This window comes from Lipophrys pholis (genome assembly GCF_963383615.2).
Source record: "Lipophrys pholis genome assembly, chromosome: 17".
Taxonomy (NCBI): Eukaryota; Metazoa; Chordata; class Actinopteri; order Blenniiformes; family Blenniidae; genus Lipophrys; species Lipophrys pholis.
In genome coordinates this window covers 549,275-610,967 of record NC_137643.1, presented here as the reverse complement: position 1 = coordinate 610,967, position 61,693 = coordinate 549,275, and the positions used below count along the sequence as shown (strand labels likewise).

The 61,693-nt window shown below is 47.9% G+C and overlaps 2 protein-coding genes and 1 long non-coding RNA gene across 4 annotated transcripts; all 3 read right to left on the bottom strand.

The window, feature by feature from the left end:
- Positions 1-3,670: 3,670 nt before the first annotated feature.
- myo1g (myosin IG) lies at positions 3,671-37,767 on the bottom strand. Its single transcript, XM_080484816.1, has 22 exons — positions 37,531-37,767; positions 36,033-36,241; positions 35,712-35,805; positions 35,155-35,320; positions 33,643-33,696; positions 33,464-33,559; positions 33,257-33,373; positions 32,947-33,153; positions 32,646-32,791; positions 32,456-32,570; positions 31,983-32,153; positions 30,308-30,378; positions 28,934-29,008; positions 28,699-28,831; positions 27,869-28,035; positions 25,967-26,174; positions 24,564-24,787; positions 24,123-24,267; positions 22,657-22,761; positions 21,744-21,857; positions 19,130-19,287; positions 3,671-4,358 (listed from the first exon to the last, which is right to left on the bottom strand). Exons 1-22 carry the CDS (start codon positions 37,623-37,625, stop codon positions 4,196-4,198), a joined length of 3,033 nt encoding a protein of 1,010 aa, XP_080340942.1. The 5' UTR covers positions 37,626-37,767; the 3' UTR covers positions 3,671-4,195.
- Positions 37,768-38,889: 1,122 nt separating this feature from the next.
- Positions 38,890-45,527, bottom strand: LOC308122761 (uncharacterized protein). Of its 2 annotated transcripts, XM_080484822.1 has the most exons (4): positions 45,348-45,527; positions 45,014-45,203; positions 42,160-42,269; positions 38,890-41,856 (listed from the first exon to the last, which is right to left on the bottom strand). In XM_080484822.1, exon 4 carries the CDS (start codon positions 41,854-41,856, stop codon positions 40,798-40,800), a length of 1,059 nt encoding a protein of 352 aa, XP_080340948.1. In that variant the 5' UTR covers positions 42,160-42,269; positions 45,014-45,203; positions 45,348-45,527; the 3' UTR covers positions 38,890-40,797. The 2 variants fall into 2 exon arrangements, with proteins under 2 accessions (XP_080340948.1, XP_080340949.1); XM_080484823.1 differs by having other exon boundaries at positions 45,014-45,496.
- A 2,964-nt stretch (positions 45,528-48,491) lies between these two features.
- Positions 48,492-52,609, bottom strand: LOC308122762. Its single transcript, XR_013936165.1, has 5 exons — positions 51,610-52,609; positions 51,394-51,415; positions 50,795-51,066; positions 49,432-49,598; positions 48,492-48,949 (listed from the first exon to the last, which is right to left on the bottom strand). It is a non-coding gene; the product is annotated as an uncharacterized lncRNA (long non-coding RNA).
- Between the last annotated feature and the right edge of the window lie 9,084 nt (positions 52,610-61,693).

The window sequence follows — 61,693 nt, the reverse complement described above, 5'->3', positions numbered from 1 at the left end:
AATCTGCCTGCCAGAGGGTCTGACGTACTGCCAGCTGATTGGTGGAGCTGTCACTGGGACACACACACACACACACACACACACACACACACACACACACACACACACACACACACACACACACACACCCCCACCCACCCACCCACCCACCCACCCACCCACCCACCCACCCACCCACCCACCCACACACACACACACACACACACACACACACACACACACACACACACACACACACACACACACACACACCCCCACCCACCCACCCACCCACCCACCCACCCACCCACCCACACACACACACACACACACACACACACACACACACACACACACACACACACACACACACACACACACACACACACACACACACACTTTGGTTATTTATTGTTTTATCAGGACAATTTGGTAAATTCTGCTTTTCTTCCAAAAGGAACATTTAATGAAACGGTACCAGTGATGTTCTTGATAATATTTGGCTCATTAAATCTCTCATAATCAGAATATCGAATTAGGCTCCATTTCCATGACAACGTTTCAAGCGAAAATGCATCGTTTAGGGGTTTTTTGTTTTTGTTTCTTCTCCCTCCTCCTGTTCAGCAGCTTGGGCCAACAACATGATGTGATCTAGAACCTTCTGGAGTCAGAACAGGTTTTACTCTTGAACAGGGAGAGACCTGGAGTCTCCTGTTGCTGCTTTATTAGGAGTTGGTATGGCTGCTGGACGGGGGGGGGGGGGGGGGGGGGGGGGGGACGCTCAAAGAGAGAGAGAAGAGAGAGAGAGAGGGGGGGAGGGGGGGATAACATACAATACCCTTGTTGTGCTACAAATATCATCTGCAGTTATCACACTGATCCAAATACTTTACATCTGTTATTAGATTAACCAGCCTGAGCAGCTCTATCTAGAGCAGCTCTATCTAGACAGTAAGATGATTTCTTAGATTAACCAGCCTGAGCAGCTCTATCTAGAGCAGCTCTATCTAGACAGTAAGATGAAGCAGGAACATGAATTAACAAAGAAGCAACAACAAAAGAAAAAACACGATTTTGAGAGTTTCAGCAAATGATGGTAGAAAAGAAGCAACTTTAGAAGCACCTTTAGTGAGGAGTGGAAGTGTGTGTGTGTGTGTGTGTGTGTGTGTGTGTGTGTGTGTGTGTGTGTGTGTGTGTGTGTGTGTGTGTGTGTGTGTGTGTGTGTGTGTGTGTGGCCGGAACTGTTGTGGGGGGACCCGTAGCGCCACCCCGGTGGACGGCAGCCCCCCCAGGCCCGGGGGGGCCCCAGAGAACCACCCCAGAGAGCCACGCCCCCTCCCAGAAAGCACCAGATGGAGAATGCAGAGAGGAATCCCCCCCAGGAAAGAGGTTTTTGTTTTTGAAAAGCTTCACCTTGACATGGAAATGTTTAGAAAACAATGTCTGTTTCCACGGAAACGGCAGAAACACTAAAAACGACGGCGTCGACTCCTCGTCTCTGTTTCCACATTCAGTCGCTCTCAAGGAGCTTAAAACCAAAAGAAAGCAGCTTGGAAAATATAAGGCAGAGAAAGTCTTCAGATGGAGGGATGGAGGGATGGGGGATGGAGGGGATGGAGGGAAGGAGGGATGAGGGGATGGAGGGATGAGGGATGAGGGGATGGAGGGATGAGGGGATGGAGGGATGGAGGGAAGAGGGATGGAGGGATGGAGGGAAGAGGGGATGGAGGGATGAGGGATGGAGGGATGGAGGGAAGAGGGGATGGAGGGATGAGGGGATGGAGGGATGAGGGGATGGAGGGATGGAGGGATGGAGGGAAGAGGGATGGAGGGATGGAGGGATGGAGGGAAGAGGGGATGGAGGGATGGAGGGAAGAGGGGATGGAGGGATGGAGGGATGAGGGGATGGAGGGAAGAGGGATGGAGGGATGAGGGGATGGAGGGAAGGAGGGATGGAGGGAAGAAGGGATGGAGGGAAGAGGGGATGGAGGGAAGAGGGGATGGAGGGATGGAGGGATGAGGGGATGGAGGGAAGGAGGGATGGAGGGAAGGAGGGATGGAGGGATGAGGGGATGGAGGGAAGAAGGGATGGAGGGATGGAGGGAAGGAGGGATGGAGGGAAGAGGGGATGGAGGGAAGAGGGGATGGAGGGATGAGGGGATGGAGGGATGGAGGGATGAGGGGATGGAGGGATGGAGGGAAGAGGGGATGGAGGGATGAGGGGATGGAGGGATGGAGGGATGGAGGGATGGAGGGATGAGGGGATGGAGGGAAGACGGGATGGAGGGATGAGGGGATGGAGGGATGGAGGGATGGAGGGATGGAGGGATGAGGGGATGGAGGGAAGACGGGATGGAGGGATGGAGGGAAGAGGGGATGGAGGGATGAGGGGATGGAGGGATGGAGGGATGGAGGGAAGAGGGGATGGAGGGATGGAGGGAATCCGCCCGAACACACAGGAGAAGGTTTGATGGTGTCAGAAGACATAAATGATGACAGAGTTCTGTGTTCAGTGACTCGATGATACAGTGACAGCAAAGTGCAGCGAGCGTCTCCACATTATGCTAATTACATTCATAGGGTGAACCCTACCCTCACCTGTCCTCACCTGTCCAGGTGAACCCTACCCTCACCTGCCCTCACCTGTCCAGGTGAACCCTACCCTCACCTGTCCAGGTGAACCCTACCCTCACCTGTCCAGGTGAACCCTACCCTCACCTGTCCAGGTGAACTCGCCCACAGTCGGCTGGGATTGGCTCCAGCACCCCGCTACCCTGATCCTGATGGATGGATGGAAAAAACAATAAAGGCATAAATGTAGACACACACTCTCAAACAGGAAGGCGGGTAGTCGATCGACTGGTCAGTTGATTTGTTGGTTGGTTGGTCAGTCAGACGGTTGATTGGTTAGTCAGATGGTTGGTTGGTCAGTCAGATGGTTGGTTGGTTAGTCAGATGGTTGATTGGTTAGTCAGATGGTTGGTTGGTTAGTCAGATGGTTGATTGGTCAGTCAGATGGTTGGTTGGTTAGTCAGATGGTTGATTGGTCAGTCAGATGGTTGGTAAATTAAATGGTCAGTTAATCAATCGGTTGGTTGGTGTGATTGTTGGACAATGTTCAGGTGTATTTTTCCATCTTGGAACTTTCCCACTTCCAAGATACTAATGAATAAAGAGTAACTTTAACACCTCAGCCAGGATCACCATCCATCTCTCTCCGATACCAACTGGGCTGAAGTCAAGGACTTGAAGTACCTCAAGGAAACTCACATATGCTCATGGAAAACATGCAAAACTCCAAACACACGAGGCAACAGCTGGACTCAGACAGGAAATACTTTTTCTCTATATCTGCGTCCCAACCAGGAAACTGAGCTGGACTGCAGGAAGCTTTTCTATTCTATTCTACTCTATTCTCGGTTTGTAATGAGAAAGTATATTTAGTTTATCCAGAGATAAAGTCCATTGTTACAGACTGAATTCTGAATGAAAAGGTTTCAGGCTTCAGTCCTGACCAACCCTGCAGGCGCAGCGCTTCATCAGATTTGAGGCCGAAGTTTCAGTTTCTGGTTTCTGCTGTTCAGGCGTCACAGTGGACTGATGGTCCTTCAGTGTGTCTCGTCCTGCAGGCTGGACAAACGTCTCTCCACACCAACACTGACCTCTTTATGCTATAGGTCCACGTCTTTGTCCAAAGGCCCATCTGAGCTTTAATCAGTGCTTCAAATGGGATTCCTGCTCTTTATTCATGTGGCGAAGCGTTCCGGAGACATTAACACACAAACAAGTCTCTTCAGTAAACCTTGAATAATTTATTTTCCTGCTTTTTTCTACTTTTCATTACTTCAAACATGGAATTATTGTCTGCAGGCAATCAGCTAACACAAAAACTTTTTCTTTTTTCAATTCCTAATATGATGTAAAAATTATTATTTTAAAAAAAGTGCATTTTCAATATTTTTGTTCAGGTTTGAAAAAGTCTAAAAAAACAAAACTTTGAAAAAGCGTGTTGCAGTCCTGAGTCATCACACAAAGTTTTCCTCGACTTCCTTTGTTCTTTTCTAGGAAACAGATTCTGCCAGCAACTCTGCTCTGAGTGAAAAGTTTGAAACCTTCAAGACAAATATGTAAACTATCCAGGTTGAACTGGACTCCGGGCTTCTACCATCTTCAGTGACGGTGTCCTGGTTGGACGGACGGACGGACCGGTGGACCGTTAGTTGGCAGGCACCAGCAGGACGAAGCCGTCTCGACTCTTCTTGAAGTCCGAGCCGAGCTGGCCCGGCCGGCTCTCCACCGTCACGCTCTTGGATTTTCCTCGCATGTGGAGCTGCAGAGCCGAGCCACAGACTTTCACCGGGAACTGGAGTTTCCTGATCCTGGAGGACGAGAACATCAAACAGTTTGTGTGAAAACGCGAGAGGCTCCGTCATCACGTCTCCGAACACACAGAAATGGCTGCCAAGCAAGGGGCTCAATGTCCATCACAAAGTTCTGCTCAAGGACACTTAAAAAAACTCATCCACTCATACTTTATTCGTCCCCTCGTGGAAATTCCTTTTTCACATTGACCAATCCTATTTCTAGGGTGTGGATGCGCGGCCACTGGAGGGCGCTCCATGGGGTCAAGAGTCTCGCTCAAGGACACACAGTGGTGATCTGACCGCAGTGGGAATCGAACCTGCAAGTCCGCCTCTCCATCATTTCAAGTAACTAAAAGAAAGATCCAACCAAGCAAAGGACCTGATGAGCCAACAGTCAGGCAATCTACCCAGCAACCCGCTCACCCATCGACCAACCAACAAAACTATGAACCCCCGACCAAGTCACCACCACCCTCCGAACCAACCCAGAGCACTACTGAAACTAGTGATCCTGGTCTGGGTGTCAACGTTATGATTCGTTCATTAGCATCATGGATGAGGGATCAATCAATCAATCAATCAATCAATCATCAATCAATCAATCAATCAATCAATCAATCAATCAATCAATCAATCAATCAATCAATCAATCAGGTGGACAGATTGACCAACCAACCAACTTTGGTTGATCGTGGATTAAGTTTACAGGATTGAGATATAGATATATATATATATATACGGATCATTTTCCTCATGAGTATCTGAGCAGGTAAATAAACCAGACAGGTGGAGCACAGAAAGAAGAGTTTGTTATTGATGGAGCACAGAAAGAAGAGTTTGTTATTGATGGAGCACAGAAAGAAGAGTTTGTTATTGGTGGAGCACAGAAAGAAGAGTTTGTTATCGGTGGAGCACAGAAAGAAGAGTTTGTTATTGATGGAGCACAGAAAGAAGAGTTTGTTATTGATGGAGCACAGAAAGAAGAGTTTGTTATTGGTGGAGCACAGAAAGAAGAGTTTGTTATTGGTGGAGCACAGAAAGAAGAGTTTGTTATTGGTGGAGCACAGAAAGAAGAGTTTGTTATCGGTGGAGCACAGAAAGAAGAGTTTGTTATTGATGGAGCACAGAAAGAAGAGTTTGTTATTGATGGAGCACAGAAAGAAGAGTTTGTTATTGATGGAGCACAGAAAGAAGAGTTTGTTATTGGTGGAGCACAGAAAGAAGAGTTTGTTATCGGTGGAGCACAGAAAGAAGAGTTTGTTATTGGTGGAGCACAGAAAGAAGAGTTTGTTATTGGTGGAGCACAGAAAGAAGAGTTTGTTATTGATGGAGCACAGAAAGAAGAGTTTGTTATCGATGGAGCACAGAAAGAAGAGTTTGTTATCGATGGAGCACAGAAAGAAGAGTTTGTTATCGATGGAGCACAGAAAGAAGAGTTTGTTATCGATGGAGCACAGAAAGAAGAGTTTGTTATCGATGGAGCACAGAAAGAAGAGTTTGTTATCGGTGGAGCACAGAAAGAAGAGTTTGTTATCGGTGGAGCACAGAAAGAAGAGTTTGTTATCGATGGAGCACAGAAAGAAGAGTTTTTTATCGATGGAGCACAGAAAGAAGAGTTTGTTATTGATGGAGCACAGAAAGAAGAGTTTGTTATTGGTGGAGCACAGAAAGAAGAGTTTGTTATTGGTGGAGCACAGAAAGAAGAGTTTGTTATTGATGGAGCACAGAAAGAAGAGTTTGTTATCGGTGGAGCACAGAAAGAAGAGTTTGTTATTGGTGGAGCACAGAAAGAAGAGTTTGTTATTGATGGAGCACAGAAAGAAGAGTTTGTTATCGGTGGAGCACAGAAAGAAGAGTTTGTTATCGGGGGCTTCACACCGACGCTCCCTGCTGACCACAGTCTCCTCCAGCTGGGATGTGGTGTCGTGCCTCTGCACAGTCAGCTGAAGATGATCCGGTGTGAAGTCGCTGCTTCCTGCCCCCCCCCCCCCCACCCCGCCCCCCCCGGGGATCCTCGGCCCCATCGACCTCGCCGGCACACGGCTCGGCCTCTGCGGCACACAAAGAGCCTAGCGCTGCACAAAGCTACGTCACAGGCGGAGGCCCAGGGGAGCCAGAGCGCACGCCTCAATATATCAGCAGCACATCGCCGTGTTCCAGTCAGAGGAACCTCAGTTGGAACCCTGGAACCATCTCTGCAGATCAGTTATTTGCGGACGCCTTTGAATGTTGATAATGTGACGGAGACTCAGGCCTGGCTCGCTCGCTGGGCAACGGCGTGACGACGTTGGCGAGAGCCGAGCGGCGTGCCATTTCAAAGTGTTGGTGTCTGACTCTCCCCCGACCGAGTGCTCTGAGAAAACAATACAGAAAACATGGCTGCAGATCAAGGAGCCGTTTGGGGAGAGTAAATTAATCAGATTACATAATTCATCAGTTATACAACACAGTCGGCTTGAGCAGGTGAGAGATGAGAAACACCTGAAGTCCCACAGAGCTACACACTGCTAATGCACCGTCGTACTGGAAGTGTGTGTGTGTGTGTGTGTGTGTGTGTGTGTGTGTGTGTGTGTGTGTGTGTGTGTGTGTGTGTGTGTGTGTGTGTGTGTGTGTGTGTGTGTGTGTGTGTGTGTGAAAGCAGGACTAATGAGACATTAGCATAACATTAATTAAACTTAATACATATTAAATTCAGTGTTTCTGTAGCGTTCTGCAGCATTAAATGTGTATTAATCCACATAAAAGTACTGAGAAAGTATCTTCCTCACATGTTTACTATCAACATGCAGAATGAATGGAGCTACTACATTAGGACCGCTGTATGCAGTATTTACCACCATGGCAGTAGAAAGTCGGGGACTTCCATAAAGAAAAGAACTGCTCGGTGGAAAAGGTTCTGCTGCGGTGACACATGAGAACCATGGACACACAACAGGTTTCCTGGAGGTCATCTTGACCTGAACTCACTTCTTCCTGTTGTGATCAGACTTTTAAATAACTTGTTGGGTGACTTCATCTCGTCGTCTTGTATACAGATGTTCTTTGTTTTGTTTTGGATTCACTGGCTGCAGAACTAATTGCCCCGCTGGGGGGTAATAAAGATTCTTGAAGTAAAGCTTGAGGGGCAATACACGAGTCGACGTCACGTCTGCTCAATAAAAATATTTGTTTGTTTCATTGGTTGAGAACTGAATGATAGAAAAGTAATGGAAACTATTTTTGATCTAAATGTTCATGAGAAAAACTAAAGTTACAATGAAGAATAAAAACATCTGCAGCATCTGGAAGGAGAGTTCATCAGCAGCGTTTAGGAAACAGAGAAAGTAAAAACAAACCAAGAAATTGACGAAGCGACATAGCGACACCCCCAGACACCCGGCGGGATCCGGCTGGCCGCCAAACTATCAGCTCAGAAACCTCCTCAAGCCCCGCCCTCAAGCCCCGCCCTCCAGGCCCCGCCCTCAAGCCCCGCCCTTAAGCCCCGCCCACCTGGCACCGCCCTCAAGCCCCGCCCCCAGGCCCGCCCTCAAGCCCCGCCCTTAAGCCCCGCCCTCCAGGCCCGCCCTACATAAGCTATAGTTCAAATCCATAGGCAACAGTAACAGACCTTCATATGAGGAACTGCTCATCTGTCCGACACTGAACCCCAAACTGTGGCAGTGTGAACCAACATGACCCCCCAGGAAACAACCTAACCCCCCCCATGAATGAACCTGACCCCCCCATGAACCAACACGACCTCCCATGAACCAACCTGACCCCCCCATGAACCAACCTGACCCCCCGTGAACCAACCAAACCCCCACGTGAACAAACCCGACCCCCCCATGAACCAACACAACCTCCCAGGAACCAACCTGACCCCCCATGAACCAACCTGACCCCCCCCCCCCCCCCCCCTACCAACGGACTGAATCACAGCGTTTGTTCACCAGAAGCCTCTCCGACAGCTGAGGCATTGATTTTGTCTCGACCCTCCTGAACCCCTGAAACCAGCTGTCCAGCCCCACTGGGTCAGGACCCCCCCCCCCCCCATGGTTTTCATTCCCATGTGTGATGCTGATCTCATCGACGAGGCCACCGCGAATGAAACCCGACTCCCTCAGAGCGAGCAGATAAAAGCCCCAGGCTGTGCTGGAGGACGGCGGCTGAGCAGAACCGTGAAGAGCGACGAGGCTCAGATGGTCCAGAACCACACAGACACACAGCCGGGTTCTGCGGCGCCTGTTTGACTGTCTGCTCCTGAAAACACCTGAACTGAGCTGAGTTTGCTTCCTCGTCTGACTGTTCACCATGAACGTCCACATCGCAGGACGAAGACATCCAGACTGAGTGAGTCTAGAGAAGCTCCATGTCTGGATCCAACAAACATTCATGAGATCAGAATGATGAACAGAACCAGAATGCAGGAGGGCTTCAATAGATTCATGTTCAGAGAAAACAGTTTGGTATGAAAGACAATATAGTCAAAGATGTCATCTCGATCAGTCATGTACTTTAAAGGCGTTTCTGAAGAAGGTAACAATCAAGCATATACCACCAGAACACCAGAACTCCAGACCAGCAGAACACCAGAACTCCAGACCACCAGACCACCAGAACACCAGAACTCCAGACCACCAGAACACCAGAACTCCAGACCACCAGACCACCAGAACACCAGAACTCCAGACCACCAGACCACCAGAACACCAGAACTCCAGACCACCAGACCACCAGAACACCAGAACTCCAGACCACCAGAACACCAGACCACCCGACCACCAGACCACCAGACCACCAGAACACCAGACCAACAGAACACCAGACCTCCAGACCACCAGACCACCAGACCACCAGAACACCAGACCACCAGAACACGAATGGCTGGAGGTGGGCGGAGGATTCATGCGTACATACGAAGGAAGCAGGAAGAGGAACTGGACTGTAATAACTGGCTGGACGTGACGTTGATCAGTTTAGCAGGAAGCTTGGAGCTGCAGGAGGCGGCGGGTGATGAACTCACTTCCTGTTTCCAGCCTTTAGAAGATGCTAAGCTAAGAAGCTAACTGGCTGCAACTCCACGTTGAGCCCAGGCTGACCCGCCGTGTCGTTTCCCACCCACCTCCTCAGCAGACCCCCCCAACGTCATCTTACTTAGCACTTCCCCAGCTGCCTGGCAACCATCGCTGGGGCAACAGCAGCTTCCACTGCCCCGGCACCAGGGGCAACGAGTGGCGAGGCCACTCCAGGTGCTGACTCATCGATAATAATTATAATCACCATCAGAATCACTGAGGGGGAGGGGGAGGGGAGGGGGGGGGGGGGGGGGGGGGCAGCATGTCCTCGTCTCATTAACTCTCAGGACCGCCGACATGCTATGGAGATGGCAGCTAATCAGGTTAGCAGAGAGTGTCTCCTCACAGGACGGGGGCAGATTGTGGGGCAACCAGGGGGGGGTTCTATGAAGCAGGAACATTTGATCCTGTCAGTGGAGGAAGTTCTCCAACTCATCGTGGTACTCTGACAGAGACTGTACACGGAGAGAAGAAACAGGGAAGTTCCGTCCTGGAAGATCAGTGTGTACTCACTTACTGTGTATTCACTCACTGTGTATTCACAGTGTGTATTCACTCACTGTGTACTCACTGTGTATTCACTCACTGTGTACTCACTGTGTATTCACTTACTGTGTATTCACTCACTGTGTACTCACTTACTGTGTATTCACACAGTGTGAATACACAGTGAGTATTCACAGTGTGTATTCACTCACTGTGTATTCACTTACTGTGTATTCACACAGTGTGAATACACAGTGAGTATTCACAGTGTGTATTCACTCACTGTGTATTCACTTACTGTGTATTCACTCACTGTGTATTCACTCACTGTGTACTCACTTACTGTGTATTCACACAGTGTGTATTCACTCACCCACTAGTTGGTGCTGTTGTTAGTTTTAGTACTTAAAGCACACACACACACACACACACACACACACACACACACACACACACACACACACACACACACACACACACACACACACACACACACACACACACACACACCCTTTACACACACACACACACACACACACACACACACACACACAGCAGAGAACAATGAGCTCTAAACATTAACTACAGGAGAACACGGACGTTCTACTGGACAGAACACCAAGTTGGATTGTTATTACAGTGACTGTCAAAATAAAGTACCAAGTTGGATTGTTATTACAGTGACTGTCAAAATAAAGTACCAAGTTAAATATTTATTACTGTGAATGTCAAAATAAAAGTACCAAGTTGGATTGTTATTACAGTGACTGTCAAAATAAAAGTACCAAGTTGGATTGTTATTACAGTGACTGTCAAAATAAAGTACCAAGTTGGATTGTTATTACTGTGAATGTCAAAATAAAAGAACCAAGTCCAGGAGAATCTGGACTGGGAGTCCTGACACCACGGAGGAAACTTGGTCCTGATTGTCTCTACTGAGCATGTGCAGAACCAGTGACTACCAAGCTCTGGGTTCTACACGGAGACGGAGTCCAAGTGGTTTTGAAGATTTCCACCTTGGGAGCTGTTTTCAAAAAGTTGTGTTTCCAGTGCCTCTAGGTACTGCCTTCAGGTAAACAAACCCCCCAAAAGTTAGTTTTTGTGTTTTTACTTGTTTTGTCGGAGGCGAGGCCTTGAGGCGATCAGGGCCGGCGGCGGTGGCAATGCATGCTGGGACAAGCTTGTCTTTCTCCTAATGAGATCTGGGACCAGTGATCCGGTCACGAGCTTCTATAACATTTTCACTGACGGCCGTTGAAGAAAACAGTTTTCGTGTGAGTCGGGGTGGCGGGCGACACGGCGAGGCGGTGGCGAGGAATCAGAATACGACCCGGGAATCCATCCGTTGCGTTCTGCACCCGGTCGGAAGGCGACACGTGTCCTTTGAATCCACAAAGAGGCTTTTGATGCAGCTGCAGGGCGACGAGCCGCCGCAGCGCCGGGACAACAGGAGCCATCAGGATGTCGGTCTTCCTCTTCCTCATCTTCCTCTGCATGGCAGCCGCCTCCATTAATGTGTGAATGTGACGAGGAGCAGAACCGATGAACCCGAGCGACGCTCCTCAGTTCGTTTACTTTATGTGCAGAAGTTAAATTCCTCCGGCTGATTTCGACTCTTCTGTCCGTTTCATCGCCTTGTGAGGCGTCACGTGATGAAAACACCCTGAAACACATCTGTGGTCAAAGAATCTACAGTTTAACCACGTTCATCTTTCTCAGAAATGTTCACTACGTCTCAGTACTGACTGAATGCAGTGCCGTCTCTGTTTCCGTCTGTCCAACCAGTCGAGCCACAAATACTTTAAATACTTGTAATTCTTCTTGGGTGCGACGGCTTCACAACGTGACAGATTGGATTTAATCAAATTGACCTAAATCTCCTTAATAGAGGCATGAAAACTGAGAATGTGACGTGTTAAAGGAACATTTGGTCACAACATGAGAGGCAGACCCAGAAACACAGCGGCGCTGAGCGGCCGTTTCTAATCGACGCGTCTGTCAGACCAATAAGATTTGAATTATTCACGTGTTCGCTGACGAAACGAGGCTCCGTGACACAGATCGGCTGTAATTAGACATCCAGGCTGCAGTTTGTGGCTGAAAGGAGGAAATCAGTGGAGCACATGACCTGCCAGCTCGCAGGAAGTGGGTCAGTCTTAATATACACTATCTACATCCACCTGGGCTTTAAAGGCCGTTGCCATGGTTACCCTGCTGAAAAAGGCCAGATAGACAAACATCAGAAAAAACATTGAACTCATGAAGTGAAAAATCAATTTTCCTCTTAGAAATATGCAAACAGAACAAAACAGTAATTTGACACCAGCCTCATTGAATAACTAGAGAAGAAGGGGAAAAGGAGCTGGAGCTTTATAACCTGAGAACAGTAATAGTTCTCCAGCTCTGATCTGGATTAGAACGAGTGTCCGGGGCCCCGTTCCCACGACGTTTCGAGGTGAAAATGAAAAGCTCAGTTTTGTGTCTGTTTACATGACGATGCTGCTCGGAGCCACTGAAAACGCTCCAACCCCGTCGCCATGGAAACCTTTCCAAAACGCTTCGACGCTCCATTTCATCACAAAATCAAACAACAGTGACAACTAGTGGCCCAACATGCTAACTACAGCGTTTTCAACATTTCTGCCGTTTCCATGGAAACAGACACTGTTTTCAAAATGTTGTGGTGTAAACGCCAAATCTTCTCAAATGAAAACGCTAAAATGCTGCAGTTTGGCTTGAAATGTCAATGTGTGAATGTGTGAATGGGTGAATGGGTGAGTGTGTGAATGTGTGAATGTGTGAATGTGTGAGTGTGTGATTGGGTGAATGTGTGAATGTGTGAATGTGTGAATGTGTGAGTGTGTGAATGTGTGAATGTGTGAATGTGTGAATGTGTGAATGTGTGATTGGGTGAGTGTGTGAATGTGTGAATGTGTGAATGTGTGAATGTGTGAGTGTGTGATTGGGTGAGTGTGTGAATGTGTGAATGTGTGAATGTGTGAGTGTGTGAATGTGTGAATGTGTGAATGTGTGAGTGTGTGATTGGGTGAGTGTGTAAATGTGTGAATGTGTGAATGTGTGAATGTGTGAATGTGTGAGTGTGTGAATGTGTGAATGTGTGAGTGTGTGAATGTGTGAATGTGTGAATGTGTGAGTGTGTGATTGGGTGAGTGTGTGAATGTGTGAATGTGTGAATGTGTGAATGTGTGAATGTGTGAATGTGTGATTGTGTGAGTGTGTGATTGGGTGAGTGTGTGAATGTGTGAATGTGTGAATGTGTGAGTGTGTGATTGGGTGAGTGTGTGAATGTGTGAATGTGTGATTGTGTGAATGTGTGAATGTGTGAGTGTGTGAATGTGTGAATGTGTGAGTGTGTGAATGTGTGAATGTGTGAGTGTGTGAATGTGTGAATGTGTGAATGTGTGAATGGGTGAATGTGTGAATGGGTGAATGTGTGAATGTGTGAATGTGTGATTGTGTGAGTGTGAGGCCCGGTCCAGAAACAAGTGTCACATTTGGGGTTTGTTTTCATTCCGGCTCCCAGATGGAATTTTTCCATCACAGAACCTTTGTTCACGTTATAGCATATTGTCCTCTGCACATGTGTCTGTGTGGTTTCATTACACAAACAGGCAACAGCGCCCTCCCGTGGCCGAGCAGACTAACTACACTGTTAGTCGATGTGTCTGCTGCTGCAGTGAAACAAAACACGTTTCTTTAACCGACGAGGTTTGGTCAGTTGGAACGTTGTCGTGTAAACGCTGGTTTTTATTTGACGTGTGTGAATCTAAGTAGGACGCCTTGAGAGTCGCTAAGTCTTTGGGTGACCTCTGTGACCCCACCCCCACCCCCCCCACCCCCCCGGCCCCCCACCCAGCAGGAACACTCGTCTTTCTGAGGATCTTCTTAGAAATATTTTGGAGACAGGAAGAGAAATGGACCAGGATGATGAAAAAAGGCCAGTGACACATAAAGAAGGCTGCAGGAGCGACCAGGAGAGGAACACATCGAGGACAGCCGCAGAGGGGGGTGGGGGGGTTGTGTGTGTGTGTGTGTGGGGGGGGGGGGGGGGGGGGGGGGGGGTTCTATTTCAAGCCTAGGATGACGCCTTTAATGACCTAAAAAAGTGAATTTAGCTACGAGAGGCTGGTTGTTCACACACCTGACCAAGTTGTTGGTCGTCCATCGAGGTCATCAATATCACGTGTGTGTGTGTGTGTGTGTGTGTGTGTGTGTGTGTGTGTGTGTGTGTGTGTGTGTGTGTGTGTGTGTGTGTGTGTGTGTGTGTGTGTGTGTGTGTGTGTGTGTGTGTGTGTGTGTGTGTGTGTGTGTGTTAAATGAAGCCACATCACGGGACCTCTCTCTTCTGCCTCGGGGTTGATGAAATCAAGCATTTCTCCAAGTAGCATGGGGGGGGGGGGGGGGGGGGTGACCGAGAAGATTGCTATTAATGCAACCCAGTTCCAGATCTTTCCATATTGATGAAGCAAAAGTGCTGATGCAGGGAGGAGGAGGGGGGGAGGAAGAAGAGGAGGAGGAGGAGGAGATGGGGGGGGGGGGGGGGAGAGGAGGAGGAGGAGGAGACGCAAAGAGGAAGCCGAGAGTCTGGGAGGAACAGACGGAGCAAATAAAGAGAGATAAGAGGTGGAGGAGAGAAAGTAAAAGACCCAGATTCAGAGAAAGTTTTAAATGAAGCGACCGTCAACTCCACTGGTTTGTATCAGAAACATAAAGCCTGAATCCTCCTGAATCCTCCTGAATCCTCCTGAATCCTCCTGAATCCTCCTGAATCCTCCTGAATCCTCTGATTCCTCCTGAATCCTCCTGAATCCTCCTGAATCCTCCTGAATCCTCTGATTCCTCCTGAATCCTCCTGAATCCTCTGAATCCTTCTGATTCCTCCTGAATCCTCCTGAATCCTCCTGAATCCTCCTGAATCCTCCTGAATCCTCTGATTCCTCCTGAATCCTCCTGATTCCTCCTGGATCCTCCTGAATCCTCCTGGATCCTGAATCCTCCTGAATCCTCCTGATTCCTCCTGGATCCTCCTGAATCCTCCTGGATCCTCCTGAATCCTCTGATTCCTCCTGAATCCTCCTGAATCCTCCTGATTCCTCCTGATTCCTCCTGAATCCTCCTGATTCCTCCTGAATCCTCCTGAATCCTCCTGAATCCTCCAGCAGCAGGGAAGTACTACTTCATCATGACAGAGAGGTACTCCTGTAGCCACAATCAATTACAACAACACAACACAACAACAAATACCTCCAACAGCAAGGTTAAACAACAGACGGATTATTCTGAAGGAGATTTAAATGAGACGCTGCTGATGATTGTGATTAATGTTGTGTTTTCATAAATAACTATTATTGATCACCGTGTTGAAACTGTCAGGACATGATGTGTGTCCTCTGCCGTCCACCGTTCCGTCCCCCAGAAACAAAGCCTGTTCTCTGCTACTTCTTTACGCTGCAGAAGTGACTGAAGACCTCAGGCAGGTTCTTTATCCTGCAAACAAAGGATTCCTGGAAAGCTTGATGTGTTTATTAAACTCAGCTGGTACCTGGACTCGTTCTATCTGAACTCACACTGGCTCTCACATTTGGCTGAACTTCTAAGCCCCGCCTCTAAAACAGTAACTTAACCTGGGATAATAACTCAAACCGGTATATTCTGTAACCTTCAGTATGATTGGCTCCTGAAGATGTCCATCTAATGTGGAACACGCCCCCTTGACCTGGACCCAAACAGCCTCACAAACCAAAACCAAACCATTACTAAGGAACATGAGAACAATCTCAACACAAAGACAATTTTAATGATGCAAAATACGGTGAAAACGTTTCCTGGAGCTGTTGCATTCTGGGAGTTTTTACAAACTGCCCCTGACACCAACCAGCTCGTCACAAAACTAAAGAAAATCATGATGTTCTCTAGATGTTTCTTGGTGGTTTGGTCCCATCGGAGCCTCTAACAGTTGGTTCAGCCTCCAGGCAGGATCAGGGCAGTGGCGCCAAACGCTACGAAATACTACGTATATCAGAGTACTAATGTATTGCCTTGTATTTTTCTCTTTGTGTTCATGAAACTGGGAGCGACAAGTCGTAAAGCTTAACTGCTTCATCAACGAGCTTCTTCAAGTTGGAATAGTTAAAGACGTGTGTGTGTGTGTGTGTGTGTGTGTGTGTGTGTGTGTGTGTGTGTGTGTGTGTGTGTGTGTGTGTGTGTGTGTGTGTGTGTGTGTGTTGGGGGTCGGACCATCTGCTGAGACAGCTGGGGGAGTGTTGGGGGGCTGAAAGCAGGATTTAGGGTTTGACCCCCCCCCCCCCCCCCCCCCCCCCTATGATCATCAGTTGATCTCGTTTCTACTAAAATATGTTTAACTTTGCTTCTCTGATGTTTGAATTTCTCTTTTTAAACTTTGTCATTCGAACCTTGACGTGACTTTGGTCCTGAAACTTTTCTTCCTCTTGGAGTGGTGGTTTGTTTTCACAGACAGAGAGAAGACTCCTTCAGGAGGTGGAGGAGGAAGAGGAGGAGGAGGAGCCATGAGAGGATGAAGTGGGAGGAGCAGTGAGGAGGAGGAGGAGGAGGAGGAGGAGGAGCCATGAGGAGGAGGAGGAGGAGCCATGAGAGGATGAAGTGGGAGGAGCAGTGAGGAGGAAGAGGAGGAGGAGGAGCCATGAGAGGATGAAGTGGGAGGAGCAGTTAGGAGGAGGAGGAGGAGGAGCAATGAGGAGGAGGAGGAGCAGTGAGGAGGAAGAGGAGGCCCAGTGAGGAGGAGGAGCAATGAGGAGGAGGCGCAGGAGGAGGAGGAGCAATGAGGAGGAGGAGGAGCAATGAGGAGGAGGAGCAGGAGGAGAAGCAGTTAGGAGGCACAGTTAGGAGGAGGAGCAATGAGGAGGAGCAATGAGGAGGAGGAGGAGCAATGAGGAGGAGGGGGAGGAGGAGGAGGCGCAGTGAGGAGGAGGAGCAATGAGGAGGAGGCGCAGGAGGAGGAGGAGCAATGAGGAGGAGGAGGAGCAATGAGGAGGAGGAGCAGGAGGAGAAGCAGTTAGGAGGCACAGTTAGGAGGAGGAGCAATGAGGAGGAGCAATGAGGAGGAGGAGGAGCAATGAGGAGGAGGGGGAGGAGGAGGAGGCGCAGTGAGGAGGAGGCGCAGTGAGGAAAAGGAGCAATGAGGAGGAGGAGGAGGAGGAGCAGTGAGGAGGATGAGCAGGAGGAGGAGGAGCAATGAGGAGGAGGAGGAGCAATGAGGAGGAGGGGGAGGAGGAGGAGGAGGAGGAGGCGCAGTGAGGAGGAGGAGCAGTGAGGAGGATGAGCAGGAGGAGGAGGAGCAATGAGGAGGAGGAGGAGCAATGAGGAGGAGGGGGAGGAGGAGGAGGAGGAGGAGGCGCAGTGAGGAGGAGGAGCAGTGAGGAAAAGGAGCAATGAGGAGGAGGAGGAGGAGCAGTGAGGAGGAGGAGCAGGAGGAGGAGGCGCAGTGAGGAGGAGGAGCAAGAGGAGGAGGAGGAGGCGCAGTGAGGAGGAGGCGCAGTGAGGAGGAGGAGCAGTGAGGAGGAGGAGCAGTGAGGAGGAGGAGCAGTGAGGAGGAGGAGGAGGATTTAAATGAAGTGTTTCCTCATAACCCACCAAAACAAAGAGCCCCTGGCAGAGTGAGAAGGAAACCCCAGACGAGTGCTGGAGAGTTAAATGTTCATTCCACCAGCGTGTGATTGTTCTTCTCTGTTATCAGACTCGGCTTCATTGGAGCTCTTTGACCACAGTGGGGGGGCGTGTCCACACCAGAACGCCGGCTCACGGAAACGCACCGTTCTGGCCGATCAGCCACACGAGGCGGTTTTAAAAAGCCCGATAACAGTTTTTAACTCGGGTCCCAGAGCGGGGGTTCTAAGACCCCGGCTCGGCCGTGAGGTGTGGACGGCAAAGATGATCCTCTGTAGAAAAACGACGGAGTATCGGGCAGGAATTTCTGTGTTCTCTGAGTCTTCCTCTGTGTTTGTTGTGTATTTGGTGAGTCACAGCGCCCCTAAAGGCCTGACATATGTACTACATGCCCTGAGGCCTCGTGTTGTGGTCACAGTGACGTGTGGACAGAACCACGTTTTGAGAACACAGAAGAGAAAGAAGATGGTTTGGGCTCCTAAGTTTCACTGCAAACAGATCATCTCTAACTTCTTATCTTCAAGCCAACCTCAACATCATTTTATTAACTTCTGATCTTTACTTTAAAATGAGACCAGGATCTCTTCTGAAGTCAATCTGAGCAGAGTAACGGCAGCTCCAGGATGACAAGACAAAGAAAAAACTAACAAACCACGACAAGAGCCACAACGCAAAAGGTTCAAATAGCTGCCCTGCAGTGCTCCTCCACCTGGACGCCAAGTACTCCGGGAGAAATTCAACAAAACTTCCCGTTAAGATGCTCCGTTGGGCGAGTCTTAAACCTCCTCTCCCAGAATGAGACGGGGAAATGAAACCTTTAGGAGGCGGTGTTAGTGGTCGATGATCGTCTCTAATATGTTGTCAAAACCTTTGTGGAGGAAATTCCTCTTTACACTCAGACAAACTGGTATTTCCTGTATTTATATTTGGTAGAACATAACCTGGTCTGTTGGCATCTTAGCTTCAAGGAAACTCCAGAAGATTCCTGAGGAATCGTGTCTCAAGATCACTTGATCTGGATTCACTCTGGAAAAACCCTCTACCATCAGTTTCAGTCAAATGTTGAGATGTTGTCTGGAGCTGCCGAGACGCCATCTTTGATATCCCAGAATCCTTTGCTGCAGCTTTCCTAAGACGACGTCAGTTAGAAAACATAAACAGTTTGATGGATACAAACTCTGGTTTGTTTGTAAACATCTGGACTTTGATGTGATGGATTTGGAAAGTGCAGGTTGGGACTGAGAGGAAATGAGTGGCGACGCTCTGGTTTTGGTGTTCGGGTTTATTCTCTGTGCAGAAGGGAGACCGTCTGGAGGAGGAGCTCTGGAATATTCTGCTAGAGGGAGCACGTGTCAATGAAACGTGATTCCATCAGAAAACACCAGACCAGAGAAAAGACAAACATGTTCCATGCAGAGATCATAGTTCCTCAGCCAACGAATGTCGGGATTTGAACCAGAAGCCAAACCAGAGCAGCGACTCAGTGCTTCGTGTCGCTCTGGGACGTTCAAGGATTCAAGCAGCTACGAATCAAAGGTGTTTCCTGTGAGAAGCTTCCAGAACAGAAGATGAACTGACCGTGTGAAGTGGTCCACCATGGCTCCCACCAGCTCGCCCACCCGGTCCTGGTTGGAGCTCAGCTCGCCTCGCTGCAGACACAGCAACACATCGTCCTGGGAGGTCGTGTGCAGCGCCACCATCTGGTCAACGCCGGCGGTCACGCTCAGACCGGTGAACTGAGGAGGAAACGAAAACCTTTAGGAGTCCGACGGCGGGGGAAGTTTGATCGTCTGTGCACTAAAATGTCCGTGTTTACAGGACATTGTTCTCTGCTGTGTGTGTTTGGCTTCATTAGAAACACAAACAGCTCCCCTAGTGGCCCAACATGTTAACTACACCTAAAAACTGACATGGTTTGTCAACGTGAATCAAAACGATGCGTTTTCACTTGAAGCACCATCGTATAAACGAAGTGACAATCTCCACACAGAAAGACTCGGAATCCCGACAAACGAGCCAAAGTTATCTTTTATTATTATTAGAATATTAATTCTTGATGAGATCCGATATCTCGTCTTTTGGACTTGGTTACGTTCCGTCTCGGCGCCGACCTGATTGCTGCTGACCCTCGATGTCCCCGACAGGTCGCAGCAGCACACATTCATGAGGATGACGACTGCGGAGGATTATCTCATCAAAGTCTGACACCTGGGAGTTCGATGGCGGCACAGAATATCCTGGATCAAAACTCACGCCAGCGGCGGGATTATTTCTGCTGCGAGGAACACGAGTGGAGGTGCAGCGAAGGGGAAGTCATGAGAACATACGTCCGGGATTCCAGCGGCTGGAGGAGCGCGAGCAGGACGAGGGAAACAGTGGATTAAGCCTCTTACGGCCGCCAGTACTTAATACAGGTTAATCCAGCCGGACGTCAAGGCCAAACTCTGGGACGAGCCGTCCGTCCCTCAGGACTGCTGCGTCAGCACTCTGCAGTCAGTCCAGGGGCGGAGCAACCAACACATTTCTACTGGGAACGATCAGCAGCGTCACTTCTTAAAACCCACTTTTAATAAATGCTCACATGTTGATCCAATGTTTGTCTCAGAATTTACCGATGTTCAAGTATCGTGGATGTGAAGAACAATATTTTACAATTACTTTATTACTTTATTACTTTATTACTTTACTACGGTAATTAAAATTATATGACATCTACCTAAAATTTAAATGTTAAATATAACTAGTTAAAAAAATGAAATATTAGCATTAAATAGAAACACTAAGCCAATTATGTTTAGGAAGAAACTGTCAAATATATATGAAAATTAAACTTCATCCAAACTCAAATCTTGTATGTTACACAAAATTGAAATATAATATTTAAAACAATCCCCCGTCCAGCTCAGCTGGTAGAGCATCAGACTCTCTAGGTAGAGGGTTCATGTCCCACGCCGGGCGCCACCTTCCTGTGTGCTCTCCACCTTCCTGTGGGCTCTCCACCTTCCTGTGGGCTCTCCACCTTCCTGTGGGCTCTCCACCTTCCTTCCTGTGGGCTCTCCACCTTCCTTCCTGTGGGCTCTCCACCTTCCTGTGGGCTCTCCACCTTCCTTCCTGTGGGCTCTCCACCTTCCTGTGGGCTCTCCACCTTCCTGTGGGCTCTCCACCTCCCTGTGGGCTCTCCACCTTCCTGTGGGCTCTCTACCTTCCTGTGGGCTCTCCACCTTCCTGTGGGCTCTCCACCTTCCTGTGGGCTCTCTACCTTCCTGTAGGCTCTCCACCTTCCTGTGGGCTCTCCACCTTCCTGTGGGCTCTCCACCTTCTGGAAGGTTCTTAATGGTGCAATTTTATCTGGGTGACGGTGCTCAGACTGACAGCACCACCACCACCACCACCCGGAAACGGAGAAGAGGGAGGAGATGGATGGATGGATATTTAAAACAACATAAAATAAAGAAAATGATATGTATATAATATTTATTTTATAATATTTATATAAAGTAGGATAACAGTTCTCGTAACATTTGATAATTCATTAAAAGGAGTTGAATAATTAGGGGAAAACTAAAACAATTATACAAATAGTGAAATGATATTAAATGAATTAAAGTCATGAAAAAGAAGAACCTTTGTTGTAACTGTATTAAACTATATTAAATGAGTGAAATCTGTTTATTTTAAAGACCATGACTGTAGGACAGTTGCAGACTACAGATGAAGACCGACCAGATTACAGAATCCTACCAAGAGAAGAACGCTGCTCTTTACTGACACTGAGTCCTAAAAGCAAAGACACGTAAACCAGAGTGATCTAAAGAGAGTTAATCCAACAGAACCTCTGGCGGCGACATGTTTTCTGACACCTCCTGTGTTTCTGGGACTTTTCTTTATTGCTGTGGTTCCATGGCTGCTGCAGATTTGAAAGTTGAGTGGCCTCGGAGCTGAACTACTTCTTGTTCCTGCTGCTGACCTGGATCAGACTCAGAGACTCGCAGCAGCAGACTATCTTTAGCTGCTCCGCTGCTGCATAATGATGCTTCTTTCACCCTCCGGTACCTCGCCTCACCGTGCACTTCCTCCCAGAATGCACCGCTGGACGTCCAGCTGTGTCTCTCTGGTGTTGTTTACAGTACCAACTCGTCCTGACCTTGGGTTTGTTAACAGGCATTAAAACACCGATTAGACAGCGACTCACTGCGTCCAGAGGAAGCCTCTTCAGGACCCTGAACTGCTTCTTGGGCTCCAGTTTGTAGACGAACTTGTCGGTGATCAGCAGGCCGCGGTCCGTGTTCCTGTTGAACCGGTTCACCTGAGAACCCAGAGAAGATCAGGACTGTCCCACAAAACAAAGTGCAGCACAGAGATCTGTCAGCATGAGCCCCTTCGTCCACTGGAGCTGAGTGTAACTCCCTTACTCTCCAGCAGGGGGTGATCAGGAGATAAAAACTACAGGTTCACCCTCTGGATGATTTCTCTGAGCAGAGGGCACTCACTGAGGAAGGTGACTATCTCAGGGGGTTTTCCAGAAAGGGCTTTATGTGAGTATGTGCGCCATGAAATGAGGGAAACTTGATCTGTTATCTGTTCCAGAAAGAGCTGAATTCCACAGACTCTGAACAGAACCTGCTCTGGCTTTTTATAATGAAAACACAAACAAACAAGCAGCAGAGAAGAAGAAGCTCTAAACATGAACACTTGATTGTCATTACGGTGACTGTCAAAATAAAAGTACCAAGTCCAAGAGAATCTGGACTGGGAGTCATGATACTGCGGAAGAAACTTTGTTCTGATTGGCTCTACTGAGAACTAGTTACTACCAAGCTCTGGGTACTACACGGAGAAGGAGTACAAGTGGTTTTGAAGATTTCCACCTTGGGAGCTGTTTTCCATTTACACTAGAACACGTTGTTGTGTGACGTTTGATCTATAAATAGTGAAACGTGTTATCATGGTCAGTTTTACTGTTTCCAACAAAGAAATGTCTTGTAAAGTTGTTTTAAGTCTCGAGTGTGAAAAAGTCCTAAACACGCTGAACCGTCTCTTTCTAGAGTGGAAATTGAAAAGTATTTGAATGAGGAGGGATGAAGGGTTCTAAGATGAGCCGTTACCTTCCTGCAGAACCCGGAGAAGAGGACGTGGCCGAACTGGTCTCTGTTCTTCAGCTCCTTGGAGGCTCGGACGAAGACGGAGCTGGTCTGAGGACTGTCTCGTCCCTGCACAGGAAGCAGACTCCATCAGACTCATGACGCTTCATGCAATCAGAAAGTCAATGAGGCTGATGTCAAATTACACAGTTGCAGCAGAAAAGCAAAGAAATGAAACCAATTAGAATGGACATGAGACGACATGAGACGACATGAGACGACATGAGACGACATGAGACGACATGAGATGAAATCAAAATGAGATGACAGAACATGACATGGAAAGACATGAGATGATTAAACAGGACATGAGATGACATAATGAGTACATCATGAGACATGAGGAGACACGACATCAGACATTAAACAAGCAGGAAAACAAGCTGAGATTAGCGGGTAAATGAGGCGACTGTGAGGCTCCGCTGCCCGAGGCGCGTCACATGCAGGACATACGTCCACAACAACACTCCGCCGTGGACGCTGCGTCCAGGTTTCCTCAGTGGGACGAATCTCAGAAGAGGAGTATGGAGCCGCGGGGCGTCGACATGAACGAACACGAGCGGCGTGGCGAGAGAAAAGAAAACACGAGTCAAACCTGCAACTCGCATGACGTCTTTGGACTCGGACCTAATCTCCAGCACGTTTTTCACAAAGGCCCGTTTAGACAACATTTAAAGTGAAAACGTTTTCGTGTTTTACTTTCAGAAAACTTTCACGTTTCCTCTGCAACGTTTCCGTGGTTACAGCACAAACCCTGAAAAGGATGTAGTGAGCATGTTGGGCCACTAGTAGGCGCTGGCAGTGGGGGAGGAGGGGCCAGTCGCAGCCAACCAGGTGCTGGTGTTTGTAGTGAAACACACACGCTCACTATGGCTACGCTACATTTTGAACACGACCTGTTAATGGAAATAAATATGGATGGTCGGTGCCAGGGTTGCCAGGTTTGACTCATTATTCCAGCCCAAACAACGTAAAACCTCCCACCTCAATCAAAACCAGACCAAACCTCCGCCTCTGTAGGAACCATGTTAGAACCGTAAATACTGTTCTATTTGGAATCCAGAACGCGACATGAGCGCACAGACGCACGGAATTCACAAAGGAAAAAGGTACGATTGACACGCCCAATCTGGCAACACTGGTCAGCGTGCAGATCTATTTTCTAGTGGTTGTGCACCAGGATCCAGAGAACATGACGAGGGAACGTAAGATATTTAAATGTTCCACTGGGAGGGAACACCTGATATGGAAAGAAAGACCCCAAATAAGACTTGATGAGGAGAAGTCATTCAACATTTTCTAGGATTTTCAAACAAACTTTAAGATTGGATGTGTTGAGGCCCTGTGGCCGCCCTCAGACCAGGTCTTTGAGGGTCCTTGAGGGTCCTTGAGGGTCCTTGAGGGTCCTTGGGGGTTCTTGGGGGTCTTACGTTTGCCAGGTAGTCCCTCTCCCAGGCCCGGCTCAGTCCCCAGTCCTTCCTCTCGCCTCTCAGCGCCATCATGGCCGCCACCTTGGTTCGGACCTCCAGCATGTCAGACGGAGGGATGTTCTTCACGATCTGCCTCGCCCACCACCTGAGGAGGAGCACAGGGCGCCGAGTGGGCGGAGCTTCAGTCAGCAGTCACAATAAAGAGAACGATGAAAGCCCCGTGTACACGGCGTTTTCAAGTGTGTGTGTGTGTGTGTGTGTGTGTGTGTGTGTGTGTGTGTGTGTGTGTGTGTGTGGTGTGTGTGGTGTGTGTGTGTGTGTGTGTGTGTGTGTGTGTGTGTGTGTGTGTGTGTGTGTGTGTGTGTGTGTGTGTGTGTGTGTGTGTGTGTGTGTGTGTGTGTGTGGTGTGTGTGTGTGGTGTGGTGTGGTGTGTGTTCTGACCTGCGGTGCAGCATCACTGTGATGTGGTGAAACTGGGACAGAGCTGCCGGCGGCGGCGGCCACTCCACGCTCTTCCCGTAGTCGGCCATGTTGCGCACGGCGCTGAACCTCTGCTCCACCTCCCAGAAGTGAGCCTTGACCTTGTAGCGCTTGAAGCAGCCCATGATGGCGTAGACGGCCTTCATCCGGCGGCACCGCCGGCGAGCCAACGCCCCGCGCCACACCTGCAGGTCAGAGACCGGACGCCATGTTTGAGAGCGTGCTCCAGATAGAGAAGCTCTGCAGCTTCGGTCAGAGGAGAGAGAAGCGAGCAGCGCTGAGCAGGAAGCTCATCGACTTTAATGTCACTGAACTCAATTATCGTTAGAGGAAGTTAAGGTGGGAAGTGGAACATCGGCGCGGTGGAGCGGTGGAACATCTCAGAGCCACGCAGAACTACAAGTCTGAGTCCGGTGGAGGAGGTGGAGGAGGTGGAGGAGGTGGAGGAGGTGGAGGAGGTGGAGGAGGTGGAGGAGGTGAGAGTAGCAGGGATACATAGATGTTGTTCTCCCCCATTTCCTCAAACATTTACCCTCGTTTCCATGGAGACGGAGTCCATCTACTGAGCATGTGCATAACAACTATTTACAAAGGCCATGGTGCGCATCGGCAGTAGCAGCGTTTCAGAAAAGTCGTGTTTCCTGTGAGCAGAGACTGAAGACAAGTGTGAGCAGAGGCTGCTGAAGACAAGTGTGAGCAGAGGCTGAAGACAAGTGTGAGCAGAGACTGAAGACAAGTGTGAGCAGAGACTGAAGACAAGTGTGAGCAGAGGCTGCTGAAGACAAGTGTGAGCAGAGGCTGAAGACAAGTGTGAGCAGAGACTGAAGACAAGCATGAGCAGAGACTGAAGACAAGTGTGAGCAGAGACTGAAGACAAGTGTGAGCAGAGACTGAAGACAAGCGTGAGCAGAGGCTGAAGACAAGTGTGAGCAGAGGCTGCTGAAGACAAGTGTGAGCAGAGGCTGAAGACAAGTGTGAGCAGAGGCTGAAGACAAGTGTGAGCAGAGGCTGCTGAAGACAAGTGTGAGCAGAGGCTGAAGACAAGTGTGAGCAGAGACTGAAGACAAGCGTGAGCAGAGGTTGAAGACAAGCGTGAGCAGAGACTGAAGACAAGCGTGAGCAGAGACTGAAGACAAGCGTGAGCAGAGGTTGAAGACAAGCGTGAGCAGAGACTGAAGACAAGCGTGAGCAGAGACTGAAGACAAGCGTGAGCAGAGACTGAAGACAAGCGTGAGCAGAGGCTGAAGACAAGTGTGAGCAGAGGCTGAAGACAAGTGTGAGCAGAGACTGAAGACAAGTGTGAGCAGAGACTGAAGACAAGCGTGAGCAGAGGTTGACGGGAGGGTTCCCGGCTGGCGGCCGACCTTCTGCAGGAAGAGCACCAGGATGGGGATGAGCGCCGCTCGCTCCTGCTCCAGTGTGTAGAGCGAGCGCGGCGTGCGCACAAACAGCTTGGTGTGTCCGTACGCCACGTCGTCCTGGAAGCCGTGCTGGGTGACGATGGCCTCCACGGCTTCGCGGTCCGACGCCATCAGGTGGTTCGGCCAGGTGTACTCACAGGTCATCTTGTATCTGACCGTGAAGCAAAAACAGGGTCAGAGGTCAAAGCTTCCAGAGGCTTCAGCCACAATATGACCCCCGAACTCAGCGGTGTCCCAACTCAGTCCTGGAGGACCCCTGTCCTGGAGGACCCCTGTCCTGCAGGTTTAAGCTCCTCCCTGCTTCAGCTTACCTGAACCTAATGATGATGTCATCACCAACGTTGTGAAAAAGCCCAATAAGGAGCCCCTCGTTGGAATCAGGTGTGCTGCAGCTGGGAGGAGCTAAACCTGCAGGACGCCGGTCCTCCAGGACCAAACTTGGACACCCCTGCTCTAACTCATCCCAAATCCTGGTTACACTCCAGATTCTCTGATATTCTCACTGTGAAAGATAAAATGATCAATACAGGCTGTTAGAGAAGAGAGCTGGCGTTTGGATTTGAAGGCGCCAGAATCAAGAAAGGTCAAGTCTTTTTAAACGTCATTAAATCTTCTTATTTAAGCTCTGAAATCTCCAACCTGATTGAAATACAAGATGAATTCCTCAGGTGAAGTTCATAAATGTCAGTAATTCATTTAATACAAACAAGAAATTCCCTGCAAACTGATCAGAACTGATCAGAGTCTCATTTAGCTTCACTAACGTCAGTCCAGTTGAAGTCTGTCTCACGCTCACTGCTGTCGTCTAAAATCAGAGGGCGCAGCACCTTCCAATGGGAAACCAACTTCAATACCAAACATGCTGAACATGAGTTGTCAGATCTGGGAATATGCGTCTGTGTATATTGTTATATGAAGAAATCAACCATTAAACTGGATACTGGAAACCTTTTCTGTACCGAGTGTAAACGACGTCACACTGTCCAGCTGCAGTACTACAGCGGACCACCAGGGGGCTGCTACCCACACTGTGGGCATTGCTGTTCCGTGGAGATTTAGCACTCGTTGCTTTCGCCAAACAAAAGTTGGGGTGAAGGTTTTGTTTTCATTTGTGTGTATTTATTTGATCATTTCTTTATTGGTGTGTATGTATTTTAGCAACTTTTCACCAAAACTATTGACCCAAATTGCATGAAATTGTTCCGGGATGATTCGTCCCGGTCCTACAACGGTTCCAGTACATTCCGAGAGCGATCGGGTCAAAGATTAAAGTCCAGTTCACGAAAAGGACAATCAAATATTTTTGTGATTACACGATCAGTTTTAATCTGACTGACCGCCAAAATGTTCAGTCTTCAATTCCCTATCGTCTGATAGGCCACATGATGCAGTGACATCATCACCCTGGTTAGTGGTTGGGGGGGTCAAAGGTCGGGGAGGGTCACATGGAAATATATAAAATGTGTGTCCATCCGTGTCAAACAGTGACAACATGAAGCAATTCAAACACAACAGATGATGGAAGAAGTAGTGTGGTGGAGCAAATAACCTCCTAATCCTTTGGTTTCCATGGTGACAAGCGTGGTGTACCAACACCGACCTTCACCAGAAGGTCGGCGCTCTACCGACTGCATGTCTTAGTTGTATGTGTGACAAAGAACGTAATGTCTTCCACCAACATCATCCTTTTTTATATAAATCCTATTCTTAGAGCAAATTGCTTCCAAATGAAATCATGAATAAAGTTTGTTTATGTTTGTTCTTCACTTCGTTCCACCGCCAATCGTCGCTGCATTCATGTGAAATAAGTGAACAGTGGAACTGAAACCATCAGTGGCGGCTCACCGCTGCAGGAAGCGAGCGTACAGCTGCCGGTAGGCGAAGCCCGCCCGGCGCACCATGACGTTCTCCAGCAGGCCCAGGTACGCCACCTGGTGCTCACAGCGGGCGTCGTCGAACAGCACGGGAGACTTCAGCTCGTTGGGTTTGACGCATCGAACGTAGTACGGCTCCTGGAAGAAGAACCGCAGGTGGACTAGAACACAGCTCAGATTCTGGTCTTTACTCACCTGATCAACCTGGAACAAACGATGATGTCACAGTCTGTTCATACTGACATCAGATGGGAAAATGTTTTCTTTCTTAACTTGTTTCTCCTTTTCCTTATTTCCTTTCTTCTCTTTGTTAAAATGTTCATAGTAAAATATTTTTGATAAATTGTTCCAAGCTTGTATTGATGAAATGACACAGACACAAATCTTCTCCTCTCATATATCGTCAGTTCGTGGTTTTCATGGTTTTTCATGGATGCAGATGTTTCCGGTGTGGACGGAAACCTTTTGAGAATGTCGGTAGAAAAAAATAGTTTTTTTGTCTTGTGTGGGCGGGGCCTCATAGATGTGGGTGGGGCCTCTGATGTGTGGGCGGGGCCTCGTGTGTGTGTGTGTGGCCCCCGATATGTGGGTGGGGCTTCCGGGATGTGGGTGGGGCTTCCGGGATTTGGTGGGGCGTCGGGGGTGTGGGTGGGGCTTCAGGATGTGGGTGGGGCTTCAGGGATGTGGGTGGGGCTTCAGGGATGAGTGGAAAGTCGTTTCACTGTTTCTCAGAATTTTCTCGATAATAATGACAAAACGAATACTACGACCTGAAGTACATTGTGATCTTAAGGCACCGACCTTACAGCCCAGCTTATCGACCAGCGCCACGATGGAGTTCTTGAAGAGCGTGGCGGCGGTCAGCGGCCTCTTGGTGACCTCGGTGATGCTCAGCTGGCCGTCCGGCCACATCTCCTTCAGGACGGGGTCGGTACTGCGGAGAGGACGGCGGTAAGTCGTCTGGCAGAGCGACGGACGAGCTGCAAACCCAATGGAGCAGTTTCTCCTCTAGACGGAGGAACGACAGAGTTTTCACCTGTTGTACATGAGACGCTTGAAGTCTTGGAAGAGCAAGTCCTTGTTTTTGTCCAAGAATCCCTCCACCGAGTATCTGTGGGGGGGGAGGGGGGGGGGGGGGGGTCAGACCAACAATCCTCAACAGATCCAGAAACTATACATCACAACGTAATAAAGTAGTACTTTAACAAGTATTTTATTGGGACTCTTCACTCATTTGTTTAAAGTGAATTATTGTGATTGATGATGTTATTAAGTCCAGACCAAGACTCATCGGGACCAAAGACCAGGACCTTCAGTGGGTTTCGTGAAAAGGATCTGCTACTTCAAGTAGATTGATAAGACTGCTTGAGTAAAAGTACCGTGAATGTAATTGTCGTAGTCATTGATTTCATTTGATTTGCATTGAATTTAAATTGTAAATAGTGTCAATAGTAAATAACTGAGTATTTTTGGAATATTTTAAATAGATAAAATATAATTCTTTAAGAACAGTATTTTGGGGGTATGTGAGAGAAAATCCAGCAATTTAAAGTCAGTGGTACTTGAGTGCAAAACAAGAATGTAAAATGTAACTAATACTTTGAGTAGTTTGAGTACATTTGCTTGAAATTGAGGACAATATAAATATTGTAACTGTAGTTTTCAGTATTCATGTTTTCCTCCATTATTTTCAGCACATGGGAAAAGACATGACGGTGACGAGGCTTCGTCCAGAGGTCACGGCGAGGCCTTGACCTCGCCTCCTCCCGGCCTCACCCCCCCCCCCCCCCCACCCCCCACCACCACCTCCTCCCCCCTCACCCCCCCCACCCCACCCCCACCACCACCTCCTCCCCCCTCACCCCCCCCACCCCATCACCCACCCACCACCTCATCCCCCCTCATCCTCGCATCCTCCTGTCCTCCTCCTGGCCTCTGGCCCACCCCCCCCTGTGTGTGTTTGTGTGTGTGTGTGTGTGTGTGTGTGTGTGTGTGTGTGTGTGTGTGTGTGTGTGTGTGTGTGTGTGTGTGTGTGTGTACATTGTACGTTTCTCTATTTGGTGTATATTTTGGTTTGACTGGAACGAATCAGTAATTAAAAAAACTTTAAAAAAAAAGTGTTTTGATCGCAGTATTTTCAGCCAATAAATTTTATTTCTGTATTTTTTCCCTTTTACTTGTAATGAAGTACAATTCATTCGAAGTAACTGCATTAGCAGTAAAAACTGTGTTTGCTGGTTTGTTGGTCTGATTGACAATAAATCCATAATGTGTCACTTTCAGTCTGGACGACTGCAGGATTATAATCCTGCAGTCTGGACGACTGCAGGATTATAATCCCTCCACTGCTGAACCGCTCCGAGGGGATCCAGTCCAGGAAATAAAACGTGTGAATGTGTGAGCGACTCACGTGACGTCTCCGGCGTAATGGCGGATCCGGAAGTGCTTCTGGAAGTCCATGGATTTGTCGGTGGGGCAGAGCTGGAGAGGAGACGTAGAGTTCCATTAAGACTCTTTAACCCTCCATCAGGAGCGTCTTCCTGTTTACAGCCTCAGGGAAGAGGAGCCGTTTACAAATGTCGCTTTAATACAGAAGAGTTCTGCTCTTATCAAAGAGTATACTTCATACACTTCCTGCTCCTGATATCTCTCGAAAAGCTGCGAACACTTCGGGCTCCGTCTACACAACGATGAATACTGACGGTGCTCAGAGCCACTGAAATATCCAACCTTTTAGAAACGCCATGACTCCGTCAAAACAAGAGGAAACGTCACTTTACTGAAGGGCTGCTGCTGATTACCACGGTCGTAGTAACTAGTACTTCTGCACATGCTCAGTAGAGACAATCGGAACAAGGTTTACGTCGTGGTGTCGTGACTCCCAGTCCATGTTCTCCTGGACTTGGTACTTTTATTTTGACAGTCACAGTAATAACAATCAAGCGTTAATATTTAGAGCAGATTGTTCTCTGCTGTGTGTGTGTGTGTGTGTGTGTGTGTGTGTGTGTGTGTGTGTGTGTGTGTGTGTGTGTGTGTGTGTGTGTGGTTTCATTACAAAAACCACCAACAGCACCCACTAGTGGCCCAACATGCTAACGACATCGTTTTCATCCTTTCTGCCGTTTCCGTCTGAACAGTCGTCGCTTTCAAGAGGTTGTTTTGGAAACGTGAAACTTTCTGAAAGAAAAACCTAAAAGCGAAGCGTTTTCACTTGATGTGTACCTGGAGCTGAATCTCTAATCCAGCTCAGTGTGACTCTAAAGTACAAACATACATTCTCATTCTAATCCCACAGAAAGATTCTGAGATAAAGTCTAAACATTTTGATTTCAGTATCAGAGGCTGATTACAGCCAACTGGACACAGGAGATGTTTCTTTTTTAAAAAGCAGAAACTTAAAAAGTAATTGTCTCTACTTGTGAAAGTCGGTTCATAAGAAGAATCTACGTCAGTTTGACTCTTTAAAACAGGTAGAAGTTTTTAATGCATTCAAACGTGTTCATGTGAATCTGAAAATGTATAAATAACATTTGAATGATCGTTCTAACAGAATCCACATGAGGAGAAACTCTGCCCTCTACTGGTGAATATTCAGAACTACAACTGTGTTTTTTACTCCAATTACTAGTAAATAGACTAGTGGGAGGTGTAGTGGGGGGGCTCTGACCTTGTGGGGGATATAGTGGGGGGTGGGTGGGTGATAGGTGAAGTGGGGGGCTCTGACCTTGCGGGAGGTGTAGTTGGGGGGGCTCTGACCTTGCGGAAGGTTTAGTGGGGGGGGGGGGGGGGGGGGCTCTGACCTTGCGGAAGGTTTAGTGGGGGGGGGGGGGGGGGGGCTCTGACCTTGCAGGAGGTGTAGTGGGGGGGGCTCTGACCTTGCGGGAGGTGTAGTTGGGGGGGCTCTGACCTTGCGGGAGGGGCTCTGACCCTGCGCGAGGTGTAGTGGGGGGGGCTCTGACCTTGGGGGAGGTGTATTGGGGGGGCTCTGATCCTGCAGGAGGTGTATTGGGGGGGCTCTGACCTTGCGGAAGGTTTAGTGGGGGGGGATCTGACCTTGCGGGAGGTGTAGTGGGGGGGGGTCTGACCTTGCGGGAGGTGTAGTGGGGGTGCTGAGCCAGCTGGCTGTCCATGCGGTCCAGGCACACGGTGTCGGTGACCTTCCCCACGGTGAGGCAGGCCTCGTCCAGGATGGAGATGAGGCCTCTGTGCGGCTGCTCCACCAGGTCCACGATGATCTGGTTGTTGAAGTAATCGATCTGCACCAGGAGAGAAAAGCTGTGAGGTGACTTCCTGCTTCTGGAACCGTCAAACACACCAATAATGCTTCTCGGTACACTGCCCCCTACAGGTTTGGCTGCTCATAGTCGCTCTGAACCGGCTGTACATGCAGGTTCAGGTACTGCAGGGCCAGTGAAGTCTTTTTTTTGTAAACATAGAGGAAATAGCAGTTTATCTAAAAATGGACTACACAGTGAGTGTGTGTGTGTGTGTGTGTGTGTGTGTGTGTGTGTGTGTGTGTGTGTGTGTGTGTGTGTGTGTGTGTGTGTGTGTTCCTCACGTGCTGCCAGGTGATTCCTTCCCTCTGGTACTCTCCCTGCTCCTGCCGGAGGATCAGCTCGATGAAGAGCTGCTGGAGCTTCTCATTGCAGTAGTTGATGCAGAACTGCTCGAAGCTGTTCGACACAGAGGAACACACAGCTGAGCGACGCCGTCCACCACGGAGAAAACACGCCGTCTCAGACACAAACCTGTTGTTGTCGAAGATCTCAAAGCCGTAGATGTCCAGCACGCCGATGACCGTGTTCTTCCCGTGCAGCGCCGGGTCGTAGTTCTTGACTTCGATGATGCTGTTGATCCGGTTCACGATCCAGCCGAAGAGTCTTTCATAGAGCGCCTGTGGAGGGAAGGATGTTAAACTAAAGACACATCTGTGAAAGTGAGATAAAGGCAGCATGTCCCAGGAGAAGTTACAGGATCATTCTGTATGAACTAGGAATCAGCTGTGAAGCTGAGGAATCTGCACATGACTATCAACGGAGGAAACCACACCTTGGCGAACGCGTCCCGTCCGAAGCAGGCGTCCTGCTCCGTGTGTCCCTTCTCGATGACCTCGCCCCCCCCGGTGGCCACTGTGCGGAACAGCAGAGTCTTACACACACTGTCCAGGTCTGTGTGTGTCAGCTCGGAGATGTTCTTCACCGCCTCGACGCTCCGCACCTGAACGCTCTCACCGTCACTCTCAAACTGGACGCTACCCTGGAAACACGGCCAGGATGGATGGATGGATGGATGGATGGATGGATGGATGGATGGATGGATGGATGGATGGATGGATGGATGGATGGATGCTCCAACTCACCAGAAGCAGAATGGCAGCCAGGATCTGATAAATGGAAGTGATCTCGTCCTCTGAGAAGCCGATGACTCCCAGCGCGTTCATCACAGCTTTGTGACCGGAGCGATCGTTGTTGGATGTCTGGAGGAAGACGAGGAAGACGAGGAAGATGAGGATTTCTTACCAACACTCTGGATACACCGAAGAAACAGTGAATGTGCCTGAACTCACTGCGGCGCCCGCTCCCTCTCTGGTGTACTCGTACGCTGCAGGGTCGTTCTGCAGGTGACACGACTCCAACATCTGATCAGAGCCTCCGCGGAGCAACTGTCAACGCACCACAAAGACACGGAGGGTCAGGAGGCGGAGCTCACCTCCAGGAGCTTCTCTGGCAGGAATCATGAGTTCACCTGGTAGAATGAGTGGAAGTTCCTCTCACCGTCCTGCTGATGTACCACTCTGGACTGGATCAGGAAAACACAAGGTGTTAAACACTACGACAAAGTCATTTGTGGGAGTTCTTTTCTGGAAGTAAAGCTCCGAACTGCAACTGAAAGGCAAGGCAATGCAAATCTCTGAAAAAGATGTTTGTCCAGAAAAGGATTTTCTGTATCTCAGACAGGAGGGTTGGACAGGAGGGTTGGACAGGAGGGTTGGACATGAGGGTTGGACAGGAGGGTTGGACATGAGGGTTGGACAGGAGGGTTGGACAGGAGGGCTGGACAGGAGGGTTGGACAGGAGGGTTGGACAGGAGGGTTGGACAGGAGGGCTGGACAGGAGGGTTGGACATGAGGGTTGGACAGGAGGGTTGGACAGGAGGGTTGGACAGGAGGGCTGGACAGGAGGGCTGGACATGAGGGTTAGACAGGAGGGTTGGACATGAGGGTTGGACAGGAGGGCTGGACAGGAGGGTTGGACAGGAGGGTTGGACAGGAGGGTTGGACAAGAGGGTTGGACAGGAGGGTTGGACATGAGGGTTAGACAGGAGGGCTGGACAGGAGGGTTGGACAGGAGGGTTGGACAGGAGGGTTGGACAAGAGGGTTGGACAGGAGGGTTGGACATGAGGGTTAGACAGGAGGGCTGGACAGGAGGGTTGGACAGGAGGGTTGGACAGGAGGGTTGGACAGGAGGGCTGGACAGGAGGGTTGGACAGGAGGGTTGGACAGGAGGGTTAGACAGGAGGGTTGGACAGGAGGGTTGGACAGGAGGGTTGGACAGGCGGCAGAAGCAACATCAGTGATGCACAAGACATGTAAGTTGTTGTTTCCATGGTTCCAGCCTTCAGCAGACTGACTGAGCTGCAGCTCTTTACATTCCAAAGTTTGATGAAACACATGATGAACACAGACGTTTCAAAGAGTTGAAAGTTTGGTTCCATGATGAGAAAGAGAAAATGAAACTGACAGAAAGAGAAGAAAATAGCAACAATAGAAATAACTTCTACTTTCACTTCTAAAGGGTTTGATCTCTGATGACACGCTGCTCTGGTATGCTAGACCCAAATGTCCACAGCGGTTTCTCTGGACAAACAGGACGGCTTAGAGACAGCGCGGTCCTTTCTGCCCCGTCAGAATAAAGCGCAGCACCATCATTCACACCGGATCAGAGTGACGGTTCTTCTGCCGAGCCGATATGTAGATCAGCATCAAGAAGCTCCAGGTGAGACATTTATTAACACACTGCAGCAGCTCGTCTATTCATGTTCCCCCTCACCTCATGAAACATTCATGTTCCCCCTCACCTCATGAAACATTCATGTTCCCCCTCACCTCATGAAACATTCATGTTCACTAAAAAAGACATAATTAGAAAAGTAATTGAGCAGAACTGGTGGAGGCTGTAAAGGTCTCCTGTCCTTCATCAACCCCCTGCCCCCACCCACCCCCCTGCCCCTCCACCCCCACCCCCGCTTCTTCTCACCTTCTCCAGCAGGTAGTTGTTGATGTGACCTCCGGTGGGGTCGCCGTTGAAGTTGAAGTTGATGTCCATGTACTTCCCGAAGCGGCTGGAGTTGTCGTTACGATTCGTCTTGGCGTTCCCGAAGGCCTCAAGCACACAGTTGGACTTGAGCAGCACGTTCTTCACGCTGACTCATCACATGATGGAGACCAGGGGTGGAGGCCAGTGGTGGAGGCCAGGGGTGGAGGCCAGGGGTGGAGAGCAGTGGTGGAGAGCAGTGGTGGAGGCCAGTGGTGGAGGCCAGGGGTGGAGGCCAGGGGTGGAGGCCAGTGGTGGAGAGCAGGGGTGGAGGCCAGTGGTGGAGAGCAGTGGTGGAGGCCAGGGGTGGAGGCCAGTGGTGGAGAGCAGTGGTGGAGAGCAGGGGTGGAGACATGGAGGGAACAGCCACGAGGGAGAGGGAACCACGTGAGAGGACGATTCATGGTAACATCCAACACCAATCACAGGAATATTTACTGAACCGCCTCCATCAATCCTTTCATTTCACTCAACAACACTAATACATGTGAACGCCTCACCTCTCCACCTCCGCCCGCTGGCTCTCGTTTGTGATCGCCGCAATGTACTGCATGATGTATTTACTGGCTTCTGTCTTTCCTGCACCACTTTCACCTGGAAGACAGAAGAATCAGGGATGGATGGATGGATGGATGGATGGATGGATGGATGGATGGATGGATGGATGGATGGCTGGCTGGCTGGCTGGCTGGCTGGCTGGCTGGCTGGCTGGCTGGCTGGCTGGCTGGCTGGCTGGATGGATGGATGGATGGATGGATGGATGGATGGATGGATGGATGGATGGATGGATGGATGGATGGATGAGTCCATGAGAATCAGACCTGAGATGACGATGCAGGTGTCTTTGGCTCGTCTCTTCATGGCTTTATATGCAGCGTCAGACACGGCGTACAGGTGAGGAGGGTTCTCGTACAGCTCCCGGCCGCGGTACGCTTCGATCGTCTCTTTGCCATAAATGTCCATCTGTCTGTACGGGTTGACGGACACCACCACCTCTCCGATGTAGGTGTAGATCCGGCCCTTCTCGAACCTGACAAGACATAGTTCAGCATCAAACTCTGTGTAAACACACACTCTGATACACTCTGATACACTCTGATACACTCTGATACTCTCTGACACACTCTGATACACTCTGATACACTCTGATACTCTCTGACACTCTCTGATACTCTCTGACACTCTCTGATACACTCTGATACACTCTGATACTCTGACACTCTCTGATACACTGACACTCTCTGATACTCTCTGATACTCTCTGACACACTCTGATACTCTCTGATACTCTCTGATACTCTCTGATACACTCTGATACTCTCTGATACTCTCTGATACACTCTGACACACTCTGATACTCTCTGATACTCTCTGACACACTCTGATACTCTCTGACACACTCTGATACTCTCTGATACACTCTGACACTCTCTGATACTCTCTGATACTCTCTGATACACTCTGACACTCTCTGATACTCTCTGATACTCTCTGATACTCTCTGATACACTCTGACACACTCTGATACTCTCTGATACTCTCTGACACTCTCTGATACTCTCTGACACACTCTGACACTCTCTGATACTCTCTGACACTCTCTGACACTCTCTGACATGTGGAGATGAATGTTTCTAAAGATGACCAATGTCATATATAGCTAACAGGAAGTGCCACAGTTCTGAACGCACACAGAGAACAGGAAATGGTTCAAAGGGTGCCACCGCCTAGTGTAACCTTCTGTGGGTTTGTCGAGCGGGGGTGGGGGTGGGGGGACGGGGGGGGGGGGGGGGGGGCTATGGGACTCACACACCAGAGGGGTTCATAAAAATAAAATGAAATTCTTCAGGACTTTTGTTCCATTTTTCAGTTGCAGTCGCTTTGACTCATGTGACTCAATGAAAGTAAATTGTTGTGAGTTGGAGCGACACTTTCACTTTCAGGAACAAACATCTTCAGACCCGATGTCTCTGAATGTAAACTTCCTTCCAACCGAACACATTTCCAATCCTTTTGTCCAGCAGGACTTGGCACCTGCCCACACTGCCAAAGGTACCAAAGGTACCAAAGGTACCAAAGGTCTCCGTGGGAACGCTGAAGGTGACTCATGAGCCATTTGATCACTATAAAGTCGTACGCCCCCAAAGAAGAAACTGATTTCACTTGTGAGAGATTCAAAGTGTGACGGCCAGAAACGCTCTACATGCTTCAACCAAGGCTTCTGTCACTCATCCTCCGGCCTGCTGAAGAGGAAGCTGAAGAAACGTACCTTTCATTCATTTCTCTGCCTCCACCCCTCCCTTCCTGCCCAGGCCTCACCTCAGCTTCAGGTTCTCCATGAACTGCTCCATCGTCACCTCGTCCAGGAGGACAAAGTCCGACTTGCCGAACTCCAGGCCCTCCAGCTCCGCCATCCCGTCTGCTCTGGCCCGGCGACACGCTGAAACACCGCAGGGGAACAGAAAGCAGCTCCAGGAAGGAGAAGAAGAAGAAAGGGAAGTATGGTGGACCCGGCAGTGGAGACAGATGTGTGTGAGTGTGTGTGTGATGTAGGCGTGGTGTGATCTCTGCTAGACTCTGGTGGAAATGTGGTCGACAAGCTGCGGCACGTCATCCTGTCACTCAGCCTCACGCAGCTCCGGAGAAATAGTCCCAGGCTATCTTTAAGAGCTTCAGCACTTCTGCATCCTGCTCTGACTCTCTCTTCCTGCCACAGCGAAGGTCTGAGGCGTCGCCGTGGACGACGGAGAGGAAAATTAAGCAGCCGTTAATTAGATTTGACCCAAAGCCTCGTTTCTACGACATCGTTCTCCAGTGGAAACTCGTCGTTTTCACATTTTGGTTTCAAGGAAGTTTGGCGTTTCCACGGCAACGTTCTGAAACGATGTAGTTTTCATGTTGGGCCACTAGTTGGTGCTGTTGTTTGTTTCTGTAATGAAACTACACACACACACACACACACACACACTCTCACACACACACACACACACACACACACAACATTATACTACAAACATTAATAATGGTAGTACACAGGCATTGTAGTGGACAGACCACCAAGTTGGATTGTTATTGTTGTGACTGTCAAAATAAAAGTACCACGTCCAGGAGAACATGGACTGGGAGTCAGGACACGATGAAGGAAACTTTGTTCTGATGGTCTCTACTGAGCATGTGCAGAACTGTGGTTGACGGTCGCGGTGAGCACGACCAACATTTCTGTCTCTACAAGAAAAACTTCTTTGGCCATTTTGATAATAATAAAGTCTTTGTGTCACAATCAAACTGCACAAAAGAAATAAAGAAATCTTTTATACTCAAGAAAGGAAGTCCTATTTATGTAGTATTGGCTCGTGATGACAGGATTGGCTTCCCGGGCGCTGTTTGCTTTAAAGTTGGTAAAAAACACAAATGTACACAGAATGTGTGTATATATTTGTTTGTACTTTTATTTAACGTACAGACGTACAAGGATAAAGAAGTAATGTCTGGAAACACAAAAACAAAGTTAGGAGCTTCACTTTCCACTCAACATGAATTCAAATGTTAGTGATGAACTTTGACCATCAGACCAGCGGTTCAGTTTAATCTCATTTCATTCTCTCATTTCATTCTCTCATTTCATTCTCTCATTTCATTCTCTCATTTCATTCTCTCATTTCATCTCATTTTGAAAAAGTAGTGAGCAACTTCATGTCTTTTGTTCATTTCATGTTGAGTGTCATCGCCTGCCAGCGGAGCAGAAAGCGAGCGGGGGAATAACCAGGACTCTGCTTATTAGTCAGACGTGAGTCATTCACATCTGAAGGCTTCTGGTTGGAAATGAGCGACTCTTCCCCAGTAAAGAGTCGTCTTCTGTCGGCCGACACCCGTCAAGCATCCAAACATGGAGCTGGTTGTTACCACGGTGACCAGTCACATCCTCATCCTTCATGGTTACTTCCTCACCTCCCACCGCCGTCAGCGCTGTTCTCTCACTTCCTGTTCTCTCACTTCCTGCTCTCTCACTTCCTGCTCTCTCACTTCCTGCTCTCTCACTTCCTGCTCTCTCACTTCCTGTTCTCTCACTTCCTGCTCTCTCACTTCCTGCTCTCTCACTTCCTGTTCTCTCACTTCCTGCTCTCTCACTTCCTGCTCTCTCACTTCCTGCTCTCTCACTTCCTGCTCTCTCACTTCCTGCTCTCTCACTTCCTGTTCTCTCACTTCCTGCTCTCTCACTTCCTGTTCTCTCACTTCCTGCTCTCTCACTTCCTGCTCTCTCACTTCCTGTTCTCTCACTTCCTGCTCTCTCACTTCCTGCTCTCTCACTTCCTGTTCTCTCACTTCCTCCTCTCTCACTTCCTGTTCTCTCACTTCCTGCTCTCTCACTTCCTGCTCTCTCACTTCCTGCTCAGACTCTCTATTTGGTTCCTATGTCCGTGGTGCGTTCAGGAGCGAAGCAGCAATCAAACAATAAATACACATTCGATAAAGTCAGTCAGCCTTCAAACCAACTAAACAAAGTCTTGTCGCGTTGCTTTGGCTCTTAGCAGTTACATAAAGTTCAAATAATTTCCCTCAACTGGTGCAAACAAGCTTCTACATTTAGGCTCCGCCTCCAAAGAACAAAAGTTTTCAAAACGATGTCCGTTTCCACAGAAACACTGAAAATGATGTAGTTAGAATGTTGGACCAAGAGGTGGCGCGCGCACACACACACACACACACACACACACACACACACACACACACACACACACACACACACACACACACACACGCAATTTGAGTTTTTTCACTCAGTGTGTAACTGAATAACTCTGAGTTATTTAGATTATAGATTAAAAAATATTAGATTAAAATGTGTTTATTTTTTGGGATATTTCTGCTGTTTAGAAGCTTGAATGACTCATGAAGTAAGATCTTTTTCTTTTAATCTCACCTGCAGTCAAGGAGGAATACGTTATTCTTAGGGATGCACCGATACCGATAACGATACCGATACCGATACCAGTATCGGGTCTGACACTGCATGGTGTACTTGTACTGCTTCCTGATACAACCCAGCGAGTATCCTACATTCATACTCACATGCCACCGATGCTACATGCTAAAGAGTTTCAGACTCACACGCCACAGATGCTACATGCTAAAGAGTTTCAGACTCACACGCCACCGATGCTACATGCTAAAGAGTTTCATACTCACACGCCACCGATGCTACATGCTAAAGAGCTTCATACTCACACGCCACCGATGCTACATGCTAAACATGATTAAAGTCTGATACTTTCATTACCAGCAGCTCAGTTCTTTGGTCTACGCTAGCATAGCGTAGTGCGGAGACAGATGCTAATAGCATTGCGCTATGCTACTGCAGACTGTGAGGCTGCTGGAGGTGACGTAGCATCGATAGAGGTTTTGTGGAGGTCGTTTGCAATGAAACGTAGTCTTCACGTATCGTTTGTGAGAGGAGTATAAATCAGGCTTTACGGCATGTGAACAGTACTCGTATCGGTATCGGAAAGTAGCCAAAGGGTAGTATTTGTACTGTATCGGTGCATCCTTAGTAATCCTTCATTTTGTTGGTATGAAGAAAAACAGTGTTCACTTCTTGTGTTTCTTTGTTCTAAACCAGTTGAACCAGTTGTTGGACGTTGGCGTCGTGGGGTTCTGCCTCGTGTCTCGTCTGTCCAGTGAGACGTCGTTGGGCTGGTCTGTCTGATTCTTCTGACGGGTGTCGAAGTGGCTTCGCCTCCTGAAGGAGAACCACCGCCGTCTGGCTTTCCGCTCCGGCTCGGTGCTGTCGCCCGGGTTCCCGGGTGGAGAGTATCCTGCAGCGCCCCCCGGAGGCGGGGAGTTGTCGGAGGCTCTTTGTCCTTTGTTCTTGCGGAGGGTTGCGGGTAACGAGCTGCTCCTGAGCCTGGAGCCTCTGTCGTAGCTCCGCCCCCTTCCTGCCGAGTTCCCCATCAGTCGCTGCTGCAGCATGAAGCTCTCTTTGGGCGGCCCGATCAGGACAAGTCCGTCCTTCGTCTCACGCACGAGCACCAACTTGTAAACGTTTCCACATTGTTGAATCCTCTGGAGAAAAGCGTCCCCGTCCCGGTCCATGGCAGTCCCAGGAACTTCTTGCGTCCTCAGAGACTTTCCCAGATGATCTAAAAGACTTTGCAGTTTGTGAGCAGCGGTGCTGGAGTTTGGTCCTCTGATGGTGACGGAGGAACTGTCGCCACTTTCCTGCACGGTCATGGAGACGGTGTGGCGGCTCAGGATGTCCTCCATCTCTTTTTTCCTGAATCGGTCGGCGTACTTGAACACATCAGAGTCGATGACCATCGTCTCTCGTCCCGGCCTGGTGGGAGATCTCTGGGGCGAGCGGGACGACGCGTCGGTTGGAGAAACTCTCTGCTCTCTGAGTCGCGACCTGCTTCTGCTTCCTGCGTCGTCGTAGTAACGGGGAACGGTTCCGGATGAACCCGGTTGGTTCTGAACGAGCAGCTCCAGCTGAGACTTCACAGCTTTGAGCTGCGAGAAAGAACCTTGAAGACGAACGCGACGTCCACCCAGATCCGTCAGCTGGAAGCCGTGAGAGCAGAGGAGCTTCTGCACCTGTCGCTCATTTCCAAACTGGTTCAGGTGAACCGTCGCCTCCACCGGGAAGTCCATCTGACACAAAGACACAAAGACACAAAGACATAAAGACATAAAGACACAAAGACACAAAGACACAAAGACATAAAGACATAAAGACATAAAGACAAAGACAGAAAGACAGAAAGACATAAAGACATAAAAACACAAAGACATAAAGACATAAAGACATAAAAACACAAAGACATAAAGACACAAAGACACAAAGACATAAAAACACAAAGACATAAAGACATAAAGACATAAAGACATAAAGACACAAAAACACAAAAACACAAAGACATAAAGACACAAAGACACAAAGACATAAAGACACACCTTCAACACCCCCAGTGTCTCTCTCAAGGGGACGACCAGATCTGGACCGGAGCCAAACAACTGGAAGACGACGCCACCGACTGACTGACGCCTTCCTGAAGGTTTTCAAGCTGAGCGAGTCGACGCCAGAGCGGCAACAAACAAAACGCATTCCGTTTAACCGACGTCCGCCATCTTGGATTTCTCCACAGATCAAACAATAAAACTAGTCCAAGTTCTTTTTCTATGTTAATGTCTGCCAATACTTTAGTTTCATTGTATTCTGTAAATCACTTTGTATGAAGGATGGCATAGAAATACTATTGTTATTATTATTAACATTATTTAAATACAATTACATTTTTACCTTTAAATAAACCAGTGAGTGCTCATGGGGAAAAGGTTTAAAAGACCATTTAATAATGATTTCTGCTGTAAATAAACTTTTTCTTTTTCTTACTCAATGTACAAATAATATTTCATCTTATGTTTTCATTGTGATTTTATTTCCCTCGTGTTTCATCAAAGTGTCATTGTTTTGTTATTGCAGTTCAGAGTTAATAATAATAATAATTATTATTATTATTATTATTATTATTATCAGAAGGAATTATTTTGAAAAAATATACAAAGACAAACAAATTAAAACTGGAGTACAATTTGTTATCATCATTAATGGAGTTTTTCTCTTTTTGCTTTATTTCTTTCCACATACATATTTAATTATAACCTTTTAGAATAATAAAGACTTTTAATCTGATGATTATCTAATTGATGTAATTATTTTCAGAGATTCGTCGGTTTTCTTCTTACACCCTGTGATTCCAAACCTTTACTACACTGATGAGACTTCTGCTCCTCCAGGGATCAAACTACTTCACATTTTCCCTTAAAGGAGCCATATCATGCTTTTAAATCCTTCCTTTTTACATCTAAATCATACAGTTGTCTATATAAAGCAGAACTGCAATGCTTGGGTCTGAATTCCTCATTATTAGAGCTCCACAGGCCCCTTTTCTACCCCTTTTCTGATGTGCTTCTGAGAGCAACTGGTTTTGGGGCGGTCTCTTCATACCCCGCCTCCTCTCCAGGTTGCAGAGGTGACACTCGGTTCAACGCCACCCTGTTCGGCCATCTTTGTAGTTTGATAGAACAGATACAATTATCTAGCGGTGCAGAAACTTTATATTCACACATTATTTACAAAATGTCAACAAGGGAAGATTTGTCCATCCAGCCATACATGTTGGAGCCAGAGTCGGACCCGGCGGAGCCAGATGAAAATGACCATGATGCACCTGAAGAACAACGTCTTCATATGGATGTAACGCAATGGTGTGTTACTATATTTACACTAACTTCTCCATCCATGCCCACTACTACAATACTGCCTGTATTACAACGACTATTTAACACAGAAGTTACATTCTAATCTAAAACGAGCACACAGCGCTAACATATGAAGACGGTGCAACTGCTAATGCTAACAAAACAATGACAGGGACGTCTTATCATCACACTTTTTAGCGTTATATACAGCTTACCGAAGTGCTCTGTTCGTCGTCTCCATAGATAGAAGGAACTGACCGCTCAATCAGACCAAGTCTTTCGGCAAATCCTTCTTTATACTGGCGGAGGTTGCTGAAGCAGTCGTCCTTAAAGTGATTCGCGCACACAAAAATGACCTTACCCACAGATGTGGGTACATTTCTGTGAAAAATAAAACTCAACCAGGCACTTGGAAAAGGTTCTGATGCTGGGAGACGGTGTAACGAAGCTTGTGGGTTACTACATCCAACAACCGAACATTTCCACTTATCCTCTCGTAACTTCGGTTGGACTACAAAATCGCAGCGAGAAACAAAAATGGCGGATTGCTCGAAGTGTCGATGTCCTAATTTGGCAGTTCCGCTGAGAATACTGTGACGTCATTGTTCAAAAAACGTAATAGAGAATAGAAAAATCGAAACGGATCGCAAAATATGACCAAAACAGAATATAAAGATATCAACGGAGCACCTGAAGAGAATACTTTGAACTTTTCTGTACTTCTAAACACTCTAAATATACAACAACATGCATTTAAGGGCTAAAAAAGTGGATTTAGCAGGATATGTCTCCTTTAAAAGAAAAAACTAACAGCAGAAACTTCAATTGTACTTTAATGACACCTGCTGGTGGAAACTGAGTACTGCAGAATGTCAATTTAATTGTATTTATTCTATTAATTGCTTTTATTTTGCAGTTTGTATAATTGTAGGGTTGAAAGGACAGGGTACCCAGGTGAACCTGGTAATCCCAGGTGAACCTGGTAATCCCAGGTGGACTCCAGCCCGAGGACGAGCCAGGACCAAGAGGGTCCGGACTACAGCAAGGGGTCCCATCAGATTGTGCACACACACACACACACACACACTATTTGAGTACTCTTTACAAATATTTTATCATCAATATTTTATTTTTATTCTCTTTTCATTTCAGTATTTTAACACCAAGTTAATTTTTGTTTTTTTTGTTTGAATCTTTTTTTAATTCTTTTTTGTCATCAAGTCATTTATCTGATTTAAATTTGCACGTTTCTCTTTTAAACTCTTTAATGTGGCTCAAGTGAGTCCAGAAAACTGAATTACATTTTATTTTTAGTGAACATTATATTTAAAACCTCAGCGTGTCAATAAATAATAATTGAAAACAACAAAAGTTCATTATCTCTATAAAAGAAACGTGAGATTATACGGAAACGTTTTTTTATATTATTGAAATATTAATGAATAAAAAAATGCTTCAGAAACACAGATTGATCGTTACGAAGTAGAATTTGATCATTTATGTTTCTCTGTGTCTCTGCTGGACTCTCTGGGTGTGTTTGATTCACCTGACGGCGCGTCCCGGCGGCTCCTGTCACAAACACACCTGAACACTGCTGGACTCTCTGGGTGTGTTTGATTCACCTGACGGCGCGTCCCGGCGGCTCCTGTCACCAACACACCTGAACACTGCTGGACTCTCTGGGTGTGTTTGATTCTGCTGACGGCGCGTCCCGGCGGCTCCTGTCACCAACACACCTGTGATTCACGCGGAGACGCGATGAAAAAGCCCGTTAAACACGTTTCCTCCACGTTTGAGTGTTAATCTGTAAAAGTGACGCTCACGCGCCGATACGCTACAAAAAACTACGTAAATTCGCACTTTAACAGAAACGAACGCACTTTTTTTTTCGTCCAAATGAAAACAGAACTTCCTGCAAACTTCCCCCGACGGAGACAAGACGGACTCTGGACGCGACCTTCGACCTCTGACGGTCTCATGAAGGAGGATTACTTTACTTCAGGGCGCCTCTCGTTACTTCGGTAATCTCAAACTCCTCCAGGTAAAACCGAAAGTAAACTACTTCCGGTGTCCTTTCACAATTCTACTTCAGGCTTGTTTTCTTTATAAAAAAATATTTGAGACGTTTAATAGAAACGGACGTTTTAGTGTCTCTGAAGAAAAACTCAATTCTGAGGCTAAAAAACAAAAAACTTCACGAGCTTCAGAAAAAGTCGAAAATCAAAGTGGAGATTTATTTTTTTCAGGTGGAGACAGAAGTGTGTCCCTCCACCTGCCAGCGTGGGACTGTGTCCTCCTCATGCATCAGGAGGTTTAATGAAGGGATGAAAAGCTTCAGGACAGAATGTCTCTCATAAACACGGTCAGTTATCATCAGAACCAGGACCAGAGGAGACCAGAGGAGACGGAGCAGCTGCTGCCTGGTTCTGTAGAGGAACACAGTTATCATCAGAACCAGGACCAGAGGAGACAGAGCAGCTGCTGCCTGGTTCTGTAGAGGAACACAGTTATCATCAGAACCAGGACCAGAGGAGACGGAGCAGCTGCTGCCTGGTTCTGTAGAGGAACACAGTTATCATCAGAACCAGGACCAGAGGAGACGGAGCAGCTGCTGCCTGGTTCTGTCCTGGAGGTTCGTCCAGTACGAAGGACAAAGACACGGATCCTCGGCTGCTTATTTAAATGTTCTTATTAATCAAGGAAATCCTGTGTAACATCACGTCCATCAGCAGGAAGCAACCTGATACAGTCACAATGAGGTGGTTTAATGTGAATTCACATCTACAGACAGACGATGGACGGACAGACGATGGACGGACAGACGATGAGGGACAGACAGACGATGAGGGACGGACAGACGAAGGACATACAGACGATGAGGGACGAACAGACGATGAGGGACATACAGACGATGAGGGACAGACAGACGATGAGGGACGGACAGACGAAGGACATACAGACGATGAGGGACAGACAGACGATGAGGGACAGACAGACGATGAGGGACGGACAGACGTCTCTCCGTGAAGAAAATAAATCTCGAATTTGATTTTTGACTTTTCCTGGGGCCACGAAGGTTTTTGTTTCTTCAGCAGCTCTAAACTTTCCCGTACAAATAAAAAGGTCATAATGATAATTTTCATAAAACTGATTTCACAGGAAACATTTTGGGAAAAATAATTAAAATTCAGGGAATAAAACCAACAATTCTTCTTCATTAACTTTTTATCAGACGAACTTTTCTGGACTTTTAACCTTCATTTGATCATTAAACCGTCAGAACTCATGGAAGAGTCACAGAAACATGAATATTAAAACATGGATATTAAAATATGAATATTAAAATATGAATATTAAAATATGAATATTAAAACATGAATATTAAAACATGAATATTAAAACATGGATATTAAAATATGAATATTAAACTATGAATATTAAAACATGAATATTAAAACATGGATATTAAAACATGAATATTAAACTATGAATATTAAACTATGAATATTAAAATATGAATATTAAAACATGGATATTAAAATATGAATATTAAACTATGAATATTAAAACATGAATATTAAAACATGGATATTAAAACATGAATATTAAACTATGAATATTAAACTATGAATATTAAAATATGAATATTAAAACATGAACATGTCGATGGAAAATGAACAAATTGAAATTCAAACAAACAAAATGTCTAAATGAAATATTAGACTTAAACATCGATCAGAAAAACTGATTATTAAAAAACAGATGAAACAAAATATTGAAATAATAAATAAGACAAAAAGGCTAATCTGATCAGATGAAATTGAAACGAACTATAAACTAAGATAGACGTATTATTATTATTATTATTATTATTATTATTATGGAGGAGGAAAGATGAAGTGATGATAAAATACAGATCAGTGAAATTTAAAGAAAAAATTAATATTAAAGTGACGTCTTCTTCATGTTTTCAGACGGGCATGTGTCAGGAGACCTGCGTGAGGGACTAACGGGGCCTGACGGGGCCTGACGGGGCCTGACAGGGACTAACGGGGCCTGACAGGGACTAACGGGGACTAACGGGGCCTGACGGGGCCTAACGGGGCCTGACAGGGACTAACGGGGCCTGACGGGGCCTGACGGGGCCTGACAGGGACTAACGGGGCCTGACGGGGCCTGACGGGGCCTGACAGGGACTAACGGGGCCTGACAGGGACTAACGGGGACTAACGGGGCCTGACGGGGCCTAACGGGGCCTGACAGGGACTAACGGGGCCTGACGGGGCCTGACGGGGCCTGACAGGGACTAACGGGGACTAACGGGGCCTGACGGGGCCTGACGGGGCCTAACGGGGCCTGACGGCCAGGGGTCAAAGGTCAATGATAATGGAGTCATTAAAACAAAGTGTCTCTCACTGTTTGAGACGTAACGTCTCTTCGGTTCACTCACTCATGAGTTTGTCTCCTTCAATCAACAAACGTTCAAACTATTTCAGCTTCTTTTAATGAAGTAAATAAAGTTTTATCACAAATATTAAAGTGGCCTGTTGAGGGGGCGTGGTCTGTTGAGGGGGCGTGGTCTAAACTCTGGCAGAACAAGATTTTTTTTTTTTAGCAGCTGGATGACGTCATCCAGCCCCCCCCCCCCCCCCCCCATTACACACACCTGCCCTGCTCACCTGAGGACTCTGATCGTCCAATCAGCAGGAAGCTCCACAGGACAGGACCCGTCTTTATCACAGGAACCTGTAACTCAGTTCTCCAATAAGGACTTGGTTCTCATGACAAGTGGATTCTAGTGACTTGGAAACTTGTAGAGTGACTGAAGTGCACATATGTACAACCAGTGGGTGGCGCTATGGCCTCACAGTGAGAAGGTTGTGGGTTCAAGTGCAACCAGGAGCCTGTGTGTGTGTGTGTGTGTGTGTGTGTGTGTGTGTGTGTGTGTGTGTGTGTGTGTGTGTGTGTGTGTGTGTGTGTGTGTGTGTGTTGTACTCTGACATCACTGCAATAAAACGTCAGTGTGATATTAAAGTATTTTATTTTGAAGGACACGTTGGGAGCTCCTCCTCAGATATTTGTACGACCGAAGCGTCAGACGTTCAGGAAGAAACCAGGACACGTTCACTGTGGGACGTTCCATCTGGACTCTGGTCTCCACGACAGGAAGTGGGATCAATGTGGCCCCGCCCTGCTGCCAGAGTCTTCCTGTTGGTCCCACCTTCACCGGCCACTATGGCGCCGCCCTGCTGGAGCTGGTCCACAAGCTTCCTGGATGCCATGGAACCACTGTCCATTACGTCTGGAAAGCCAGAGGGACAGACGTTGACGTCTCCAAGGTCGAGGGCGGAGCATCAGACGAGTCCGCTTCAACTTCCATCAAGAGAAAGTAGGTGAATACCAGAGACGGTCCTCGGCCCAGAGCCCCTCCAGAACCCCCCCAGAACCCCTCTGGATCCGCCGAGAGACGACCATCTGGCCTCTGCAGTCACACGGGGAGGAAAACTGATCAACACACACACACAGAGACAGTGTGTGTGTGTGTGTGTGTGTGTGTGTGTGTGTGTGTGTGTGTGTGTGTGTGTGTGTGTGTGTGTGTGTGTGTGTGTGTCCGAGGTGAACCAGTAAACCAGGATGATGGTTGTAACCTCATTTAAAAAGGAGGTGTGTATTTCCTGGCTTAATGTCGGAGGGGAACCTATAACTCTGCCATGGAGCCACAGCCGAGCCTCAAACTGCCTCCAGTCTCTCTGGCAGACCAGGACCAGGACCAGAGCCACCGCAGACCCGGTCTCACTGGAGGGTCTGCGTCAACAACCTCAGCTACCTGACCCGGTCCAGACTAGACCTGGTCCAGACCCGGACCGGACCGGACCAGACCAGACCCGACCCAGACCCGACCGGTCCAGACCAGACTGAGTCTCACTGAAACGTCTGCTCACAAGCCGGCGATGGAAAACTTACAGATTCCTGAGGCCTGAAGCTCAAAGCGGAGACGTCGTCCCTTCGTCTTCACGTTGGACCGTTTGACTCCAGGAGGCATCGCAATCAGGTGACCGGGACCCAGGAGGACTGGGACCCGGGAGGACTGGGACCCATGGGGGCTGGGACCCTGTAAGAACTCCAGGAGGCTGAAATACGAGGCGCCAGAGAAACATTTATTACTTTAATCCAGGATCAGAGTCCAGATTAAACCAACATTTAAGGACACATGACAGATCCTCAGTCAACATTCCGACACAATCCCATCGATCACTTAGAAACACCGAAATTTATTTATTCCTGAAAAGATTTCCAACAAGCTTTTCTTCGGGGTTTAAAGTTTAATAAAAACTGTGAAAATCTGGATTAACAAGCGTGAAATAACAGGAAGTTACCAAATATGGTCATTGAGCTGATAAGTTTTTTTTTAAAGAATGATTTGGTCTAATATAATCTGGCCTCACGCACAGATTAGCACCATGTAAACACAACGGGTAGAATTCTTTAAGATAGAATACTGTAATCTCCAGACATGAACTTTGAACCCTGCAGCTGAAGAAACACTGACGGGGTTAATTTCGGGATTTTAACGAGTCAACGAGCTTCGTGCCGCCAGGTTGTAGTTCCGGGGTCATTTCTGTGGTCCTGACCTCGTCACGCTGCTCCATGTGGTCCAGTGACGCCTTCAGGTGCATCACGGAATTCCCACCTGCCCCACTCCGTGGCTAACCAGTAAACACCCCCCCCCCCCCCCCCCCCCCACACACACACACACACACACACACACACACACACACACACACACACACACACACACACACACACACACACACACACACACACACACACACACACACACACACACACACACACACACACACACTATTACGGTGTAAAAGGGGAATTTCTCCTTCGCTGCTTCTCGTCCAACATCAGAGGAAGTTTTTGATCTGAAGCTCAGGATGATGGTTGTAACCTCATTTAAAAAGGAGGTGTGTATTTCCTGGCTTAATGTCGGAGGGGAACCTATAACTCTGCCATGGAGCCACAGCCGAGCCTCAAACTGCCTCCAGTCTCTCTGGCAGACCAGGACCAGGACCAGAGCCACCGCAGACCCGGTCTCACTGGAGGGTCTGCGTCAACAACCTCAGCTACCTGACCCGGTCCAGACCAGACCTGGTCCAGACTAGACCTGGTCCAGACCAGACCTGACCAGACCAGACCTGACCAGACCCGGTCCAGACCAGACCAGACCTGACCCGGTCCAGACCAGACCCAGACCCGGTTCAGACCAGACTGAGTCTCACTGAAACGTCTGCTCACAAGCCGGCGAAGGAAAACTTACAGATTCCTGAGTCCTGAAGCTCAAAGTGGCGACGTCGTCCCTTCGTCTTCACGTTGGACCGTTTGACTCCAGGAGGCATCGCAATCAGGTGACCGGGACCCTGTAGGACCGGGGACCCTGGAGGACTGGGACCCTATAGGACCGGGGACCCAGGAGGACTGGGACCCAGGAGGACCGGGACCCTGTAGGACCGGGGACCATGGAGGACCGGGACCCTGGAGGACCGGGACCCTGTAGGACCTGGGACCCAGGAGGACGGGACCCGGACACCCCTGGGTTAAACAGAACCATTAGAACCTTTACATTGAAAGTTTCAGGTCCAGTATCTTTGATGGAAACGGAGATATTTTTCACAACAGTCTTCTCCTAATTAAATGATGCTTTTAATTTTTTATTTAATTTTTTTCTGTTTTTCGTGACTCGGGTCTGTGAAAGGTTCTGTTCTGTTCTATCCATTCTGGGTGTTTTAATCTCGAACCTTTGCGTCCTCTGGAGGATTATCAAGTTCTACACACATTAAAACTTTCTCTCACCACTCACAGTCTGTGTAAATTAAACTGGGATTATAATCCCATCTCCGGGTAGAGGTGCACACATACCTCCAGAGTGAGACGCGTCATCCTGCAGACAGAGAAAGAACCACGTTAGTCACGCGCCATCTTCACGTTCCGCCGCTTTAACTTCGTTTCGAACGAGATCATCGCAACAAAACCGACATTCCAACTAAACTGTGCGTCTTGAAAACGAGTCGGACCGGATTGAAAGTTAGATAGTTTGGGGATTAACGTGGATGGAGGAGGATTAAAAACACTCACCTTCTTCTTCTTCTTCACAACGAGAGGCTGCGTGCTTCTGGTGTGACGTCATCACGATGCGGGACGGGGCTTCCGGCACGAGACGTCCAGCAGGGGGCAGTGACTCCCCAAAGATGGCGGCAGGAGTTCTTTACAGGCCTCTTTAAAATGTGAAAGATAAAGTATCTGAATGTACTTTAATTTGTGTTTGTAGTGTCAGCTCGCAGTACCACTGAGTATCTTTCAATACAGCAACTTTTCTGGTGTTTTTCTGGAAAAATACCAGATTTCTGAGGAAGGAGGTAAATGTACAACAACTCCTAGAGGCAGTGCGTGCTCCCCTCTCTGCCAACCAGGACAAAACCTGGTCCAACATATATAAACCCACTTCCTGTCAAATATAGAGTCCAAACGGACTAAAGTTCTTCCTCTGTTCTTACAACCAGGACAGACCAGCAGACGTGCTTCATCATGGTTCCTCTTCCTCTTCCTCTTCCTCTTCCTCTTTTAAACTGCTGCTTTTCTGTTTTTCACTTCTTCTGTGAACTTGAGGTGCAGCAGGTTCTGGTGGATCTGGTCTGGAAGGACCCGGTTAGAGTGTGTCGTCTCCCTGGACAGCTCCTGTGTGGGACGGCTTTGGACCGCCGCTGCCGGTGGGAGTCGGCGGTCCAAGAGGCGGACGCTCGTCCTCCATGACTCACATGTTGCTGCACAACAATACGAGGTCCAGACCGAGCAGCCGCCTGACCGAGCAGCGCCACCAGCCGGCGCTGATGGAGTTCAGCTTTGTTTTCCAGCAGTGACGCTCGGCGGGCTGACACACACTGCACACACACACACACACACTGCACACACACACACACACACACACACACTGCACACACACACACACACACACACACACACACACACACACACACACACACACACACACACACTGCACACACACACACACACACACACACACACTGCACACACACACACACACACACACACACACACACACACACACACACTGCACACACACACTGCACACACCCACTGCACACACACACACACACACACACACACACACACTGCACACACACACACACACACACACACACTGCACACACACACACACACACACACACTGCACACACACACACACTGCACACACCCACTGCACACACACACACTGCACACACACACACACACACACACACACTGCACACACACACACACACACACACACACTATGAATCTGCTCGGGGGAAGAATCACGGCTTCTTTCTGTAAAATCTGTTTTCTAAAGAGAACTCAAACTGTCCTGTGCGCTGACGCTCGGTACCTCCAACCGTCAGCGTCTCCACCGATGATAATCTGAACACCCTCCAACCCGTCAGCGTCTCCACCGATGATAATCTGAACACCCTCCAACCGTCAGCGTCTCCACCGATGATAATCTGAACACCCTCCAACCCGTCAGCGTCTCCACCGATGATAATCTGAACACCCTCCAACCGTCAGCGTCTCCACCGATGATAATCTGAACACCCTCCAACCCGTCAGCGTCTCCACCGATGATAATCTGAACACCTCCATTCACCTGAATAAACTCAATCCAGTGGGAGGATTAATCCTCACACTGTCTTCCACCAACAGCAGCAGCCAATCACATCAGACGAACATTAAAACAGGACAAGAACAATCAAATAACATTTCTGGCTCCTGAATCCCTGAAATATCTTTGAAGACATTTTTTAATATTCTGTAACATGAAACAATAAAGAATAATCGATTTGAGATCAAAGTAATTTCTCAGTTCTAAATAAAGAAGTTACTTCAGTAACTCCATGTTTTCATGTTTTTATCAACAAAACGACTGAATTTAATGAATTAAAGAGATTATCATCAGTTGTTTGTTTTCGTTTTTAAAGATTTGTGATGTTTTACAGTATAAACAGCAGTGTAGGTACAGAGTGCTCAGTACCCCCCCTACAGGGAGGAAGAGGTACTGGAGGTGATTATGTATGAATGCAGGTTACATCCAGACCCAACTCTGTCCTCCATGTGGGCGGGGCTGTGGGCGGGGCTGTGGGCGACGCAGGTATGTGACATCATTACACCACAGTAGTCTCGGCCCTCTCGGACCTACGTGGAAGGTGGAAAACCGAGTTAACAAACCAGCAGTAAGTAAACAGGAACAGAGGATTCTGACTCCTGATGACACATTTATTTGTCTAGAATGACGTTAATCACCGACCAATCAGCAGACGGCGGCGTTTTGCTCCTCCTGGTCAGACCTGCTCTGTATTGCTGGGTACGCCCACCGAAGGGTGAATGTAAAACTGTACTAAAATGTACTGTACTACAATGTATAGTACTGTACCATAACGTACTGTACTGTACTGTACTGTACCATAACACACTGTACTGTACCATAATGTACTGTACTGTACCAAAACATACTGTACTGTACCATAACGTACTGTACTGTACTGTACCATAACATACTGTACTGTACCATAACGTACTGTACTGTACTGTACCATAACACACTGTACTGTACCATAACGTACTGTACCATAATGTACTGTACTGTACCAAAACATACTGTACTGTACCATAACGTACTGTACCATAATGTACTGTACTGTACCAAAACATACTGTACTGTACCATAACATACTGTACCATAACGTACTGTACTGTACCATAACATACCGTACCATAACATACTGTACCATAATGTACTGTACCATAATGTACTGTACTGTACCAAAACATACTGTACTGTACCATAACGTACTGTACCATAATGTACTGTACTGTACCAAAACATACTGTACTGTACCATAACATACTGTACCATAACATACTGTACTGTACCATAACATACCGTACCATAACATACTGTACCATAACGTACTGTACCATAATGTACTGTACTGTACCAAAACATACTGTACTGTACCATAACGTACTGTACTGTACTGTACCATAACATACTGTACCATAACGTACTGTACTGTACCATAACATACCGTACCATAACATACTGTACCATAGCGTACTGTACTGTACCATAACATACCGTACCATAACATACTGTACCATAACGTACTGTACTGTACCATAACATACCGTACCATAACATACTGTACCATAGCGTACTGTACTGTACCATAACATACCGTACCATAACATACTGTACCATAATGTACTGTACTGTACCAAAATATACTGTACTGTACCATAACGTACTGTACCATAATGTACTGTACTGTACCAAAACATACTGTACTGTACCATAACGTACTGTACCATAATGTACTGTACTGTACCAAAACATACTGTACTGTACCATAACGTACTGTACTGTACTGTACCATAACATACCGTACCATAACATACTGTACCATAACGTACTGTACTGTACCATAACGTACTGTACTGTACCATAATGTACAGTACTGTACTGTACCATAACGTACTGTACTGTACCATAATGTACTGTACTGTATCATAATGTACTGTACTGTACCATAACGTACTGTACCATAATGTACTGTACTGTACTGTACCATAACGTACTGTACTGTACCTGCACATACTGCGCAGTAGAAACCAGGCTTTAGGGGTGTTAGTACCAACCACTACACCACAGCGGTGAACTAACAACAGTGGATTTGTGGATTAAAACTGAATAATAAACATTTTCCAGTGAAGCAACCAGAACTGAGGCCACTGCAGCTTTAAAAGTCACAAAAGATTTAAATGTTTTGGTCGATTGTGTCTCAGTTGGTGGAGTGAACGGTCGCTCACTGTTAAGGCTGCAGGTTCGATCCCCTCCTGTGTCCCAGTGGAGGGGCTGAGTGTCTCGTACTGGGTGAACATGATAAGCAATGTAAAGTATCTGCATGGGGAATCAAAGTACTTCTATGGCTTTTCCATAAATGGTCAATATAAACAATCTTTGATGTATTTGTATTAGAAAATGATTTCATTCTGTCTCACATCTGAAAATCGGTTGAATAAAAGATGAAAAAGAAGCAGCGGTTCGATGACAGAAGGAGGTGGTGTGATGCTGCGGTGGCGTGTCCTGGAGCTCAGCGCTGGAGGTCAGCTGACCCACACAAAGGCATCATTCACATGCCCGCCCACTGCGCTCTAATGCCGCTTACATAACACTCACTTAAGTCTTTGGTTTGAAACCGGCTGCCTCGCCACACACGGAGGTCAGGGGTCAAAGGTCAGCCAACAGCTGGAGTGACCTCAGGGAAGTTATGAGAGAAGGTTGTGAGGACGGGGCGATCTCACTCCGTCACTTTTAATCAAATCAGTGAGGACATTTGGAGGACATTGGGAGGACGTTGGGAGGACGTTGGGAGGACGTTGGGAGGACATTGGGAGGACGTTGGGAGGACGTTGGGAGGACATTGGGAGGACATTGGGAGGACGTTGGGAGGACGGACGGCTGGAGCTGCTCCTGACGGCTCGCCAAGACGTCATGAGGAGGATTACCGCTCTCTTTAGGACGTCTGGACGCTGAGTCAGCAGTTTATCTTCTCTACTCATCATCTGCATCAAATTCACTTTGTCATGGTGGCAGAAGGGCCTCCAGCACAACAACAACAAAAACATCACAACAACAACAAACGTCACAACAAAACATCACAACAACAACAAACGTCACAACACAACAACAAAATGTCACATCAACAACAACAACAAAATGTCACATCAACAACAACAACAAAACGTCACAACAAAACATCACAACACAACAACAACAAACGTCACAACACAACAACAGAAGGATTATTTTGAAGAAGAGTTCAATGAGATGTAAGTAAAACGGGTTAGGGTTAACTGCTGCTGGATGATTGTGATTAATGTTGTTGTGTTTTCATAAATAACTATTGTTGATCACCGTGTTGAAACTGTCACAACATGATGTTTGTCCTCTGCCGTCCACCGTTCCGTCAGAAAGTATTGTCCCCCAGAAACAAAGCCTGTTGTCTGCTGTGCCCTTCTGTTGTGACTTTGTTGTGTTGTGACTTCTGGAGTGACGTTGTGCTGTTGGCCCTTCTGGGCCACCATACCTCTTAACTTCTGCACTCGCTTCCAACTCCTCAGAATGTGGAGAAGCTCGTCGTTCCTCCAGTCAGTCCATCAAGGAGCAGAGACTCAGCGGTCCTTCAGGCTCCGTTCACACATTTCCAGGTGAAAACAGAAACCTCCTGCTCTCTGGGGTCCGTTCACACGGCACCAGGGCTGGGAGACACTCAAAACACAACTTTTCGAAAATGACTCCAACGCCATGAAAATGGGAGACAACACAATGTCGGTGTTCTCCCCTTATTAACGTTGAGAGCGTATTGATCTGCTGCCTGTGTGTTTGGTTTCACTACAAAAACAAACAGCAGCGCCAACTCATGGTCCAACATGCTAACTGCGTTGTTTTCAGTGTTTCAGCTGTTTCCATGGAAACGGACATCGTTTTAAAAACATTGTCGTGTAAAAACGAAACTTTGCTGAACTGAAAATGTGTTTTCACTTGAAACGATTTTGTGTAAACGGAGCCTGAGTCTGGGTCTCTCAGTCCAGATTATTCATTCATTATCAGTTGAGAGTTTTTCACAATAAAACACCAAAGTGTTTCTGTTCTGTCTGGATGTATTTTTACCTGCGAGCTGCCGTCAGTTTCTACCTGCTTCTCTGGTCTCAGCGACACGAAGCCGAGGCTGCGGCTGGTTCAGTTTTAAAGCTCCATGTGACCCGGGAGGCTTTGGGGATAATTAAGGTTTGACTCCAGCTTTAACGAGGAAATAATCCCTTTCACCTGATCGCTTCCCTCTGAAATGAGGTGAAATCCTTCCTCTCCTGCTGTGGAGGAAACATCAGCTCCTCATCAGCCTCTCCTGCTTCCTGATTCACTCGTTTCCTTTCAGGTCCATCTTAATATTTAAGCAGTGGATGAAATGAATCTGTCTTTTCTTCACTCTTGTCTTCTGGGGGACCTGCTGAAAGACACCTGAGGACAGATCAACACTGTCTGACCATGGTTGTAATTCAGCAGCTTCATCACACACTAAGAAGTTTTTCCAGTCCAATATTGGCCCAGTGTGTACAGTGAGTCAGCGTTTAACACCACAGGATGTTCTCTCCATGACTCTGAGTCAACTCCTCAGCTTCTGTCATTGTCTTCCTCCTCCCCGTCCTCTTCCTCCTCCTCCTCCTCCTCCTCCTCCTCCTCCTCACCAGCTCTTCCACGGCTCTATTTTTCGCTCCATGCCACCGGCGGAGGATTAACTCCGGGTTATTTGAGGAGGGCCGATCCTTCCCTAAGAGCCTTATGACACCATGTTCAGGCTTCATGACTCTGCAGATAGTCTCACCTGAGGTCACCTGCAGGCGTCACACACCCGTCAGCCACAACATTAGGACCGCTCTGCTCTGGGCCACACTGTGTGCATTGACAGATCACGTTCCTCAGTGAGCCCCGGTCGTCCAGAACACCTTCACCGGTTCACCTCTTTTCCTCACGCAGGACCCGTTTACACCACAAAGCTGCATCATCTTTCCTTTTATGTTTCACAAACGTTTCCTGTTTAGTTAGTTTTTGAAAAATAGTTTCCATGTTGGGCCACTAGTTGCTGCTGTTGTTTGATTTTGCAATGAAACTTTACATGTATGAAGCAGAGAACAATGAGCTCTAAACATTAATACTGGGAGGACATGGACCTTCTAGTGGACAGCCCACCAAGCTGGATTGTTGTTAAGGTGACTGTCAAAATAAAACCACCAAGCTGGATTGTTGTTAAGGTGACTGTCAAAATAAAACCACCAAGCTGGATTGTTGTTAAGGTGACTGTCAAAATAAAACCACCAAATTTGATTGTTGTTAAGGTGACTGTCAAAATAAAACCACCAAATTTGATTGTTGTTAAGGTGACTGTCAAAATAAAACCACCAAGTTGGATTGTTATTATGGTGACTGTCAAAATAAAAGTACCAAGTCCAGAAGAATCTAGGCTGGCAGTCATGAAGGGGAAACATTGTTCTGATGGTCTCTACTGAGCATGTGCAGAACTACTAGTTACTACGCCGTGGTGAAGCCGCAGCAGCAGCAGGAGCAGCAGCAGGAGCAGCAGGAGGAGCAGCAGCAGCAGCAGCAGGAGCAGCAGGAGCAGCAGTAGGAGCAGCAGGAGCAGCAGGAGCAGCAGGAGGAGCAGCAGCAGCAGCAGCAGCAGCAGCAGCAGCAGCAGCAGCAGCAGCAGAAGAGTTTATGAAAAGTTGTATTCGGTGTTGGAGCATTCTCATTAGATGGCATTTCTTCTTTATTTTTGTTATTCTTCTGTCCTATTTAAAAAACAAATGGTTGTTTCAGTGTGAAACGTGTCCTCTGGGTATTTCACTGCACATTATTCGATGTTTACTTGCTGTGTGCTAAATAAAGAACTTGACTTCAAAACAGTCATTTCACCCGTCAACACGAGCTGCAGACGCTGATCCTGTGGTGGCGTGACGCCGCTTTGGTGAAGCAGCAGCAAAGTCCTGGAAAAACACAAAGGAAGGAGCAAAACAAGGTGAAAGAGGAACAACAGTTGAAAGGATTGTTGTTGTCTGTCAGGGGGCAGTTCTGTTCAGGAGAGGGCAGTTATCTTTAACAGAGGGCAGTTCTGTACAGGAGAGGGCAAACTGACGCTGAGAGGATATTCTCAAGATAACATTTAAATGAAATGATGTGTTTTTACCGCTGATGTTTGGGGAGACACAGTGGTGTAGTGGCTCGGACGGTCCGGTGACTTCTCCATGTGTAAGCAGGTTTGATCAGGGTCTGACTCTACAATAGCCCCATGAAGCAGGTTTGATCAGGGTCTGACTCTACAATAGCCCCATGAAGCAGGTTTGATCAGGGTCTGACTCTACAATAGCCCCGTGAAGCAGGTTTGATCGGGGTCTGACTCTACAATAGCCCCATGAAGCAGGTTTGATCAGGGTCTGACTCTACAATAGCCCCATGAAGCAGGTTTGATCAGGGTCTGACTCTACAATAGCCCCATGAAGCAGGTTTGACCTCCACTGTGTCAATCAGAATTCCTTTATTGTCGTTGCTCCTCGGAGGCAAAACTAAATTAAACAGCAGCAAACAACAGGAAGTGTAAAGATAATTAGTGCAAACGCCATAAAAACAACACAAATCTGTAAAACTGCAAGAATAAATAGAAAAGTGCAGAAATAAAAACTTTAATGAACTCTAGGGTCCCCAGGGGGTATTTACAGGACAGGGGGGATAAAGCTTCCGTTTAGGGCAACAACAGCTCTGGGGTAGAAACAGTTTTAGTCTTTATTGCCCTGAAACCTCCCTGGAGGCAGAAGGTCCCAGAGGTGATGACCGGGGTGTGAGGAGTCCCTGAGGACGTTGTGGACTCTGCTGAGGCAGCGGGGGTTGGGATGGGAGAGGACAGCCAATCAGCTCCGGGTTTAGGTTGTTCTTCCTGAGGGTCCTCAGGAAGTAGAGTCTCTGGTGTGTCTTCCTCAGGAAGTAGAGGGGAGGCAGGTGGAGGCAGGGGGAGGCAGGTGGAAGTGGGTGGAGGCGGGGGGAGGCAGGTGGAAGTGGGTGGAGGCGGGGGGTGGCAGGTGGAAGTGGGTGGAGGCAGGTGGAGGCGGGGGGAGAAAGGTGGAGGCGGGTTGAGGTGGGGGGTGGCAGGTGGGGACAGGTGGAGGCGGGTGGAGGCGGGGGGCCAGAGGAAGGAGGTCCGTCACACAAGGTGTTGCTGCTGGAAAGCATTCCTACCTGTGGGAAAGCAAAGCCTGGTGCCAAGAGTCCTGCTGGTACCGGGAGTCCTGCTGGTACCAAGAGTCCTGCTGGTACCGGGAGTCCTGCTGGTACCAAGAGTCCTGCTGGTACCAAGAGTCCTGCTGGTACCGGGAGTCCTGCTGGTACCGGGAGTCCTGCTGGTGCCGGGAGTCCTGCTGGTACCAAGAGTCCTGCTGGTACCGGGAGTCCTGCTGGTACCGGGAGTCCTGCTGGTGCCAGGAGTCCTGCTGGTACCAGGAGTCCTGCTGGTACCAGGAGTCCTGCTCCCGGCCTTAATGGTGTCCGTGGAGGGAGTTTTGTTTTAATCCACACTGGGGCTCCACCGGGGAAATCAATTAACAGCAGCTACTGGCAACACCGGTACTTTCCTCTTTAATCCCTTTCCACTTGTTTGGGGGACGGAGGGGGGGAGGGAGGGGGGGAGGGAGGGGGGGGGGGGGGGAGGGAGGGAGGATGTTTTGCAGCAGCTCTCCTCATGTCTGTGTGCCTCAGTGATTTTATCAGATTATCTCTCTTACTCTCCCTCCTGTGATGTCCTGAGTGCTCGAGTCCTGCTGCAGCCTGATGAACCGTTAGTAGTGAGGGACCACAAACATGTCCACCTTCCTCCCCGCAGACCGATTCCACCTCAAAGACCATCAAGTTTCACAATATTTAATGGCGTCATCAGCTGGAAATCACCTTGTTAAATCAGGTATATTGCTCCTGGACCTCAGGTAAAACTTGCATGAAAATCTGGACTTTGAAAGCTGCTGAGACTTTTTGTTTGGGCTCCGTTCAAACCAGAACCGCCCACAAGGGGGCGCACCCAAAAACATGAGGCTTTGATTGTCGTTACCACAAACCCGTCTCTATTACATTAGCAGTTAGACGCTGAAGGGACTAGTATAACCATCGGACCCCATGTGGTTTACTAACGGCCCTGTACTTCATTTGGACTCTCCAGGGTGCAGCGTGGATGTTTGGAGACGGCTGCAAAGAACCGCTATGCTATCGCTATGCTATCGCTATGCTATCGCTATCCATGATTGACAGTTCCTGCAGTATATCAACACACATCTAACATCTGTACAAGTCAAAGTCTCATTAAAGTTACATTATGAAAAGGGGTCAGAACAAGCGCTATGCTTGATTTATATTTCATAATATATTTTAAGAATTGATTTCAAGACAATTTAAGGGAGACTGGACACGAGAGAACACGAGCTGATGACTCATTTAAGGCATTTAAGAAAAGAATTTGGGGTTCAAATATGGGTAATTGGCCTTTTTTCCACAGCTGGATGATCAATATCC

Coding starts and splice junctions, on each gene's coding strand:
- myo1g (XM_080484816.1), bottom strand. CDS start 37,625: ATGGCGGAGCTGGAGGGCCTGGAGTTCGGCAAGTCGGACTTTGTCCTC. Junction 35,321..35,711: donor CAGCGGGCGGAGGTGGAGAG/GTGAGGCGTTCA, acceptor GTGATGAGTCAG/CGTGAAGAACGTGCTGCTCA. Junction 22,762..24,122: donor AGAGGGACTACCTGGCAAAC/GTAAGACCCCCA, acceptor CTTCCTGTGCAG/GGACGAGACAGTCCTCAGAC.
- LOC308122761 (XM_080484822.1), bottom strand. CDS start 41,856: ATGGACTTCCCGGTGGAGGCGACGGTTCACCTGAACCAGTTTGGAAAT.